The sequence below is a fragment of the Nymphaea colorata genome, chromosome 4 (assembly GCF_008831285.2).
Source record: "Nymphaea colorata isolate Beijing-Zhang1983 chromosome 4, ASM883128v2, whole genome shotgun sequence".
Taxonomy (NCBI): Eukaryota; Viridiplantae; Streptophyta; class Magnoliopsida; order Nymphaeales; family Nymphaeaceae; genus Nymphaea; species Nymphaea colorata.
The window spans coordinates 16,243,291-16,314,134 of NC_045141.1; the positions used below are offsets into that span (position 1 = coordinate 16,243,291).

General features: G+C 37.9%; 7 protein-coding genes across 14 annotated transcripts in view; 1 reads left to right on the forward strand and 6 right to left on the reverse strand.

Moving 5' to 3' along the window:
* LOC116253742 (xanthotoxin 5-hydroxylase CYP82C4-like) overlaps positions 1-1,620 on the reverse strand; it is a 17,091-nt gene extending 15,471 nt beyond the window's left edge. For 3 of the 6 annotated variants that reach the window (XM_050077670.1, XM_050077669.1, XM_031628720.2), the window contains exons 1-2: positions 1,402-1,620; positions 1-225 (exon numbers count right to left, since the gene is read on the reverse strand). The exon at positions 1-225 is cut by the window's left edge and continues 703 nt beyond it. In XM_050077670.1, the coding sequence (XP_049933627.1) occupies positions 1-218 (218 nt within the window). In that variant the 5' untranslated portion in view covers positions 219-225; positions 1,402-1,620. Of the gene's footprint in view, positions 285-1,401 lie in introns of all 6 variants that reach the window. The other 3 variants (XM_031628723.2, XM_031628721.2, XM_031628722.2) reach the window with 3 other exon arrangements.
* Positions 1,621-7,855: 6,235 nt separating this feature from the next.
* On the forward strand, positions 7,856-13,524 carry LOC116252199 (protein CHAPERONE-LIKE PROTEIN OF POR1, chloroplastic). Of its 3 annotated transcripts, none has more exons than XM_031626317.2 (6): positions 7,856-8,061; positions 8,252-8,298; positions 9,293-9,505; positions 9,589-9,692; positions 11,155-11,599; positions 13,028-13,524. In XM_031626317.2, exons 3-6 carry the CDS (start codon positions 9,327-9,329, stop codon positions 13,176-13,178), a joined length of 879 nt encoding a protein of 292 aa, XP_031482177.1. In that variant the 5' UTR covers positions 7,856-8,061; positions 8,252-8,298; positions 9,293-9,326; the 3' UTR covers positions 13,179-13,524. The 3 variants fall into 3 exon arrangements, with proteins under 3 accessions (XP_031482177.1, XP_031482178.1, XP_031482176.1); XM_031626318.2 differs by having other exon boundaries at positions 8,252-8,294; XM_031626316.2 differs by lacking the exon at positions 8,252-8,298 and having other exon boundaries at positions 7,858-8,061.
* A 1,073-nt stretch (positions 13,525-14,597) lies between these two features.
* LOC116253450 (FRIGIDA-like protein 3) lies at positions 14,598-19,836 on the reverse strand. The gene is made up of 4 exons (XM_031628271.2): positions 19,706-19,836; positions 16,007-17,097; positions 15,599-15,771; positions 14,598-15,342 (listed from the first exon to the last, which is right to left on the reverse strand). Exons 2-4 carry the CDS (start codon positions 17,073-17,075, stop codon positions 14,827-14,829), a joined length of 1,758 nt encoding a protein of 585 aa, XP_031484131.1. The 5' UTR covers positions 17,076-17,097; positions 19,706-19,836; the 3' UTR covers positions 14,598-14,826.
* Positions 19,837-34,885: 15,049 nt separating this feature from the next.
* Positions 34,886-37,810, reverse strand: LOC116253190 (caffeic acid 3-O-methyltransferase-like). Its single transcript, XM_050077340.1, has 5 exons — positions 37,720-37,810; positions 37,285-37,618; positions 36,672-37,090; positions 35,960-36,024; positions 34,886-35,260 (listed from the first exon to the last, which is right to left on the reverse strand). Exons 2-5 carry the CDS (start codon positions 37,602-37,604, stop codon positions 34,940-34,942), a joined length of 1,125 nt encoding a protein of 374 aa, XP_049933297.1. The 5' UTR covers positions 37,605-37,618; positions 37,720-37,810; the 3' UTR covers positions 34,886-34,939.
* A 3,360-nt stretch (positions 37,811-41,170) lies between these two features.
* Positions 41,171-42,601, reverse strand: LOC116253191 (demethylepipodophyllotoxin synthase-like). The gene is made up of 2 exons (XM_031627962.1): positions 42,467-42,601; positions 41,171-41,773 (listed from the first exon to the last, which is right to left on the reverse strand). Exons 1-2 carry the CDS (start codon positions 42,488-42,490, stop codon positions 41,171-41,173), a joined length of 627 nt encoding a protein of 208 aa, XP_031483822.1. The 5' UTR covers positions 42,491-42,601.
* A 7,212-nt stretch (positions 42,602-49,813) lies between these two features.
* Positions 49,814-52,972, reverse strand: LOC116252484 (caffeic acid 3-O-methyltransferase-like). Its single transcript, XM_031626774.2, has 5 exons — positions 52,842-52,972; positions 52,407-52,740; positions 51,801-52,219; positions 50,978-51,042; positions 49,814-50,229 (listed from the first exon to the last, which is right to left on the reverse strand). The coding sequence occupies exons 1-5, from the start codon at positions 52,969-52,971 to the stop codon at positions 49,915-49,917; spliced, it is 1,263 nt and encodes a 420-aa protein (XP_031482634.1). The 5' UTR covers position 52,972; the 3' UTR covers positions 49,814-49,914.
* Positions 52,973-55,368: 2,396 nt separating this feature from the next.
* Positions 55,369-57,935, reverse strand: LOC116252483 (xanthotoxin 5-hydroxylase CYP82C4-like). Its single transcript, XM_031626773.1, has 2 exons — positions 56,977-57,935; positions 55,369-56,016 (listed from the first exon to the last, which is right to left on the reverse strand). Exons 1-2 carry the CDS (start codon positions 57,919-57,921, stop codon positions 55,411-55,413), a joined length of 1,551 nt encoding a protein of 516 aa, XP_031482633.1. The 5' UTR covers positions 57,922-57,935; the 3' UTR covers positions 55,369-55,410.
* Between the last annotated feature and the right edge of the window lie 12,909 nt (positions 57,936-70,844).

Consider the following 70,844-nt stretch of genomic DNA (forward strand, 5'->3'; position numbering starts at 1 on the left):
AGGACGAACATGGGACCATACTGATCAGAAAATGCAGCAAGAGTTCTATAAGTTGGCGTGCTTGAACCTGAGAAGAGATGGAGATGGCCCATCAGAGGTCGGCGCCCGGCTGGTTCCGGAGGTCCGCTGGTAACCTTCCTTGGCCATAGCTGGTAAATAAGAAGAAAGGCGATGAGCAATATTGCGGCGCCGTCTGCAAGTAGGTTCGTGGTGTCCATGGTGATTCTGCTATGATGGCAAGGCAGTGATAATCATGGTGAGATATACCATAGGTCGGTACATGTCTGTAATTCATAAACCAAAGTAAATTTGTCTATTTATAGACCAAAGTAGGTAGCATACGGCTCTTCTTTGTTGATGAGTCGATGATGCACATTTTTTAGGTGACAAGTGGAAATGTCTGTCTTGAAATGAGCTTCACAAGCGACACGTCCAGAATTGTTCATGCCTTTTTTTGTTTGAATGAAATGAGAGGTGAGTTAGATACCCTCCATGTAAGTTTCATGAGCAAAGAAGGCAAAGTTGGGTGGTTATAAGGGACTCCCCTTTTTGGTTTGAATGAAATGAGAGCAGAGTTAGTGCATAATTTTTTGTGTTACATATAACCAGCTTCCGATCAAACTTGGCTGGAGAAGCACGTCGCAAATCAGTGAAGCTTGAGCTTATTTACTATTTTCTCCGAGAATAAATCAAGATCTATCAAGAATAGAAGGATATTTATGACTCCCATCAGAACCTAATAGATGACTTGGTTCGTGATCAATTTGAAGCCAAACCATTGGCTTGATCGTCACATCCCAGTGAATTGATTGAATCTGTGGCAAACCAATTCACCTGATGACGTCGTTCGATTAGTTTTAATTACTGAGACTTAGAGAGAGAGAGAGAGAGAAGAACAAAGACAATTCGAGAGGGGGTCCTCGAACGCCCTCTCATTTTCCCCCCTTCACTCTTTTTCCTCTCGACTGCTCACAGTCTGCCGCTCTCTGTCCCTCTCAACTGCTCACCCTGGACACCTTTCTTCGACCAGACGCAATGGCTTGCCGCAGTCACTTGAAGCCCCACTTTTTTTTTTCATTCCCTCTCTCTCACACTCTCTCCTTTTGTCTCCACTGACCACTCCCCCATTTTCTGCTTTCCTATGTCCTCCTCCTCCTGTGCACCAACGAAGAGTGACAGACCTGCTCATCCTACCCTTTTGCCAGATGAGTGATATTCCATGTTGGATACAAGACAGAAATCGGCCTTAACTGAAATAAATCGAAGCCGTCGCTCACAAATAGTGTAAAACTGAAGAACCGTTCTCAAACCCTAAACGCAATGAATCTTTAGAAAAAACGCAGACAAAAATGTTTTCAAAGCAGACAGAATAAACACATGAGCGAGAGAGGGAGCGAATACCTAAAGTTGTTCTTTACAACTGAGATAATAGTCGCTTTTAGTCCAGAGGGCAGTGAGTGAGGTCGTCGGTGAGCAGCTGGGAGGGACGAAGAGGACGAGGAAGGTGGCAGTCGGGAGAGAAGCAGAGTGAGTGAGTGGGCGAGAAACGAGCCGATTCCTCCCGCAGCTTCACCATTCAGAATAACACAAAGTGTATGGAGGCCGACACGCTTACTTGGAAAGTCATACGTCCTTATCTTCTACCACGCCACCGCCAGAAACTAAAAAGGAAGACACGTTCCAATAATTGGTGGGAAATACTTTTCCAACCTAATTATTGGCATATGGACAAACTTTTCTAAGGTCCACTGGACCTCTCTCCGAACCTGGTCATGTACATTTTATAATAGGTGCATGAATTTTTTAGTGTCAGTTTGGTTAATGATTGAATACCTTTAATTCATATTTAAAAATTATAAAAATAAAAATAAAAAGTAAAAAAAACAATACTTCTTTTTAATAAATTATCAAATGTCTTTATTTTTTAATAAATTATCAAATGTTTTTTTTTCTTTTTTGTGTGTTGTGTGCATGACATACCAAACTTTTGGAACAACTTTTTTTCACTCCTGAACTCAATCCCTTGATGTGGCGGATCTCAACTCGTTCCTATTAGTTTTGGCTTCAACCTCAAAAGACCAGGAACCAAGACAATCATCCCATTAATGAAACCTTTTATAAGCTTTTGAAGATTACTTACAATCTTTAATACGATACTATACATTTTAGGCGTTACAATCCACCCCTTTAAGGCACACGCACATGTAGAACCCTAGGTTTGAGTGTTGAAACCGGACTTGATGCCACTGTAACAGCTAGACCCACTCCTGAAAAACTGTCTCTGTGATGCAAATGTTTGCTTTGGAATAATGTATGTAAGACTCAAACAGCCATTCAGAAACTTTTTTTCACAAATATGAACCCTTTCGTGATACGAAAAAAAAAACCCTTCAAACTACTTTTCGGGTAGGCAGGATGTTGTCAATCTATGCACTTAAAAAAGACACCAAAGCCCCCATTTCCTCACCCTTTATTTTTCTTGTCTTTAGGGCATTGGATTGCATTATGACCTAAGTAATCTACGGTACATCTTTTAACTTGGGTGTGCAATCCAATTTAAGTGACATGCACTATACACGCCTGTTTACCCCGACTCGCTATGCTATGCCCTTTAACGCATGTTAAACTCTATTCTTTTAACTTAAAATAATTGGAGTATATATATATATATATATATATATATATATATATATATATATATATATATATATATATATATATATATATATGTGTGTGTGTGTGTGTGTGGGCATTGTTCCATAACAGCCGCCATAAATTAGTCATGTTCAAGTGCCCCTCAAAATTTTAAATTTAATTTATTAAACCTTTAGTCACAAATTTTGTACTCCGTCACTACGGACAGCCCAATCTAGCTTGGCAAACAAGCAGTCGTTTATACCTATTTAAATTAGTTTTATGTGGCTCCCCAACTACATATGGCACAATCTTGGTAATAGAGAAGTTAACTATCTAAATCAGTTTCATAAAATAATTCCTAGTGTGATTAGCATTGGTCGGAATTGATCTATTTGAATCCAATTAACTGCAAAGAATTGGTAAGTGCCACTTTTCAGTTTTAATTTTTTTGTTGGATTTCAAATTAGTTTTTTACATATTGGTTGATTTTCTATAAGAAAAATATTTTTTTTATAATTTTTTGCTGTTTCACAACCGAATAGCTCAATTAGGGAGTCGGCAATGTTCACCAAATTGACCGCTTTGTCTATTCGATGTCACAAACTCATTTTGCTTCAACTTTTCCCATTAAATCAACCAATTTGCGTAGTTAGACATAGAAAAACACTTTCTGGATCTGATTAATTCACTTAGTAATCATGTCCACACATCCATCAGAACCAAATTTTTGTCCAACTTAGACCACAACCAACTCTTAATTAGCTGCACCATATCTAATTCTTTCGGATTTTCATAAAATTCAAAATTTTCTTTGATTTTTTTCGGAAATGTCTTTTAAATGGGTAAAAACATATAAATATTTGATGTTAAAATTTGTAAAAAAAAAAAAGTTAGCAAAAAAACATTTTTTAATTCCGGTAATGTCCAAAAATTGTGGGTACACGCGCTTTTAGGTCACATCGAACACGTCAAATATCTAGCTGTTTAAAATTGTCATTTTGTATAAGTTTAATTGATGTCATATGAGGGAAAAAATTCTTAGAAAAATGTGGTTTTAAACGAGTAGTTCAAGCCAGATCCATTGTCATCTTGAAACTGTGGTCCATTTATTGGATATCCGTGTTTCAAACACAAGTGGAATTCCGTTCTCCGTGGGAAAGCGCCTTGAAGGTTGAATCCAAAAGTCAAGCTTCAGATCATATCGTCCGCCGTGTACAAAAATGTTACTCGGATTTCTCTTTTTGTTTTTCTTCATATGAAATTTTCTCTGCCTCCAAAATTAGAAGCAGATACTGCTAAAGAAAAAAAGTTTAGCTGGGAAAAAACCAACGCATATGCATATACTGGGAGAGAAGGAGCAGATTCTTCTAATGTGTTTGATAGCTTCGAATATACGTAAGATCATCTATTTAGGGAATTTGAATCATAAATTAAAATCCTGCCATGCTCATACTTGAAGTTGTGTTTGTTTCACTGCAAAGATCATTAGGATCTCAGATTTTTAGGATCTCAAATCCATAGATTTAAGGTCAGACTCTGTTTGTGCAACAAGATGGTATAGCAAAAATAATTTTAGATTTAATTTTTTTTATTTAACAAAGAAAGAGAAAATCAGCTTGATAAAATCTTTATATAAATTCATTACAATTCAAAAAATCCAAGTATCGCCTCATAAAAGATCTCCTCCGAATAGATTTTTGCAGATATTCCCAAGGAAGAAAGGAGGAAAGCGAACCATGATATTTCCAGCATCCACGACGTGGAAAAATCAAAGCAAGATTTCTGGCGGAAACCTGGAATGAAAATGAAGCAAACACAAGAAACAAAACGGCACCGGGCGCCCACAACCACGAGCCGACGTCCGTCACAAACAGGGTGGTGGTTTCCGGGAAACAGGGTGGTTTCAAAACTCCTTTATAAGCTCCACCTCTCCCAGCCTTCCATTCACCAAAGGGAAGCAAAGGACAGCCAATTTTTTCATCCATCTAGCTCTCGAAGATCAGAAGAAGAGGAAAGATGTCCAACTTGGTAGGCATGTGGGGCAACGAGTTCACCAAGCTTCGCGAGAAAAGCCGGCGAATGGCCGTCGGCGGCGGCCGGGACACCGCCTCGGAATCAAGTCCAGCCCAAGGAGAGGAATCAGCACGAAAGAAGCCCATGAAGAAGTTGGAGAAGAGCATCTCTCAGGCCACTTTGGGCATCCTCTTGGATGCCTTCGCCCCGTTGTGATCCGACCAAGGCCTCCTCCTCTATAGGCTGACGGCGAAAAGTAGAGCGCGTATTATAAGCTAGTAGGCGTTCCTTAATTTCAATGTAAGGAGTTGTATATATTGTAATTTTCGATTTTAATGGCATATAGAAATCGTTGTGCTTGCTCGGGAAGATTGATCGGCCTTATGGCTGAACTGATCTTACTGTTGAATTTCTCGGTTCGAGGTAACAAATCTATCAAAAGCATGGCAGATCTTTGTTCGGATGATGAAGCAGACCAGTTAATGACTAGCTAGTTTTCCATTCCACCGGAATCGGAAGATTTAATTGCGGTTTTAGGAAGAATGGCTTTGCTAAATTCTCGTCTTGTGTGAATTTGCCCTTGTTCTTTTAATTCAAAAAATTCAGCTTATCGACCTTTCGAATTGGAAGCCACTGGACTCGAAGGATGATTTCCAGAAGCCCGTTTCTAAAGACCCTGGTAAATTTGCGTTCCAAAATGGGAGGAGGTTCAAGAAATCCGGCGTCTGCAATCGGCCTCTTTTGTTTCGATCCCCCAAATCCGCTGATCTTCAACTTAGCCTTCAGTTTTTTGGAGTTGAAAGAGAAGAAATTCTTGTGTTTCATTGATTGATTGGAATACGCGGCTTACTTCGATCGATTCACCATATGAGGGAAATTTTCGTGAAATTTCTCCTGAAATGAGAACGAGGCAGATTGGACTTGGAGATCGTTCCGTCTTGGCCAGAAATCGAAGGGGTTTTTTACGTCAAGAATTGTGCAAGCTCCATCCAAGATATTCCTAAAACACCAAACCAGAAGAAACCTTGTGGGCATCCGGCCTTATAAGGAGTTGGACCCAGGTCAGTCTCAGGATCGGGTCGATGTCCGGATTCGTTCGATTAAATTAAAAATATATTTTAATATAAAATAATATATAAATATAATTAATCGTAATAAACATTATATATATATATAATATTAAAAAAATATGGAGCCCACCTAGGCTTATCGGGTCAATCGGGCCGACTTGATAAATTATCGGGTCAGCCCGTTGTCCTTTTTTTCAAGCCCGAACCCAAATTGGGTTGGGTACCTGCCTGGTCCCCAACCTTAGCGTGAATCATCACCTTACCAACGAAATATGAAATTAGAAAATGTTCAGAACTGGTAATCTAGTCTGTAGTCATACCCAGATCCGAATTCCGTGGTGGACTGGAAACATGCTAAAGAATCCATATATATTGAATTAGACAATTCGGTATCCTTAATTCTTAACACTCAATTGGTTGGATCATGGTTGCAATAGTCAATCGAGTATCTGTGATACTCAGTTGGGTTAGAGTGAGCGGGAGGATTACGACCCACCATTTGAAAGGAGTCTGAGGGCTCATCCACTTTCCAAGAGGTCATTTGGTAGGAAAAATATTTAGGAAATGTTCAATGAATCTGCCTTAAATATTGGGGCAGGTTCATGAAATAATAGTTTTAATAGTGTTTCATAAACATGCAACAATATTTAGGTCAATTTTATTGGATACTCTCTGAGTATCGATCTCTTAACAAATGGAATAGTTTGTGAGCTCTTAAACAACTCTTAAAAATTAGCCACTCAACATGAACGACCTGCCTTGTTCGTAAGTGTAAAAACTGTTCTGAACCGAAGTCCTTGGAGCTTCAACAACGTCCTGATGTGGTACAAGACATCACAAAGTAGCTAAGAACAGTTGTAACCTGAATACTGCAGCTGTTGTGCATCTTTTTTCCCACAGACTAGTCGATTTTGGATCATTCATTTATTTTTGAATGATTGTTTTTTTATTCGATTCACAAACCGATTTTTGTAACATTGCATTCGATCGTTCATCACTTTTGACAGGCACCCCCATCTGGTCCTCTGCTAATGGACTACAATGGCTGAAGCCGCTCAGAATCAACCAGTTTTGGTCGAAAGAAATTGTATTAATAATACCAAAAACTGTGACAAGAAGTCTCAAGATACATTTTGATCAAACTCCCAATTGAGAAACATAAAAGCGGGGTTTATCATCCATTTTAACTGTATGAAAAAAAAAAATAGTAGTATTACAGAATAGATAATATAAAAACAGATATATACACACACACGCGGTCCAGTTAAGAATCGAATCTCAATTTCCTCAAATGGCCCAAGATAAGTAGTGTCAAACATGAATCAGACAGGCTCTCTCGACGATCTAGTTTAACCAGCTATGCTATGCGCTTTGATGCCCATAGATCCTCAAAGGCACGATGGACCTGAGATCAAACTCACCTCTTTTATTCTTACAAAATATAGCATTGTTTTTAGGTTTCACCTAATATCTTCAGTTTGGTAAAGTCAAAGCCATGAATTTCGGTGTGAACTTTTTTTGTAACAACGTTCATGTTGGTATATTGCCCCAAGTGGGAAGAGGGTTTTAGCTCTCATTCGAATGATAGAATGAAATAATACTTGTCTAACTTATCAGAAACAATTGTGTTACATCAAAGTATTTAAAACCCTTTAGGCTTCAAACAGCTTATCCTTATGGATGGACATGTTGCTTCATAATTTCCATGGAATTTCAAATTGACTTCCTCAACATTTTCTTGTTAGGGTTTCACTAGCGAGAGAGAGAGAGAGAGAGAGAGAAATTTCAATACCCATCAGCCATTCAAAAATGAGTTCCCAGTAGTGACCAGGAGGATTCAAATATATGTTCCAACGAGTAATCAGACTTCGATTGATTACATGTGGAACTGATCTGCACATAGCTTTGTTTCTCTTTCGTTCCAACTTGAATCTGTGCATGAGACTGACTTGGGTAGAACAACGATGCCCGGTCCGACGATGGACAATTCAATTACATGGACCTGTTATGACGAATTCGGTCCGTTTAAAGTCTCCAAACAAAATCCTACTCGGAACAGCCACATTATTTCCTGGATGCAGATACAAAGGTGGTGTCGGTCCATTTTCAAGTAATGCGTGGGATGCATTTGGATCCGAGACGGCCCAAGAATTCCAGGTCTCGTCCGCACCCCGACAACTCAAGGATTCCGATGTCCGAAGCCCCAACAAAATCCTTGTGTGCTGCCCCTTCCTTACCCTCATCAGCTCAGTGGGACTTCTCGAGACATTTCCCTTCCCCTGCTCCTCCTGCTCCGTCTCCTATTTTTCATCTTCTCTCGTTCTCCCATACCTTCACCAAGGTCAGTTCGCTTCTCTTCCCCTTTAAACTTTTTGATGGGTTGTAATATTTTCCTTCATTTCGCTCTGCCATCTTTCTTCTTTGTGTTTTCTGGTTTCCTACCGTGCGTGCGCGCGCGTGTGTGTGTGCTGGGAAAAGAATGTGCATGGTTTTTCTTTCATTCTCAGTGTTTCTGCTTCAATTTCTTGTAGTTCTTGCACGCTACATGGATAAACGGGTTTTGAAGCTTAACTAGTAGGTGCTACTCTCTCATTTTGGCTTTTGTTTTGGTTTTTCCGTTTGTGCTGGGGAAAGAGAGCTGGCTCAGTTTGTGGGGTATATTTTCAGGCACCCTAATTGTTTGTGAAACATTGACGTCATAACTACCATGGTGCCGTATAGATTATTAGCCGTTTCTTGGTTTGGATTTTTTAGTTGCCGGATTTTAGGTCATATGTTCGTCCATGGACTAATATGTTCACGCTGTTCTAATGTGGCGTAGATTGAATAAGCTGACGAACACCACCAAAAGAGAATCACGGAATATGAACTTTTTTTCCCTAATCAAATGCTAAACAGGTGGGAGAAATTTTTTCTGTCATGTTAGTAGTTCAAACTTTAACGTCAATATCCAATCAAGTCCATGAGGTTCACTTGAATAGTCTTTAACTTTAGTTAGGGCAGGTTCAGCCGTTCAGGCAACGTTAGCATTGCAGAGCTCGCTTGCAACAACTGCAAATTATTTTCTGATGGTTGTCTCACGATACTTTTGTGTCCCTGGACCTGTATTTATCAACATCAGATACTGATCGTGGTCAAAATTTTTCTGCCTATGTGAAAATGAAAAGAAAAAGATGATACTCGTGGCCTCATGGTTCTCTCTCCTTGTAAAGAAAAGAAGAGTATAACGTTGCCTATTCAGCTAGCAGGTTCGCCAATATTGGCTGTGACCTATCTGGCGCTTGTGGTTAATGCTTGGCCAACTTAAATGCATCATATTTCTGTCCAACTGCGTCTTCATTTTTTATAAGAAATTTTAGATGGTTTGATTTGCAATTTTTTTTTGTGGCTCTTTCTTCCTCGTGTTTTTTATAAATATTTAGCGAGCTGCACCTGTAATGTTTGTAAAGAATCCTGATGATTTTGTTTCCCATGGAAGTGATGCTGTTAGTGTTTGTTGTTTAACGACTTATTTATAATTTTATATAGTAGAAGCATGCTGAATCTGCAAATTCCGTATTTTGTCAATGCAGATGAGGCCCTTTCTGGTGTAGGACAAGTCTTGTTATGGAAATAATTGTGTGTTCTTTGTCCAAAATGCACACAACTGGCTTGAAATATAATCCTTTGGAAGTCTCATGCAAAGTTTTACATCCATGGATATCAAGCTCTTCAGTTATGCAAGTTTCTGCTTGTTCACTGAACGGATTTTGCACGGAAAGGAAACTGTCTTATCAACTTGATAGGTATACTTTGAACAGTCAATCTACATAGTCTTGGAAGCTGATGTACCAAGATCTTATTTTTCTATTTTTCATGATTCTGTCAGAAAATATTGGTGTGGCTCCAAATGGAGTCACCAAGTTCGCAAGACTCACAAAGTCAGGAGCACAATGGATGCATCATTTGGTGATATGGCTGGTGAATCAACTGGTATTTTTGTTTTTCTTTCACATTCAGGGCTTGACAGTGATTGAAGTTTGCATTTTTTATCTTCATCTGTACTTTCAAATAAAATTTTCTTGCTCAAAAATGCATGTTGTGAATACTGAGATAGAAGGCCTTGATGCAGTTGTACATATATTACACATGTTCATGGGACATGGTTTCTCGTTTTCATTGGTATCTTTTTATATGTTATCCTTATGTTTACATCTTAAAAATTCAGTAGTACTTTATAAACAAGGATGAAGAATGAGAAAGGAAGAAGTCACATTCTTTTTCTTTTTTCTTTTCTCTTGGACTCACTTAGTCATTTTTGACATGATGAAAATGTTGTGAATGTAGCTCACTCAAATGTTATCGTCTTAGTGGTATGCTTTCTTAAATCTTTCTGTCAAACATTTTGATGTCCCTTTTAGCTGCTTTTGGTTTAATTGTGCAGTGCACTGGCCAAAGTGGTTCAATCAGCTTTGTCATATGTACACTTTTTTGTTTTAAATGAAATTGGTAGAAAACTTAATGCCACTACATAGATTGGCTTTTTAAACTTCACTTATTCATTCCTTTGTTTTATCAAGTTATTCAACATTTCAACTTAAGTCACCGTATAATTCCTTACCCTCACTAAACAATGAACTGCAAACTTGCTCGAATTATAATTGGACAATGATGTCAAGGAAATAAATGTGCATCTTAATTTTTAGTTTATTGCCATAGAAGGTCTCCGCATTAATTGCAAAATTTCAATAAAAGTCTCTTTTCTCCTGTTATAGGGGTTTCCCAAGAAAATAACCTTTTTCACTCTCTTTTGCTGACGAATTGTGTATGGAGCTGATGATTGTCTCTATCATTGTATATTTGCATTAGCTCCAGAATTCACATAAGTCAAATTGGGTCCAGCTTCAGGATTCAGCAAATGATTAATTTTTGTTAGGTCAGTGAAATAGCAACTTATTTGCAGTCCTGCGTGATCTGCATGCTTCTAATGCCTATCTATTCTGGAATTTAGTTTTTGTGTAGTTTTCTTTAAAATAAGCATGTTGGTCCTCTAAGAATAGCTCATATGGTTACTTTGAAAAGAGAAACAAAAGTTTGTCTTCATTTACCAGTCGTGTTAGTATTCAAGGTGATTCAACATCATCACCACTTTTATAATTTTATTTCGAGTAGCATGAGTACCTGTATCATCATCCAGCATTTGAAAGTTATTTCTTCTGGTTCAGCTGCTTCTCTTCAAAGTTGAAATACTTGGAATATTTTGTACTATTTTGGATTCTCATGCTGTTGCTAGTTCATGCTGTTCACTTTCTTCTTCTCTTCCTTAGATTTCCCACTGGCTATTGTTCTAAATGTTTAGTGTATCAATGTGTCATATCTTCAATCTAGGAATAGCTTATCTACTGGAGTTTTTTTGTCGTAATCTATCTCTCCTGATTCATTGCCATAATCACAGAAATTTTTCCAAGAATTAATATAAAGGATCCATACAAGCGTCTTGGGATCAGTCGAGAGGCTACAGAAGAGGAAATTCAAGCTGCAAGGAACTTCTTGATAAGCAAATATGCAGGCCATAAACCAAGTGTAGATGCCATAGAATCTGCACATGACAAAATCATAATGCAGAGCTTCCTTGAGAGGAAAAGCCCAAAACTCAACATAAAGAAGAAAATGAGAGAGGTCAGTCAAACACGAGTTGTAAAGGCAATAACAAGCAGATTTGAAATGCCATCAATGAATGTCGTTATAAAAACTGCAGCTGCATTTGCAATCCTTGGGGCATTGACTGTATTATATCCAACCGAGGAAGGGCCAACACTTCAAGTGGCCATCTCCTTAGTGGCTGCCATATATTTCATATATCAAAGGCTTAGGAGCCGAATCAGAGCAGTTCTATATGGGTAAGGCTTGTCAGTTGCAACTTCTTTGTTGTTCATTTACAAAATTGTGCAGCTTGTGGTAGAGCATTTATGCAAATGGCCTATTATCTGTATGATGACACATCCCAACTTATACTTCACGATTTTTTATTGGAGTGTATAGCTGCCCCTTATACTACTATGTGACATGAGTATAGGTACAGGTGCCGGTGCAGAGCATTCTCAGAAAACGTGGGTACAGGGACACTGCTCCATATATATATATATATATATATATAGATAGATACAGATATATATATAGACACACACACACACACGAATGTGCATATATATAAAACAAAAAATAAGATTTTAAACAAACAAGTGGGTACAGAGACACAGCCATATATATATATATATATATATAGACACACACACACACATGCACATATATATAAAACAGAAAATAAGATTTTAAACAAACAAAACAAAACATTCATGATTCATAACTTATAAATTATTAAGGAGAAACTCATGAACAAAGTATGAAATAGAATCATACGATGAAGATGGGGAAATAACCTCATTTCATCTAAAATAGAAGGTTCAGCATACATGACTGCAGCTGCAGTCACGGATGCTGAACCTTGTTATGAATTTATATCATCTGAAAATTCAAAGAAAATATAATAATACACAATGAGATTAAAAAAAGCCTCAATTTTAAGATGAAATTGGATTCGGTCAATTTTGATTGTCGAAACAGGAGCAGACATGGCCCTGGGTGTGTTGGCTGCACCCAACACGGTCAGCACAGTGACTGGGCCATGTCCAACTGCATACCGGTACCAGTACCCTTGTTGACTCGTGTTCAGTCTTCAAAAATTATCTTTTACATTTTTTTCCCTTTCGGCATAGGCAGAAATGCAGCTAATATCATACTCTCCTGTTTGACCTTGCACTTCTACAGTTCTACTCCTTATATATGAACCCTCTTTTCCTTTTTCTTTCAACTGCTTGAAGTTTAGTTTGCATGCTGTAATCTTGAAATTTATGCCTACTTATTAAACTCAATTGTTACTGACTCAACTAATGCTGACACTCATTTGCTACTACCGTGGATCTTCTGCAACTTTTTTATTATGCACACCCCATAAGAATTTTACTGAGCCTAATAATCAGTACGAACACTTGGATTTTCATCTCACAAACTAAAATTGGACTTGTTCATAATCGAGTTCCAGAACTATCGAATCTTTTATGTTATGATTTCACGCTTCATCTTGCAGTGGTCTGTCTACACTTGGTTTGACATGCAAAAGAACAAACATACTTATCAGTTATCAAAGTGAATTCCATATTGTGTAGAGTTACATTTGTCCTTGCATATATATATATATATATATATATATATATATATATATCTTCTAGTGCTTTTGTATCTTATTGACCATTTGGTTAATTTTGCAGACTTGGAGTCTTCTTTGGTTCCTGGCTGTTGGGTACCTTCTTAATGGTGTCCGTTATCCCACCTCTTCTCAAAGGCCCAAGAAGTCTGGAGGTTACAACGTCACTGATTACATATGTTTTCCTATGGGTGTCATCTTCTTATCTGAAGTAACTGAGCTGCATTTGCTTAATCAGATATATCGTTGACTGCTTTGCTTCTTCCTATCGTCTTTGTTGAATCCTATCGGCCGTTTCTGGACAACAGTTGGAATTTTTTTGAATCTAAAAGGCAAGAAATCTCGTTTAGAAGCAACGCGTGCATGCTTCTAACAAGTTTTGAGTACGACTTTCTTTTTATTATAGGACAAAGAGTGATTCATGCCATGTTCTGTGTAATTTTTTTTCGTTTGTGCTAAATCATTTTTATGGTTTCAAGTCCTTCCCTTCCTACTCAGGTGAGAGTATAGCTCATGTAAACCCTTTTATTGAATAAAAAAAAGAGCTTTCTTATGATCTAATGGGGAGAATTAAATGTTTTCCAATGCTAGTTACGACTAAATAGATAGAACTAGCATATCATGAAATCTTTGAGGTGTTCATTTTGAAAGATTCTATACGTTGTACTTCAATTTCGTGTGCTGATTTATTCTCCGAGCTTGATTATGTCTGCCTGTCAACTAATCAGATTCTGCCTAATTCGACCCGGCACTGACCCGACAGGGCAGTAATAACGGTCCTCACAACATAAAATTTCCTCGTTTTCAAGTTGCGTCTTGCCCTCCTCCTCACTCCTCAGTGCCTTCATCTATTTTAGGGCCTATGTTTAAGCTACGGTTTGAAGTACAGTGTCGTTCCAATACAAGCATCACATTTCTAATCCTTTAATGTAGTCTTGTTAATAATTTCTCGGCCTTCCACTTAAATCATCGCATGCTGGGAAGATTCCGACATCTACGGCGTGCCAATATTAAGATGACCATGGCTTAGAACCAGAGCGCTTGTATGCAAACCCCCTCCAACTCTTAGCTTGGGTAAATGCCCCTTAATTGAACATCTTTGCACGTCCAAAATCTACTTACCAGCACCACGCAAAAAAAAATTGCTTATATTCCTAGGACAGGTTCAGAACGTAGCGACCAGCAGCACCAAAGGATTTTTACTTCGTTTTTTTTGCAAATTAAACAAAGGTTACTAGAACAATGATTCAACGTGCTTTGTTGGTTAAAACTTGATACTGGATCATCCCCATCCATTAGAAATCTGATCTTGGTACGCTGCTTGACGAACGGTCATCGAAATATTTTAAACCGTTTACCACGTTCAAGTAAATCAGATATTCAAGGCTGGTCACGAGTTTGGAATTCAGTCGAGATTACCAGAGCGTATACAAACTATCCGTCGTCCATCAGGTTATGTCCGAGAAAGAAAAATGACAAAACCGAAAAACGCAACCTTTACGACGAAACAGGATATGTGCGCCCTTTCCAAGCATTTTAGTGCCATACCATTTCAGAGTGACAGAGGAGGACCTGACATTAGGATCACAGAATATAGAGGTAAAAGGAAAATTTTCCCTGGGAGGCAATGAACGGTAGAGAAGATTAAACCATTTATCACAGGAAAAACAAAGCTCATTAACTCCACTGAAACCAATAACGTTAGGATCACCATCAACTTTAGGTAGAGTCAGATGCCAACGCAATGACAGGAAAAATCAGAACCAGCTTTACCAAGATCGAGGCTATACAGCAGCAGCCAGCTTTCACGCGATAAGTTCTATCGTTACTATGGTATCTTGTTCATGTAAGTATCCTCGTTCCTTAAAGATATGTAGGAGGAAGGTGAGAAGACTGCAGTCCATTGCCCATATAAACTCCACCATAACCGGTTGTGGTGGCACTGTAAGGCGCAGCAGGAGCTGCCACCACACTTTCTTGATAAAGATAAGGCCTTGCATGGCTTGTTTGCTGATCGTAACGAGCTTGGCTTATGGCATTGTAACCAGCTTGTACCTGGTAGTTGTACCCAGTTGCCGATGGATACATGTACCTATTATCTGGCCCACTATTATTGTATGCACCTCTGTCAGCTACATCGGCCGCTCTATTAGGACCAGCCACGCCCATCCAATGTCCATGGCCACCAGTGTTGGCCCGAGACCGCTTCGGTTGGGGCTTTGCTGCTTCACCCATCCTTTTCTTATCGGCTTTTGCTTTGTCCAACTGTGCCACCCGTTTCTGAAGGGGGTCAAGTGGGTACTCTGCCTCCAGTTTGTGTTCTTCAATACACTTCATTATGGCTCTCAAAGCAGCCAACTCTTTTGCATTGCCGTCATTCTGCATGAGTGCAAAATAAAAAATTTCAAATACTTGCAAGAAGATGGGCAAAATAATCACTATATATCATTGTGCCTGACCCCACTTTCCATCGGTCACACACAATGAGATAGAAGATATAACCATAGAAAGGCAACCATGGGAAATGAGTTGGACTAGTAGAAATTGTAGGAGCAGCTGACCATTGATTTGTTCAACTAGCAACTGTTGAAGACCATGGTCCTATGAAACTTATCAAATTTATATCCAAACGCACCTGAGCAGCACCTGGACCAGCATTTCCACCCTTCCCTTGTGAATTTCTCCTCACATCCTTCAAATATGTCTTTAGAAGAGGTACAGGTGGGAAGCTCTCTGTAAGCTGGAAGGAGTATATAAAGTTGACAGCATCAATCTGCCTCCCACTATTTACAAGTGATTCAATGACACCTGCATAGATCAATCAGGTCAACATTCAACAAAATAGTGGGAAAATAGAAACCCTTCTCACTGCATGTGGTTTTGGATATGCTTTAACCGCAGTAAGCTACTGAGGATCTCATCTATTTCGGGCAGGAGGTTGTCAATATGCTGCAAATATGAAAAAACTGATGTCCTATAAACAACAATGTTTACAGAGGGATCTACTTTGAGAGCCCTCAAGTCATTTTGACAGAATACCAACCTGGCATTTTGTGTACAAGTCCAAGAGCATGGCAGAGCTCAGGTGTTTGCTTGCGACGGGAAACTGCAAGTACAAGCTTGCATAGTTCATCTTCATCAAAATCTGAAGAAATATTAAAAGTAGCGAGTAGCTGCAGGAATGCCTGCACTTCCAATGAATTGCCATTGGCAGCATCAGCATCCACATCAGCCAATTTGGGCTTCCATTCATCAGCAATTGCCTTCGCTTGCTGTTTAATTCCAGGGGTGATCACAGGGTGATCTGCATCTGGTGTAGTTCCTATTGAAAGGGGAGCCAGTGACTCCAACAACAGAACACAAGACCTTCTCAAACCCAAAAGGGCACCATCCCTCTTATCCCCCGGAGGGGTTGTTTGACCTGGAGGGTAAAACCCCTCCAGTGAATCCAGCACCAACTGTGCTGGATTGGTTGCACTTTTCAGGGCAACTGGAACCTCCTCACGTATTGCAGCAAGAACTTTCCGGTTCTCCGAAATGAAATTCAAAAGCCCTATTGCATCCATCTCTTCGCATAATTGCTTCAACTGAGGACGGGGCTTAACTTCAGCAGTTTCAGCAGGTGCAGACCCGCTTGGGCTATCAGGCAAATTCTCCTCTGTACCAGATAATGGTGCATTGAGTTCGCCATTGGAATAGCTATTTACCTTGCATTCGGAATTGGCAGAAGTATCTGCAGGTTTTGGGGATGATGCCTTTTTGTACTTGCTGCATGCCTCCCCAATCTCAGCAACAGCCGAGTCCTTCAGCACCTGCAAGCGATCTAATGAAGCCTCTTCCTTGGCAGCAACGGCTGCTTCTCTCTGCTTGAGAGATTCACGGGTTTCAGTTGCCTTGGCTTCAAATTCCATCTCCTTCTTCTCTAGTTCATCAAATCTCTTCTTTAATGAACTTTCAATGCTATAGAAGTGTTCCTGTAGCTCCTCCCACTGCAGTTTGCAGTTTAAGGAAGCACCTCTGTGAGTCTCCAGATCACCAAATGCCTTGCGGAGCTGCTCGATCATTGAACTTGTGGATTCAATACGTGAGAGGACTGGTTCTGAATCAGCCATCTTACAGTAATCTAACACACACCTGAGATACTGTATATGGTAAGGACTAAGAAAGAAAGAAGAAAAGAAAGCATGTCGCAGAATCACATTTCTAGAATTTTTTTTCAAATTATTTGCTTTTTTTCTAAAATGTGCACAGTAAAAAATTTAAGTAAACCAAAAACTAAAAACCTGAAAACGATAATAATAAAAAACGATATTTGAAAGCACAGCAACAAACTCAGTTGTCACTGTTGCAAATATTGTCTCGACGCTAACAACAACACATGGATGGCCCAAAATGGTTACAACGGTAAGCAAGAACAAGAACTAGTCCAAGCTACTAAAATTAAATGTTTCATGTGCATGTACAATTATTTCTGTGTTGTGTATGTGCAAGTGTGTGTACGAGTGGAGATGGGGGTGGGGATGAGTGATACTGAGTATTACAACTTACAAGTTACTCAACCTTGATCAAACACAAAGGCACAAAGCATCCAACTCAATTTCTCAGTTTCATCTGAAGCTCAAACATCTATGAAAAGGAAGAAACCCAATCAATCTAACACCACCACATCATGAGACAATGTAACCTAGACACTCCTGGAAAGTGCCACAACCTGTGTCGAAACAGTTCAACACAGGTAATGGTACGGGACATGGCATCCCGTATTTTGTATTTTTTGGTTTGTTTGGGTTTTTTTTTGTTTAGTAATTTATATTGTATAAATATTAATAATAAATATATGTGTTTACTTGCTTGCAAATTACAATCTTAGTGTTGCTACATATATATAAGTATATACATGGCCCTGTTCCCACACCCAAGTTTTCTAAAAATACTTCACACTGATGTCTGTGTCCACACCTGGGCCCATGTGACATAGTGAGACAGCTAAAAAACCCACACAGAACTGCACATAGTTGCTCGGATCTAACTAATTCATCTCACATCAAAATGATCTTAAGCAGCTAATTCAATTACATCAAAATTGTGGTTGATCTCAACTGGTCTCCATCCCCAACAAAGTTGCATTTAGAAGCTCCAGTAATTGAATTCTGAAACAAGAAATGGATGAGAAACCAAATTTCCCGGACTAGAGCAGTTCAACACCTTCAACGTGAAATAGAAATTAGAAAGTATATTTGAAAAGTTTTATTTTCAACAACAAAATGAGAGGAAAATTCAGATGCAAAGCTATAAGTATGGGAATGTGGGGATCGAAAATAAGCCACAATGATCAGTTCAGCACGTTTCATCTAATCTTTAGTGAAAAACTTTCAAGTATTGTGCAAGTTTCGGCAACAAAATTTTTGGTCAGTTCTTGACTGAAAAGAAAACCTGGTTCTATAGATCCTTCAACAAATAAGCATCCAGTACAGGGAACGGAACAGGTAAGACTACTGTCAATAGACGAACCCATAATTTTGGGATAGAAATGTAACAACTAAGAACCATCGAAAATTTAGATGCCAAGCAAATTTACTACATTATGTTTCTTCTTTTCTTTATGTGCATGTATTTCTTACAACTCAAACTAACAAAATCAAAGTCCATGGGTGGAGAACCCATGAGTCCGAACGCTATGCTTATGCTTAAATTTCTTTGTGTTGTTCCTTTTCTTTGACTCAGCAGTTTTCTTTGTGCCTGCCGCTTTTTTTGCTTTGAGCTCATCTACTCTGACTCCTGGCGTCTGCTGAAATTGCCTTTGGCTATGCCTTTACGGCTTTACCTATGCCAAAACCATGCATGCGTATCTTCCAGCCGCATACCCAAAGCAATGCTTCCTTAAATCCAGTTGGCTTGTTCTAACCATTTGAACGATTTTCAGAAGCTCCCTTCCTACTTTCCTCATTTGCTGCCCTGAAACCTAGAGACATGCACATGCATGTATATATGCATATCCTTACCATGTGTTCCTCATAGCATCCACATCCCACCCATGCCTGGGTGGTCACCTACATTTTGCAACTTACCTTCAGTAGTATTAATTACAACTTTGACTAACAGCATATATAATAACATGAGGTTTACTCATTTTCATCCATCTCAAAAGATGAACACATCATCCGAAGAGGCACGATTCCCCGTAGATGTCTTTTCTGGAAATGGTCAGATTCATCTATACTCAGCTACACCTTAATTTCCCAACAGGGGAAGAAACATGCACTGTTCTCCCTAAACAACCATAAGGATTTCAATAATAACCATTATACTCTCAATTTCATAGGCATTTAATTCATTTCTTCTCAGAATGACCAACCCATTCCCTTCATCCTCAAATTCCACCCACCCACCTAACTGACAACAAAAAATTCTCTCCAGGACGGAGACAAACAAAAAGAAAAAGAAAAGAAAAACCCACTACACATCGTCTTGCCATTGTAAAAAAAGCTATCACCCACCATTCAATAACCCAAAAATTTGCAGGGAAAAGAAGAAACAACAATCAATCCAAAACAAGAATCGCCGTTATTCAAGAAAAAAAAAAAAGCACATATGTGTACAAAAAGGCGATTGCATCTCATTCATAAACTTCTTAACATCTACCAGGGAAGAAAGCGGAGAGGAAAAGGCACAAACCAGGGCAGAAAGGACGAAAGAGGAGGAAATGAAATCTGAATACGAACGACATGAGCGAAATTCTTACCTCTGAGCGTCGTGGACGACGAAACCTCAGCTCCAAATTCGTTCGCTTTACAGATGCAGGGACGCACCTCGGAGACCGACCGAACCGCAAACCCTAGCCCGATTTTCTACGAACACGGCAGTGTGGTGAACTTAGCAAGGACACATTGTCCAATATATCCTCCTAAATGCGGTTAAAGACGGAACGGGTCTCGCCGCGCCGACGGTGAGGTTGTACTAAAAATGAGAAAATGACACTTTTAGGAGTTTGCACGCAGCTACAGTTACACCTGTGCCAAGTACAAACCATTCTATGAAGGCTAATTTCGTCATTAGGTAAAGTGAGAGCCAATGTGCGCCTTCATGGCGAGATTTTGTGTTGTCACGAAAATTATGAAAATGTTCTCCAAACGGCTGGGGCTCCATGTCGGGCCATTCATATAATAATTTTGGGCGTTCGATCAGAGAACCAATTTCAAGCCTCGTTTGATAATATAAATAAATTGACATGGTTACATGAACATGCTTGAAAAAAATTGGTAGATTTTGTGTTTCATTATTTATAGATCTGTCAAAATTTTTTGGAAATTGTAACATATTTATGACCTTTCCGCATAATGTGTTTGAAGTAGAATTCCATAAATTTACCTCAATACTCATTGTTCTTGCTGCTACATGTCCCCTAGTACTATTTTATTGCACAATAGAAAGAGTATACAAAATATTTTAGCCAAAATAATTTGTTTATTAGTTGATATTTTCTTTGTCCAATGTTTGATTCAAAAAAACACCGATTTATGGACAATTCAGACACCAGATTACTAACAAAAAGATTAATACATGGTTATAATTAAAAAAGAAACTCGAAGAATAATTTGTGATCAGTCATTTTCGTAAATAGGGTTTAAATGTAAAAGCTAATTGGTGACAGTTATAAATTTTTCCTGTGTCATAAGTATTGCATAATAACAAATCGATGGGTTTTTTAGTGAAAACCAATCGAAATAAACCAAAAAAGCACAACTTATAAATTATACATGCAGGACAGGTTTCATATAATCACATAAATCAACTTTTTGATTGTATTTTCTTCCTTAATAAAATAAATCTGTACAAGTCCAAATGTTGATTTACTGTGCCTTTATTATACACACACACACATATATATATAAGAGAGTGAGAGAGAGAGAGAGAGAGAGATCCACCCACTCACTTTCATGATTTGAATTTTATCATCTTCCTGTTTTGCTTCTTATGCATTTATTTCATTCCAATCAACACTATTTACTTGACGAAATAAAATCACAATAAAAAATGGGAGAAAAAAATTTCCAAACTTTGCGTTCTTATGTTATTTAACAGTCACATCTGCCATTTGATTGACTTCACTTTTGAAAGATTTGTGATTGAATTGACATCACCTGCAAGAGGTTTGTGAATCAAATTAAGGAAGGAACAGTATCCATAATTATTATAAATAAATGAAGATGACACAATCAGGGCTCATCAAACTTGGCAATTGCTTCTAAAGAAAAGGTCATAAACTTTATGTTTTTTTTCTCTCAATTGTTATTTGTAGACCTACCAAATAATTTTCCGTCTTTAAATATATCATATACTATATACTGTAAATGGTTGAGCTCCTAACTTTTGAAGGCCATCAAAAGCTGAACTTTTGAATTTCATCCCACATTTGGGAAGGATTGAAACCCCAAATATGAGTTCCCTGACAAATCATGTTCCGGCTCTCCTTGTATGTTTCATCTTCTTGTTCAGTCATTGCTTGTTGAACAAAGATTGTAGGCATGTTCAGGCAAGAAAATATTACCCCGATGAGCCCCCGATCAAGACCATTGTGGTTGGTAATCTCTTCTTATTTATCATTCACTGTGCAATGCTCCTGCGTTCTCGTTCTTGCTATCAATATGGTTTTAAAGACAAGCATATGAATTCTGAGCACCTAGAAGTGAGAGAAGCTTAAGCAGGTCTCAGAAATTCCCGTTTCTTATTATTGGCAATTGAAAACAGTTCAAAGTCGTTTCTAAAATGAAAATTTTGAAAAAATTAGGCCAATAGCGTCAGAAATATATTGATCAACTGGGGCTGTATGGATCTCATGCATATATGGGCGAAGCTGCTTAGTTTTCTTCTTGTTACAATCAACATCATAATCATTATCGTTGTTGGTACAAAGTCTTAAGGAAAGCTTCATAAGGTTTGTACTTCAAAAATTTCCGGCAAAATTGTACTTCACAATTTTCAAACCTTACTTTTCTTTTTTTTTTATATATAGTTAGGCAAGTATTAAGATCATAGTAACAAATATCTTTTATGGGTTTTAAATGGTGAAGATTTTTTTTGGGTACAATATGGCAAAGTTGCTTTTATTAGGAGATGAGAAAATATCAACAAATTTTAAACAAATTAAAAAGAAAATTCCTAAAAAATGAAAGGCAAAAAACTGCAAAAACAAAAATGCAGTAATCAAAAAGGGGGAAAATGCCAAAGCACTAAAAAATGGAATTTTTTCATTCTTTTTGGTGTTTTTTTTTGCCATCTTTTTCAAAAAGACAGGTCCTTTTGCAGTTTTATACAGCTGACCCACTTTAAAAGTATAAACATGTTTTTTTCGAAAAGAACACATTTGTTATGATTACGATTAAGATTGTCATTACCATCAAGTAGGTAAAATCTGAAAATACTTTGTATTTGTTCTTCAAGCAAAAAATGAAAATGGGCTGATACAACACTACGTCAGGTGATGCAGATATATTGAAATTTCATGTCCCAGTCATTTTATGAAATATTTTGACAAGGACATAATAAAAGATCACCTAATATTGGCATGCGTATATCGTATTGTTTTTTTTTTCATTGGTTTATCTGCTCTTCGATCTCTAGCTATAATTAGTTCAATACAATCTTTTGCTCCAGGTGATGTAGTCCAGGCTAGTGAAAAAAAAAAAAATCCAAACTTTGCTTCAATTTCTTCAAGTTATAAGCAAGCATGGTCATACATGAGCAAATCCATGCATCCTCATCAGATCTCCCAAATGTGGGATTGCCAATGGTAGGCATTATAGGTAGAGCTAGAAAAATTTGACCAGGAAGCATTGTTATTGTTTTATCAAAAGTATAGAATGGCTGAAATGTGTGTGCCTGTCTGTGTGTCTATATATATATATATATATATATATATATATATTGTCTGAGCTTCTACATCATGGAAGCCACCAGGCCTCCGAGCTCCCCTAACTTTCCATTAACCCTAGTAGTTTTCCCTAATTTTTAGTTGGACAATGGAGACGTCATTGATTGTGTGGATTTTTACAGTCAGCCTGCCATGAAACATCCTTTCGTTAGAAGAGATCCCCAGGTATGGTTTTCTCTTTCTTTCTTTTGCAATTCAATGTTTTAAGACATAAGTTGTTAACCACGTCACCTCTAAATATTTATTAAAGAAAAGGTCCCCTTCAGATTTGATGAACCTTAGTTGCATGAGTAGGAGAAGCCACAACACCGCCACCTAAGTTCACACATGATTTCTGTAGACCAAGTAAGAAGCACTAAACAGTGTATTTGTGTATGTGTGTGCATTTATTAAATGTTGATCACAGTTAAGAGCAAAATTTCCTCTGCAACGAGTAACAGCAGAAAAGAACAGATCTCATGGACTGACAAATGACAATTTGGAAGGGATTGACCTAAGAAGAGGGAGATGCCCACAAGGAAGTGTTCCATTTCTCAAGGCCACCAAAGCAGGGCCACTCAATCTGAGTGCTATTAATGATTTTAAAAGATCAAGCGCCAACTTCGTCCTCAGATCTAAAACCATAAAGCCAGAAATGAATATGGAAAAGGACCATGAGGTTTGATTTCTCTCTTCCTCCTTTCTTCTTATATAATTTCTGAACTGTTAGCATAGAGAGTGAGTTCTAGTGCACCCAGTAGGTATGCAATAAAAAAAGAAAGAAGGTGAAGGCTAAGGTATATTGAAGATTTCTAAAAAGAAATAGCAGGGCTCTCTGTTGAACACTAGGCATTCTGATCATTATGCACTCTAGTGCACAATTTTTTGTGCACCCGGGTGCATGTAACCAGCTTCGCTTCGGTTAATACAAGTGATTGGCATGCACTTTTTTGCTCATCTAAGTTTATGATTTTGGTTGGATCGTGTCTCAAGCAACAAAGCTCTTACTATTGCTCCATTTAACATGCGAATGCATGGAACACAGTATGCGACAATGAGGATAGCTGATGGAGACTATACAGGAGCTCAGGGAACTATCAATATTTGGCAACCCATTATCGAAGATTTCTTTGAGATAAGTGTCTCACAACTATGGGTTGCACGAAGATTTGATGATGAAAATATTGCAACACTTGAAGCTGGTTGGGCGGTATGTTTTAGCTTCTTTATCCCGCCATATTATCAAAGAGACAAATAAATTATTTTCTTTAAAAAGTGGGTATCACTTTTTATTGATTAAGTTAACACTTTTGCCTTTTGATTAATGACAAAGGTGCATCGTACCCTATTTGGAGATTACGTGCCGCGTTTTTTTATCTTGACAACGGTAATTATTTGTCTAACATTTCTTACACTATTGTTACTAATATATAATAAATATTGTTGTATACCAACAAGCAACACTTTACTAAATATCCAGGAAAGCATGCTTTTGCCATAAGTTTCATCCTGTCATGCCTCTTCTATATATAAAATCAAAGACAAATATTACGTCGCCCAGATTTTCTGCACGCATGAAGCAAAAAATAGTTTCCTGGTTCTTGTTTCTCCAGAAAATATCCATAAGTTGAATGTTGACAAGTGTTTTATTATTTGATTCAACAGAATAACAGCTACGTGACACGACTATACTGTGATAACATCAAACACCCTCGCTACAACAATCAGCTGCAGTTTGTAAGATACAACAGTAATTACATGGCCATAGGTTCGAAACTCAGTACATCAGTTAATGAAGGGGAGCAGAAAGTATTGCAAATCAAAATAGAAAAGGTACATAATCTTCTTTACCGCACTACTTTAAGAGAGATAAGTTGTCCATGTATATGTTTGTTGTTTGTAAGGATGAGTCGATCTAGGAGCAAAATTTAATAGGGCCAATGTGGCTCGTATTAGTTTCCATGGCGCCCTATTGCTTTGCAGACGATTTATCTTATAGGCCATTACAGGTCGATGTGTTTCAACCTACATCAATTACCTAACTTATTTCTACATTAAAATTAAAAATAAAGTTTATTATTATTTATTATTTTACTTGCATGTTCTCCAATACATATCATAAAACCAACACAAGCCCCATATCAACCGCCACATTAATCTTGCAGTGAGGTGCTAATATGGGATGACACCCATGAGTTTCACAGCATTGTAGCTAATTACTCGAACCAGCTTCGGCTTTGGCTGGGTGAGTGGAAGGTACTCGTAGAAGGGTTGAAACCCTCTCCCATTCCTTCTATCGTTGAGGTCCAGAGCTGCTTCAAGACTGGATGGACTTGTGGTACACTAATAAACTAGAATGTCGCACTACTATTATTTGCAAAGTAGCGTCCATAAGAATGAAACTGATGATAGAATCATCGGTCCTCCAACCCAACCAGCTGTGCTATGCCACTCATAGCTAATAACTCCAACCCTCACAGGCACATGATTTTAACGTTGTATTATTTAGCTGAACCAAAATATAGACCAAGGTCAAAGTTCCAATGCCTCATGACACATGGTGCAGTCATCACATTGTTAGCATAAACCCAAAAAAATGAATGTTAATCGAGTAACATATTATGTATAAGAAAGGAGAAAACGTAGGTATCACTGATTACTAATGCGTTTTCCTTGTGAACAGAATACTTACGGAAATTGGGACCTTTCGGTCGACGGCCACATGATCGGATATTGGCCACATGAAAATTACGGCGATGGTTTTCCCCTAGCCACGGAGCTTCAATGGGGGGGCGAGATAGTAAACAAACAGAGCAAGGGAAGACATACGAGCACCCAGATGGGCAGCGGCCAATTCTCAAAGGAAGCGATAGGGAAGGCTGCTTTCATCAGCAACATAGGCTTATTCGACAAGGACAACAAATATTCGGATGCCCCAGAGGAGCCTGATGGCATCATTACTCATCCCGATTGCTATGATTTAACATATTGGGAACGTGATGCACAATATGGCCGCTACATAACTATGGGTGGACCTGGATATGATAAAGATAGATGTCCTTGATTATCTAAAATTGTTGCCCATGCTCCTCCACCCCCATCCATATATAAATTCCATTTCCTATTGATATTTTGTCATTTGTGTTGCTTGAATCCCCAGTGATTATCATTGATCTACTAAACTATTATCCCTCCCCCTCTTCGGATCCCCAATGAAATATCCTTTTTCTTCTGTCATTTTGTTATGTGCATTGTTGGTATGGGTTATTTTTGCTGTATAATTACAAAATACGTTGCAACCATAGTCACAAAAAGCATGTTACAAAAGCAAAAAAAAAATCAAATCAGCCAAAAAAAGGCAAATGGAAAAAAATATTTTTTCCAGTTTTTTTTTCATTTTAGGCATTTTTTAATGTCAAACTGCTTGTTTTTATTTTTTAATTTTTATTTGTTGCTCATCGATTGTTTTATTAGCTTTATCATCCTTGTCCTGCTCTAATGCTGTTAGACGTTATGCAAATCTAGTCGATATAGGCAAGTTGAATCTCTCCAAAGATTTCACCATTGTAAAATACCTCTTTTCTTTCCTTTTTATGAGGATCAGATAACGCTTGGACGTTATGCTCACTCTTGTATAAATATTGTATTTTGATTACCATACAATTAATCAATTTTTAGTTTTCTTCCGCCCATTGTTTATCATGGTATCAGAGCCTGGTCGAAGTCACCGGGGCGAGCACCCGTACTTGATCTTCCGCAGCACCAGAGGATTCTGCAACGGAAGTCTTGCTGGTGTTTCCTTGCAGTAGAAACCCTTCTGTTCAATAGAAATCCTGCGCGCAGCCCCTGTTCTTCTGTTTACCACCACCGGTGCCGGCAACCGTTGGCCTCCATAGTGCTCAGGCAGCACCCTCTATTCGTTCTGGTTCCAACGAGCCCAAGCTCTACCGGAACCGACGCCTGAGCCAGCCGGAATCTCCAGATTTCTGGCCGCCTTCCCTGCACTGTTTTTCTTCTTCACAAACCACTGCCTGCCAACTTCAGAAATTTGCCGTTATTTCCACCGACCATCTCTCACCCTGAGACTAAACAGGAATCATCGTCTCTCTGTTGTGCTTCCAACGGTCCGTTGCTCGACCGATTCCGACACCGGTGCTGGCCGGAATCACAGTTTTTCCGACTGCCTGTCCCTTTTTTACCCTGTTTTTGGGCGACCCTTATTTCCCCTGTTTTGGGTGAGACGTTTTTAACGGCTGTTGCTGCGTCCTTGCTTCAGCCGACCTCATTACAAGACAGCAGAATCGCCTCTGCTTCCTCCTCTCTGCCTCATTTTTCTCTCCGATTTTGGAAAAATGCTCAATTTCAGGCGACAAAGGAGAAAATCCCCTTGGAAACTGAACATGCCATTCCAGCCACAAGCAGGCGACCGATCGAGGGGGACGCGAACAGATCTGAGTACCTCTGTAATCTGAGCTAATGGACCAGATGCAGAGTCTGGCCGGTGTGGACGAAGGAGTGTCATCTCAACATGCATATGACGAAGACAATCCCTTTTATCTCCATCATTCGGACAATCCTGCCCAACCCTTAACTGGTGAAAACTATGAAGTTTGGCATCGTGCTATGACAATGGCTTTGGCAGCTAAGAACAAACTTGGTTTTGTCGATGGTTCTATTCCTCAACCAACATCTCCTAAATCTCTTGTTGTTTCTTGGGAGCGATGCAACAATATGGTTTTGATGCAACAATATGGTTTTGTCTTGGCTGCTGAATTCTCTTCATAAAACCTTATCGTCAACAGTGGTTTATGCTAACAACGCAACGCATGTTTGGACTGAACTTAAAATTCAGTTTTCTCAGTCCAATGCTCCTAGACTTTATCATACAAATGCAGATTATTAACTGCAAACAATTGCGGTCCTCCATTGGTGTTTATTATACTCAACTTAAATCTCTATGGGATGAGTATGATTCATATGTTATTTTGCCTACATGTGATTGTGGTGCCATGCGACAAGTTAAGGAGATATATGAACAACAGCGTTTGCTTGAATTTTTAATGGGGCTCAATGAAAGCTACAGTGCTATTCGCAGCCAAATTCTTCTTATTGAGCCAACGCCTTCTATTCCACGTGCTTATTCTTTGCTTGTTCAAGAAGAGCGTCAACGAGAAGTCCACGTTTCTCTACCATCTGAAAGTATTTCTGCTGCAGCCATTCAACGACGAAATAATGATAGGGACTTTAACGTTAAGTTTAAAGGCAAACCATGTATGCAATGTGAGCATTGTGGAAGAATGGGGCACACTAAGGCCCGCTGGTATCACATACATGGTTTTCCTAAGATGGGCGTCTCTAATTCTCAAAGCCAGCAGCCTAAGGTAAACTCTTCAACTTCTGATGCTTTATTGCCCACTCATTCACCATCAAAATCTCCAACCGGTGGCGTCAACTTCACTCCAGATTTGTACCGTCAATTCATGGATTTCTTAAACACACAAACTCCCAAAGTTAACATTGCAGGTATGATACTCCAGCCTATAGCTTGTTCTGTTTATTCACCAAAGTGGATTATAGATACCGGAGCCACCCATCATATGGCAAGCTCCATTTCTATTCTCTCTTTTCCTATTCCAGCTGATTGTAACCCTATTAAAATGCCAAATGGATCAACCACACCTGTCACTCATAGAGGATAGGTTCGATTAAATCCATTTCTCACGTTGTCCAATGTTCTTTGTGTCCCAACCTTTTCATTTAATCTTGTTTCAGTCCCTAAACTTGTCATTGAAAATAACTGTGATGTTATTTTTAATGATTCTTGTTGCATTGTTCAGGACCGTCACTCGAAGAGGATGATTGGGCGGGGTAAATTGGAGAATGGCCTATATGTTTTGGAGATTGAGAAACCAGCCGCTGCACATGTGATGTCGGATTCTTCAACCTTATGGCACTACCGTCTTGGTCATCCTTCATTCTCTAGACTCAAAACTTTATTTAGTTTTCTTGATTTGTCTCATGTTGATGAACATTGTTCAATTTATCGTCTTGCCAAACAATCTCGTTTACCATTTCCCAATAGTTCAATCTCTACTACCAGATGTTTTCAATTGCTTCATTGTGATATTTGGGGAGGCTACCAAACGGAGTCACTTTTTGGTGTATATTAATTTTTGACTATTGTCGATGATTTTTCTAGATCCACATGGGTATATTTGATGCGTTACAAACATGAAACCTTTTTTGTAATTCAAAATTTTATGTGTATGATGGAAAATCAGTTTCACACAAGGATAAAAAAGCTTCGTAGTGACAATGGCCTAGAATTTTTTTCCAATGATATGACCCAATTTTTACAAACCAAGGGCATAGAAAGACAACACTCTTGTGTCGGCACCCCACAACAAAATGGAGTTGTCGAGCGAAAGCGTAAAGATCTCCTCAACATAGCTCGCGCCCTTAGGTTTCAAGCTAAACTTCCTTTGAAATTTTGGGGAGATTGTGTCTTGACAACAGCATATTTATTAAACCGTTTGCCCACAAAACCATTTAAGGACAACATTCCTTTCGAAATTCTTCATGACAAACGTCCAACTTATAATCATATTCGGACATTCGGATGTCTATGTTATGCATATAATATTTCAAAACGTCATAAATTTGACGCTCGTTCGCGAAAATATGTCCTTATTGGATATCCGTTTGGACAAAGTGCTTATAAACTTTACAATCTTGAAACACATCAAGTCTTTACAAGTCGTGACGTTCATTTTTAAGAACATGAGTTTCCTTTTTCTCGCATCAAAGATAGTGATAGTCGGCTTGTGTTACCTCTCCCTACACGTGAATCTCTTGAATATGACTACATGGTTCCTAGTCCTGATTCCATATCTCACGAAACTACCACCATATTGTCACATGAACACTCTCTGTCAACCTCACCACACGAACCTCCACCACCCACTATGCCACAACCTGCCCCCAACGATACCACTATTAGTCACCTACCATTAAGGCGTTCTACTCGGCAGCACATGGTACCATCTCGTCTACAAGACTATCGATGCTTCTACTCTACTTCACTCAAATCCTCTAATTCGGGTAATGGTACTAACCCTACAACACCAACACATCACCCAATGCACCATTCTCTTCATCTTGATAATTTCTCTCAGTGTCACCAAGCCTTTTTAACTACTATTCTCAACAACATAGAACTGTCTTCTTTCAATGAGGCAATACAATATCAGGAATGGAGAGATGCTATGGATGCTGAGCTTCAAGCGTTAGAGGCAAACTGTACTTGGGAAATCACTTCTCTTCCACCAGGCAAAAAACCCATTGGTTGTTGCTGGGTTTACAAAATCAAGTATAAAGCCAACGGATCTGTTGACAGATATAAGGCGCGACTCGTTGCTAAAGGATATACACAAACTGAAGGTATCGACTACACCGAGACTTTTTCTCCCGTTGCCAAAATTATGACTATTCGATGCCTTCTATCCATTGCTGCTATTAAAGGGTGGTCTCTTTACCAAGTCGACGTCAATAATGCATTTCTTCATGGAGATTTGCAAGAATAAGTCTATATGTCTCTTCCACCTGGTTTTACCCGACAAGGGGAGAACATTGTCTCTCGGCTAAAGAAATCTCTTTATGGGTTGAAACAGTCATCTCAGAATTGGTTTTTTAAACTCACTGAGTTCCTTCAACACCTTGATTTTTCTCAATCTAAGGCAGATTACTCCTTGTTCTGTAAGGTCAACAAGAATGGCAGTATTTTTATCGTGGTATATGTTGACGACATTATTATTGCAGGGGATAATCAACAAGCCATTGATCAATTGAAGGTCATAATCAATGGTAAATTTCAATTGAAAGATTTAGGAGAACTTAAATATTTTTTGGGCATTGAAGTTGTAAGATCAAAACGTGGAATTTTTCTTTCTCAAAAGAAATATATAATGGACACTCTCCATGAAGCTGGATATAGTGGGGTCAAACCAAGTGACACACCAATGGAACAACATCTAAAGGTAGATGATGAAAAAGGTGAACTATTAGACGACCCTACTTTCTTCAGAAAAATTATTGGTTGTCTAGTCTATTTGACCATCACACGACCGGATATTCTTCATAGTGTCCATATTTTAAGTCAGTTCATGGCACACCCAAGAACCACTCACTTGAAAATCGCTTTTCGCATCCTTCGATATATTAAATCATCACCTGGACACGGTATTCTTTTATCATCTAATAGCAACATTGTTGTTAAAGGATTCTGCGACTCGGATTGGGCCTCATGCCCAATGACAAGGAGATCAACTTCTGGATTCTGCATATTTATGGGAGACAATCCAATATCATGGAAGGTCAAGAAGCAATCCACTGTATCAAAGTTTTCAGCAGAAGCAGAGTATAGAGCCATGGCTCTAGCCACTTGTGAAATGACTTGGATAAAATATATTCTTAAAAATTTTGGAATCATTCATGAGCAGCCTATGGAGTTACATTGTGACAATAATGCAACAATACATATCGCTGCAAACCCGGTGTTTCATGAAAGGACTAAGCATATAGAGATAGACTGTCATGTTGTTTGCGAGAAAATCCAAAGTAAAGAAATCTGCACCAAACACACACGTAAACTCTGAAAATCAAGTTGCTGATATCTTTACAAAGCCTTTAGAAAAGGAATCATTTTTCAAGTTAAGAGGTATGTTGGCCTTAATTGACCCAGGAGCTCCAACTTGAAGGGGAGTGTTAGACGTTATGCAAATCTAGTCGATATAGGCAAGTTGAGTCTCTCCAAAGATTTCACCGTTGTAAAATACCTCTTTTCTTTCCTTTTTATGATGATCAGATAACGCTTGGACGTTATGTTCACTTTTGTATAAATACTGTATTTTGATTACCATACAATTAATCAATTTTTAGTTTTCTTCGGCTCATTGTTTATCAAATGCGCTATCATAAAGCTGCAGAAATGAATTAGATGGAAGAAAGCTAACCCAAGATGCAATAAAGACTCTACTGCAACACTAAAGATAAGAAACCAGACTATGGCCGGTGCACCACCAGGTCAGGCCAACCTAGAACTTCTCGGGAAGGGACGACCACCCGTCAATCAAGCAGCTCTCTCTTATGACGACGGAACTAATAACACCTAGTCTTAAAAATAAGAAAACTCAGAGCTTGACAACCCTTGAAGTTCTCGCCAAAAAATAAGAAAACTCAGAGCTTGACAACCCTTAAAGTTCTCGCCAATGTCATTTCGTTATCCAGCCACACACTTCTTTTACTGCCGAACCCTCTTTTTTATAAATGCTTTCGGTTTACCTAAAAAGGAAAAGGAAAATGGAAGTTGCGTTTGACACGTTTCCCTTAGTTCTTGTATGCGTATGAGACGCAGTCTTATCATGTGCTGGTTACGAAACATGGAAAAGCAAGAAAGGGTGTTGAAGGAGTTGATGTGTAGATTTTGAAGGTACGAAAAGCAACCATATAGGCACACATGCTAATGGGTTTAAGAGAAGTTAGCAACCTCAGTCTTCGTCTTAGTATTGTATAATTTTATGAACTTAAAATTCAGCAGCAACTAAAATGGCTAATAAACCCAACACATCTCCTCAGCATGTTTGTTTCTTCCAGATAGATATATATATTTAGTTAGATCACCTTGTAATATTTTGTGTTGAAGACGGTGTTCAGCACCTGTGATATATATCTGGGATCTACATAGCAGGACAGGGTCATGAAAATGTACTTCAATAAAGGAAAGTGGACACACAAAACCCTCTGCAAGTGTTTCTCAATTTCCTCATTCTCTGTCCATCTTCTTACGTTTTTTTTTTCCTCATGCCCAGCCTGCTCTAGTTATAGTATCAAGGCAATTTGTTTGCAGTGTTTTCCTTTAAAGTATCATCTCATGGACTGTTTTCAGGAAATTCCTTGTTTTAGGACATCAAAAAGTATAAGAAATAAGGCAATAGCTTCGCTGTCCTTACCTTAGCTGTGGTAGCAAGCCAGTTATTTTCATGAAGAGATTACGCTCCAGAGGCTGGCCCTAGACAGTGGAACATTGACCTTGAACTTTGTGCAACAATCCAGAAAGAATTATGTTGTTTTCCTTCTTTATGGTGGTAATGATACAGGGCCACCTAATCTTTGCTCTTGAAACTTAGTTATCAAGTTAGTTGGGGTGGGGTGTTGGGAAGTTAGTTGTCAACGCCGTCAAACTATTTTCACTTTTAAGAATGTTGATGTGGACCTGGTGCTAGACAAGGTTCGTCATCTCATATCAATTATAAATTTGATGGGGGACTCCTTGGCTTTCAATTGGGAATCCAGAAGAACATACATTATGCAGCTTGGGGTCCTCTTAATTTTTGGAAAGTTGCCAAGTTGGTGACAAGAAAGTTGTTCCTTTTAAAGTTTTTTACAGCTAACAACTATAATTTAGACTACTTCGAGGAAATTTTTTCTACTGCAGTACAGTTTAGTTTTATAGAAGGCTACATATTGGTGACTGTTTTATACACATTCTGGGTCTTTGGCTTGGTCAGCATTGTTCTATGTTTCCTTGGAATTTATCCTTTTTCCTTGTTTTACAGGTTGTGCTACTCAGTTGCTGAACATCATAGTGCAGTAGTCCCTTGGCAAATAGTCGTTGAAAAGAGAGGTTTAGTTCTGCTGTTGTCAGTTTGACAAAAGATGAAGCTCCTAACAGCTTTGAAGAATACAGAGCTTCTTGTTCTACATCATGTATCAATACAATACTAGGTACTTCTCCCATCATTACCTAAGCAGATCCCAATGATAGTAGACTTTTGTGCTTTAAATATAATTTGAACAAAGTCTCGTGCATCTGCATTCATCTAAAATATTGTCATGGCAATGGTTAGGTGCAATGTTCTTGTTTTTTTGAAATAAAAGCTTGCCACGTTGATGTAGATATTACAAGAACAATTTCTTTAGTATCAGATTTAGTGAAATGTCTGTTTTCTTTTATCCTGTAGCGCATGAAGTCAACTAGGGGAGGATGTGTTTTTCCAAAATAAAATCATGTTTTCTTAGACCAATAAAATTTACATGCTAAGTGAGCCATAGATTTTACATGCATTTAATCTCTTCTTTTCATGTGCAAATGACATGATTCAGAACTTGTTATTTGTTATAATTAGACTATGCAAATAATATCTTCAAGCTTGAATGACCATTTGATATATAATTGCATGAGTTCATTCAGGGGCATGGGTAATACACATCATGACATACTGATAGACACCAGGTACGGGATCGCAGGTCGGGTCCAGTGGACTGAGCCGGTAACATCAATAAATGGAGTCAGTAGGCCAGAACTGGAGATTATCACAGAAATTATCACAGAACTGGAGAATTGCTAATCCGGGATTAGGGTTGGTGTGCATGTGTTTTCCTAAAGAGTACTTTTGTAAGGAGTTGTACCATGCAGTTAATGTGGCTAACACATACTTAGAACTTGAGGCAATCTAGTAAATATGGACGGTAACACCTAATTAAGGACGTTATATATAGAGGTGCAATTTGGCTCGACATTTGGCGTTTTGAGTTACTTCTTCGAAAAAGTTAATAGAAAGGTAGAAGCAAAATAATTGAAAATGTATGACTTGAAAAGCAATCACCAACGGTGATGTCTACTCAGATTTTATGAGTTGAAAAAAAAAAAAACACTGTTAAACTTAATATACTAAGATGCAATTCTGCACATAATTGAATTCTAGTTTTGTAGAGTCACCCAGCTATCTACTAAGGATCATTCAATTTTAACATGATAGACGGTTAAGAGAAAAACAATAAGAAAAAGGTGATGAGTATTTTTGTTATCTAATATTATTGTAGTCGGATTTGTGAACTGATGAGGAAAAATAAGAGAACGGGGCTAGCCAGCTTTTATTAAAGTATCTTTACACACACACACACTAATAAACAGCTTTAAACTGTTTGAGTGCATTTATTTATTCGAAAGCCTTCTATTACACTGGTTCAAATTCAACTGGAATCGTTAATGGTTCTCAAATAGTTATACTAGAGGTAAATATTGGTGCTTTTGTTCTTGTAGAATTCAATGACCCAGAAATTGTAAGCGCAACATATGGCCTTGATCCCTGTGAAACCAGCAGCCTTTGCCAAACCCTCAAACTCCTTCTCCGTCCTCTCCTTCCCTCCATGATTTAGTGCCAACATCAAGAGATCAAGCTGAAATACAGCAGATGTGCTTAAACTGTTATCTACAGTCTGCGGGGCAACCATCTCCGCAATAATCACCTTGCCGTTCTCTGGCAGTGCATTCCAACAATTCTCTAGCAGCTTCAGGCAATGATCATCATCCCAGTCATGAAGGATCCACTGCCACACGTAGATATTGATCACGGAGTCTTAAAATGATAGATTAGTTAACTTGTTTGGCACTTAATTTTTCAAGTCATGTGTGTGTCTATATATATATAGAGACTACAGTAACAATACAAAAATGGAGTCAACGATAGTTGCGCAAAAGCAGAAAACAAAACAATAGTTGTGCAGACATAAGATAAAAAGCAAGGGAATATGGGATACTTTAACTCTAATTCATTGTGAACCAGACAATGGGCAAACAAATAAAGGGCCACAGCACTCCAACCGAGTAGCTGCAGCAGTAGGGATACATGTGCATATGGGTCTCCCTACTTTTTCCAAAACAAAGTGTACTGCAGTAAAACTATCAATCATGGGGAACTTTGTCTTTTCCTATTTTATGCAAATCAGAATAATGGACAAAGAATAAAAGGGCATATTCTTGTAAAACAGTGTTCTAGGATCTATAGAATAAGTTTTTTTCTGACCCGTCTATGCAAACAAACAAACATAACCTTCAATTGCCCTATGATGATTCTTTATGTGTGTCAAATAATTGGCAAAAGGTTAAACTGTTCCAAAAGAACATGCAATAATTATCTTCCTATAAAACAATGTGTTCTAGCGAACAAGCAACGAGGCCACAGAAAAAGCAGCCCCTGAGTGAGAGAGAGAGAGAGAGAGAGAGAGAGATGGGATTAATATACAAACCTTCATAAAGATGGCATCGCCTGATTGCACGCTGGCAAACATGTCACCTCCAACATGTTGGACGCCTACATTGATGACAGCAGAAAGTAACAACCATGAGCAGCTTATGTACACAACAATTGGCATAATTGTTCGTTTGCCCCTAAATGTTGTGCTCGAGTTTGGGACTAACACATGAGCTCGTTTGATTTGTTGAACATTGATTTCATCAATGAGCCGAACCCAAGATCAACTTCTAGGAGAATATACATCTTGTCCAATAAATTTCATAAACATCTAAAAAGTATAAATAGAATTATAAAACTAATGACATATATGTACAAGAATATTTTCATTTGATACATGAATGAGAGGTAAGCGGGCAGATTGCCTTCATTCATATTTTATTCACATAATTAGACGAAACAAACTGAGCTTTGCCTAGAAAGTAAACCTATTCGAGCGCAATCCACGAGACACTTTACTTCATGTTCTTGTGGATGTCTTTGGCAATACCGCGACTGAATTTCATGAAAATCTTCATTTTGATGAAAATGAAAGGTAATTATTTATATCATGAATAATGTTCTCATAGTTTTTGAAAATTTTGAATATTATCCTAATTAAACATGACCATCATATGATCATCTCTACAAATGTCGGCTATTTGAATTATTTTCCTTCCATCTTTTTCCAATTAAAAAGAAAAACTGGCATCAAATTTGACACATACCAGGGAAATTTGGGGCCTCTTGAACGACATGTGGTAAGTCGAAGTTGAAGCCCTTGATTTGCGGGTACGTCGCTGTGATGAGCCCCAAGTTGGTACCAGTCCCTCCCCCAACGTCCACCAGTGTGCGGAGGCCATGGAAGCCGGTGTAGATCTCCAGGATCTTGTTCATGATGATGGTCGAGTGATGTTGCATTCCCTTGTTGAACAGCCTATTGAAGCGTGGGTCCTTTCCATGGTAGTCAAAACAGTTCATACCGTAGGCCCTCCGGAAGGGGATGCCGCCTTCCAGCACTGCGTCTTTGAGGTGATACCATGGCTCCACGTACACCTTGTCTAGCAACGTGAGAACCAGGGGACCCATGGAACCTCCATTCTCGTCTCCCAATAGGAACCTCGATTTGTCCCCCAGCCCATATCTCCTATTCATAACGTCCCCATCCACAGAATGTTATCCTCCCGAATATTATATAATATATGTTTTCTACAGTCACATGCTGAGTTCTTTCACTGGTCGTAATCATCAGATCATATACAGTAAAAGTTAAAGAGTTTAAAAAAAGACACTTCGTTTGGACATATATATATATAGAGAGAATGTTAGAGAGTTGATCACCATTTGGCATTGCAGTCATGGTTGTTGTTGGTAATGGTGGTGGTGGAGCAGGTGAGAATTGAGTGGCTGGCAAGTAGTCGGAGGAGGCGCTCTAGCAGGGCCGGTGCATCTGGATTCTTGGCAGACAATCGGTCAGCTATCTCATGCGATGTAAGCAGTGGGATTCCCTCCTGCTGATGGGCTTTCGCCATCACCTCCAAGAGGCCCATCTCTATAGCAGCCTTGAGGGCCATGGGCAGCACGGAACCGCTCACCAAGTGCCATGCTGACAAGCATGCTTGCTCGTCCAGCCCATTGTTGTTGCTCATGAGCGGATGCATGGCTGTCCACTTATCTGCTAGATGGAAGACAATAGTAATAGAGTCGAAGAATTTGTGCAGCAATTGTGAAGCAAGTGAGAATTTGTGAAGCAATACTATGAAGAAGGTTGATCACCTGATCTTGTATATACTTCGCCTGAAACCTCTACAAATGATAGCTCGAGTATGGGACCCTCTTTGACTTCTTTCAATCTTGGAAGCTGAAGGTCTTTAGGTTGAACTTGACTCCCCACAGGGCCTGACATCCTACTCTTTATAGACAAGTCCAGTTATGACCTATGGGCGACCATAGTTGCCTAATTTCAAAGTTTCCTCACATACATTGATGAATTATGCCAAAGAAAAGATGAGGCATATGTGGCGCATTGTCAGCCATACGTACCAAAAATATCTAAGCAACTTGTGGGCGGGGGACGAAGGTTTTTCTTTTCTCCTCCTTACTTGAAGAAGCGACCATGAAAATTAGTTAAGATTCGATAGTAACTTGTCCGGCTGCTGCGGAAATGTAATGAATGATGTTCACATGGCCATTAACTCATGTTCAATACATTGACATATTAATTTCTTGAGTGACTGATCATTATACATATTCTTTCAATTTCTCTACGAGAACAGTTGGCAATGCATGATTGCATTGAACTGTGTGAATGGACCGAACTCCGTAGGGCTTACTCCCCTCTCTCTCTTTCTCTCTTACCGATGCATTGCATTGAATTTGAACAGAACTTGGTATGGTCAGGTCTATATATATATATATATATATATATATATTACGATGTCTCGTTCAGATTGACAAGACAAAGGATTTATGGAAACTGATATGTAAATAAAGAGAACCGGCTGCCTACTCAATGTGCCTTGCATCTATAAACATACTGCACACACGCACACTGAAAATTAACTTGCGGTTGCCGGTATTTTTCCAACATATATACTATTATCGCTTAATTTACCTGTTTCAAGGTTTTTCCTAACATGAGTTTTGGATGGTAATATTTTCTTTAATTAAAAAATGAGCATGTCCGATTATTTCAGCACCAGCATAGTGAAACTGTGACTTACAAAGAGCGAAAGTTGAATGCTATGTATAATGCTTGTAAAGTCTGGTAGACAGAGTCGGCGCACCAGCATAAGGAGCCCCGTGCAGACATATGCGTGACCATAACTTTTTTTTAAAAAATGTAGCTACGTTTTTTTTTGTGTGAAGTTATCAGATAACGGTTTCAATTAAACATCTGTTCCTCTCAGAAATGATTATTAATTAAAATCACAAGAATATAATTAAAAAAATTCAGCTAACAAATTTTCTTCTCAAGTTGGCACATGTTCATTCAAAACTCTTATTGAATAGTTTTTTATTATTATTTTTATATTATAATAAGGCTGGACAAAAGTTGGTCCTTTCACAGGCAAGTTGCCCATAAACTATTCCTTCATTTCCAAGATTCATTGTTTTAAAAAACCAATACAAGGTTTCTATTTGATGGTTTCGACTCCAATGTCTTTTTTTGCGTTCCCGAGAAGAAAGCAAACTCGAATTTCTAAAAGCACAAATATTTTTAACAAATTGTGTGCTTGGGGCCAATGGACGTCGCTTGATATGTGGCTTAAATACTTCTTGCATTACAACTTCTTGATTGTTTGTTTCATTATAAACTTATTCTAAAGCCTCATGTGCCCAAAATATGCATCATTGGTCGATCCATTGCTTCTTCCCGACCTCTCTTTCCAAAATATGTACAACATATAACAAAACATAGATGCAGTCTACGCATTTGCGGGAAATGCAAATTTTAATGATGCAATTTGCAAAACTAGGGTTTCATTCCCTACTATGCACCATCACTAAAATAATATTTTTCTCATTTTTCCATGTAAAATTCATTTTATTGAATAAACTTGTAAAGTTCATTACAAAGGAAAAAAAGCAGGTAAGATTCTCTCTCTCTCTCTCTCTCTCTCTCTCTATATATATATATATATATATATATATATATATATATATATATATATATATATATATATATATATATATATATATAGCATTTAAAAAATTATTTCGCAAGCTCATAATTTTTTTGCTATTAAAATGATTTTCAGTTTAACGGGGTTTTCCACCGCCTAATACAAGCCAAAGCCCCTACCGTGGTACTCTTCATCTTTTTAGGATATAATTAGGATACAAAGCTGCTTTCAGTACTTTGAGCTGTTGTTCTCATTACATTTCTGGTATTAATAGTCTTTTTATTTTATTAGAGTGCATATAATTGAAGAATTTAAAAGAGATGATAATGACATACCAGCCCCTACTCACCTTTTGTGCCAACTCCTTTGAGATTGCTATTATATTTTGTCACGTCGACCAAAAAACCACCCCGGCCCAGTTCTTACAAGTCGGGCCTGGGCTTGGGCCAGTTCGGCCCAGCCCAATTTTTATAAAAAAATATTTTTTAAATATAAAATATATTTTTAATATAAAATATATTTTTAATATAAAATATATTTTTAACATAAAATTATATTTTTAATAATAAAATATATATTATTAATAATAAAAATAATAATTGAGTTTTTCAACCACCATGGAGACTCCACCAGCGGCCCAGCTGGGCGCCACCCCTAAATTTGAAGCCATCTTTTTAGGCAAATAAAAGATCCTACGAAAACTGCGGAGGCACTTTTTCTATGCTGTTATTTTCTTTAACTAAATAATAAGGTCGAGATGTCTAAGCCAAACCTGTGTCCCGTCAACGAAACTCAACGAATTAAGGTAAAATAAACGGACAAATTTGTTTTTAAATGTCCAATGGAAAGAATGGATTTGTCAACTAGAAAAAATGATAATATATACAGTGGATTTAATCGACGCGTCAATATGATTAAAGACCAACCTTGTTTTGGATATGCTTAACTGGATCTGGTCAAAAGATTTGGATTCGATTACTGGTCAGATTCGAATTTTGGCGACCAGTTTCACAGTCGAACCCAAATCCAGGTCTTATATAACCTTGATCGTCGGATAAAATCTGACAAACTAAAAAGCAATAAATTTCGACGCATCGTTACCCCATTTATATCGATTTCAGATGATTTTAATCTTTCTCTTTTGTAATGTCCAAACTAAATGACATGATTGGCGATCGACCAGCTGTTTGTTAATTAAACTATGTAAGCCAAAGATATCAAATTGCATTGACCATCTAACAATTTAATAAGTTCATCTAGGGCAACGAGTTAGGCATACATACGTAGGTCATTGTATCATACAAGTCATATATGTTACAATAATATGACCTCTAACTAGTGCTCACCGGGATTTCTCGGCCCACCGGGATTCCAGGCAATGAGCTTGATGACCTCTCCGGTCACTTGAAATAATAATTTTTTTTTTAAGAAACTGATTAGTACTTCACATTATTTGAACTTGACTATATGATTTTTTTGTGTCGGTATGGTTAATAATTAAAATACAAGATGAAAAAAATTAAAAAGACTATAAAATATATTTCTTTTTAAATAAAATACCATATATTTGCTTCCTTTACTACGCACGGTAAACTCGGCGCTCAGTAAAGGGAGTGAGGGAGGCGTGGAGAGAAGAGAACATGAAGCATAGTTGTTTGCCCAAAAGGCTTGGACTCTTCAAACACGGTTTCTGGATGCAGCTCCATGTCAAAGCTGTGGAGAAGACGGGCGAGCACAATGTATACCGATCTTAATGAAAATGAAATTCCCGGGCACACCCTGCGGCCTGACCCAAACGGAATCAACTGGAAATGCTGGCCCCCAACATCCACGTCACTTTCCAAAAACCTCTCCGGCTGAAACTCGGCGTGGTCCGGCCACACCCTCGGGTCACGCTGTATCTTCCATGCATTGACCACTAGCATGGTGCCGGCCGGAACGCCAAAGCCACCAATTTGGCAGTCCTCCCTGGCTTCTCTTGGAGGCAGCAATGGTGTCGGTGGGCGAAGTCTGAGACTCTCCTTGACCACTGCTTGAAGATACACCAATTTTTTGATATCGGATTCATCCACAATCCTGCCTTTGCCGACTGCTTTGTCCAACTCATCTTGGGCCTTCTTCAGTGCCTGGGGATTGAGTAACAGCAGGTGTAATGTCTGGATCAAGGTGGCTGATGTGGTGTCGTTTCCCCCAATTATCATTGCCTGAAAGGATGTAAAAAAGAAAAAAACCTCTATGTCAATTATTCAAGCATTCCATTCAAGGGCATTTAGCAAAAGGAATACTAACTCTGTTCCAAAGATCAGAAAAGATTCATATAACGCTAAAATGTATGAATTTGCTCCAACCTGCCAATCTTTTGAACATATTCATGAATCTTGTTTTTGTAACCCAGCTGATCTCACATGGCACCATTGGATCTAACCAGTAGCTTGGAAGATAGCCAAAAATCTATACTACAAGACGTCCAAGCATAGTTAAATGAAACGAAATACGACTCCATCAGTGAAAAAAATTAGAAATGTGAATACATATTTAAACTTGATAGTACTCATCAAAGTAATGCACACATGCTCATTATTCATTTTTCTCATTATTCACAACTCTGTAATTCGAGTGAGTTTTTCAAACTTAAGCAAATATTTTGAAAGTAAATTTGACCAGAGTAGACAAATCTCCATCGATCACTTTCTAGTCCGTTGAAATTATGAAAAGGTAATTCATTTGGTCCATTGATTAAGTAACCGTTTTTACTACTTGACAATTTTCATTAGTCTAATAATTATTGTTTACTTTCCCAATCAGTTGATCAAACCCACCACCCCGAATGAATATTCATACCCAATTAGAAATCCAAATCCTATTCAACAAATAACAAATAATGAATGAGTTTTTACCAGTGCCGTCGTCTTCACCACCATATCGGCGTCCGGGTCCTCCCCTACAAGTGACAGCAGGACATCGATGAAGTCATGGTCCCCCTCCCGGAAACCGGATACGTTTTGCCGGCGATGCTCTGCCACGCAGCGGCCGATGAGAACGTCCAAATTCCCGGCCACCCTCTTCATGGCAGCGATACAGCCATTGATGTCGAGAAAGTCGAGAAAAGGAAGAAAATCAGACACCACGAAGGCCACGAGAAGGACCAGCATCTCCCTCGTGCAGTGCGCTGTCTCTCGCGCCTTCGAGTCGTCCTCCGAGCCTCCCACGACGTAGCCAGCCCCTGCGGCAGTTCGGGTCACCGTGTGAAGGATACCACAGCGGCAGCCGCAAGGGTAAGGGTAGGAACTTTTTTGTCCGCCGCTAAGTAGGAACGTTTTTACTGGAGGAATAGAACTATAGTCTTAAAACTTTAACAAAAATTAAAATGCAAATTTTTTAAATTAAAACTGAACTATAACTATGGTTTTAAATTCTTAACAAGAAGCAAAATGTAATTTTTCATAATTTTTATATTAGTTAAAATAAAACGTTTAAAATTTACATAATTTTTTAAAATCTACCCGCCTGCCTTCACCCTTCACCACCCGGTGCATGGATTTTAACTAAAAAGATCTCTAAATACAGATCATCGTGCTCTTAATAATAATTTGTGGTACTATAAAGCTTATATACATGAATTGTTTTGTATATATAATAAGAGTAGATGCTTACTCTTGAAGATTAGTTTTTGATGTGCTGCTGTCTAAGTAAAAAAAAATTGAAGAAAATTATATCACGCCAGATATCATAAATAATGATATTTTGCTCATTTCAGAATAATATGAGCTACTTTGTGACTTTGTGAACAAGTGTCATGAACTAGACCCATTCTCCCACACTCAAAGAAGAAAGGGGCACAACGATTTTGAGACAAAGTTGTTCAACTGTTAGCCACACAAGTTTCTTTTTTATGTATAAGAAATATAAAAACTGCAAGAAAAATATGGTTCCCTACCAAAATGGCGTGGTTACCTGATGTGTTCTTTGGTGTGGGAGGAAGCAGCGTAGTTCACAGGCCACCATCTACGCGTCTATGCGAGGAAGGTTCTCACGTCTTTGTCGAGAAACAACTTTCTGGTTTTTGCATTTTCGTCATTTTGGTGATTGGTCGGGCCCAGCTATTTTTGCAACGTCCGAAATAGATCGAATTGCATATGCACGCCAAAGTATAAAAAAAAAAATTGGAGGGATGGGGTATTTTTGAAATGTTTTTAAAAAGTTATGTTTATTTTAGTACTTTTTGATAATTTTTTTATCCTTTTAAAATGTTTTTGTAATTATAAACAAAAGTGTTGTTTTTGTAATTATAAACAAAAGTGTTTTGATCATTGCACATCACTATGTACAATTTTTTGTGCGTAGAAGTGTACACATAACCTGTTTCTGTAAGTAAATTGTGCAGATTGCGATGCATGTATACACCATGTTTCCGCCTTTCATATGCAATGTTAAGGAGTACAATTTTTTTCAAATATAGCAAAATCATTCGTCCAATAGGCAGTAATAAAGATATATTAGTTAAGAGCTTGTTGTGCCTGTTAAATACCAATGTTCTCATTTTTTTTCCCTATGCTTGTTAAATATCAATGTTGTTTTTTTTTTTTTTGTGCATCCAAGGTAATCAGTCTCTGTAATTTATAGCGGTACAATAAAAGGCAGCAAGATTGATCGACCGGAGGCTGTAATCAATAGTTTAAAGACCAATCGGGCCTTTGGGATTTAACGAAATTAATCTCTCTCTCTCTCTCTCTCTCTATATATATATATATATATATATATATATATATATATATATATACATTCGCAAATATCCAACCAAACTATTAAAAAAACATTGGATATAAAAAAAATAATATCAGACTAAGAAATCAAATCGAATTTGGATTTAGGAAATGACATTCAATCGGACTCACTTGTCTCATTTATTGACATGGTGCATATAGATAAAATCTGCGAAGATTCTGTACAACGTTAAACGGGTAAAACAAGTTTCAAATGGTGGCCTACATGCTTTTCTCTCAAATAATAAAACCAGCACCATAAGAAAAGTGGAGTCCACTCCCGTATTCTTGGGATATCTAGATATGGAGATAAGGTTTTTATATTGCTTTCTAGTGAATGTCATTGCACATGCTTAAGATGTGAAAACTCCTTCGTTTGGGTACAAGAGAAATCAAATTCCAAATCTAATTAAATCTGCTAAAACCTTACACTGGGGAGATTCAAATATGCCAAACACCGCATGTTGTGAGATAGCTACAAATTAGAAATTCATAGTCATAATCACCATAAACGATTATTAAAAGTATCATTAACTGTTCTTCTATTACTATAAACATTGACTAATGCTTGCGTTGTAATTGTCTTTAGTAGTGACAGATTTTTTTATTTTTTGTCATCCAGTATCATCCGCCATCCCCAACAGATTTGAACCCCTTAGCACACTTAAAACACACTTTTCAGCGCAGAATTACTTTATGGTGTGTAGGTAATACTATTACATTCCAAATAGTTCATAGATCTATTAATGGTCTTTGTTGTTAGCTTACCATACTCTGATTGTTCGGCAAATCAAGCAACCATAATTTAATTCCAGGCCTTCCAAAGATTCCATACTGGGCTTCAGTATCTCTCTGATTTGAAGTGGGATAATGACGATAGTCACTTTTCGAATCACAAATCAATGAACTTGAATTGATAATGAAAAAACACAGTTGTAATCTAAGGACAACTCACATTAGCTTTTTCTTTCAATTCTCGAAAAAAAGAAGAAGCCTAATCACCCAAAGTGAGGTATCTATACCTCCACCCAATTAAAATGATAGAAAAATGATCAATAAAATGAAAAATGGATCGAAAGTATAATAAAGGGTACAAAACATGATGAGTGGATCCAAAATGAATAAACAAAGCCCGGGAGGGGCAGAACCTGTGTCTCCTTTCCCCCTTTCTCTCATGCATAGGCCTTCTCACTTGCACTTGCTCGTCCTGAGCTTGGACCTGCACATGGATTCTTGAAGGAGCTTTCGACGGGATCTCTGCACACAACATGCGAGTCTGGATCTTCCAGGTCCCTTTAGTTCGCCTTGTGTTAGAGGTCCAAATATTTCTTTGGGAGGTCTCCTCTCCTCCCACCTACAGCTGCCCAAATCCTATCCTCCTCTTGATTGTGACAAAAAGAAAATAGAGCTTTTAGAGAGATTTACCGACAAGCTTGAGCATTCACTTCTTAACCATGGTGAAAAACTTCTTGCCCTCTATATACGAGAATATCATCGGCATAGAGTATAGAGAAGATGCATGGTTTTCAAATTCCTTTTACATTAAAAACAATGGATCTAGGATGATTTGAGGTGTGGAACTCAAATCAGCTCAGATTTTGGATTTGTGACAAATAATGTTGAAGATTATTCATAATGAATTTTATAAATTCTGCTTATATGACTCAACTTCCATGCTGGAAATATCTGTTAGACGACCTGTCATGTTGTAAGGTTGTGTCAAAATATCCCTCATAGGATTGATGATGAGGCAGATTGCGGAAGCCGCCAGAACTATTCTGTTTCTCTTGGAACCTCATTGTAATATATCTTTCATCAAAATATTAAAGTTTTTTTTTTTTTTATTTCCGTTCATTATTTTTCAGCAGTGTATAAATATCCATTCATCAAATGAATGAAACGTGAGGCTGTCTTCACTTGCCTTAAACTTTTCATACTTAGGTTTCATTAAACTCTGTCCACATGGTATTAGAGCAATTGCAGCTTTTGTGCAAAGTCTGCCGCACCTGATTTTTTGCAGGCTCTTTTTAGTCTTGCATCCTTCCTTCCAATCTGCGATACATTTAATCTCTATAGATTCCTTGCTAATTTTATCTTTGGCACTGTATTGCATTGGTTTTTTTGCTACTGCTATACACTATTTTCATTATGGCTCAAAACGCACCCTTGATTCTGACCGATAATTCAAATGCCATCGATATTTCAAATCCCTTTTATTTGCACCATTCAGACAACCCCAGTGTTGTACTTGTGTCCCAACCGCTCACAGGAGATAACAATCCCACATGGAGAAGGTCCATGACAATGCTGCTTTCTGCTAAAAACAAGTTAGGATTTGTCAATGGTAGTATTCCTCAACCTCTTGTCTGAGCACTGGAGTATCATTCGTGGGTGCAATACAATAACTTGGTTCTCTTGTGGATCATTAACTCATTATCAAAGGAACGGGGGAGTAGTATTATCTATGCCACTATTCCGAGGGAGATCTGGCTGGACCTGCAAGAAAGTTTTTACACAAAGTATGGCTCCCCGTAAGTTCCAATTGAAGTATGAAATTGATCGTATCTCTCAAGGTATGCTTTCTATTGCTGTTTATTTTACAAAATTGAAGGCATTGTAGAATGAGTTGGGATCATATGAACATTTGCCACCATGCACATGTGGTGCGTTGAAGCAAGCATTTGGTAGACTACAAGAAGAAAAGGTAATACAGTTTTTGATGGGCTTGAATCAGGCATATAATGTGATTCATGGACAATTGTTGATTGATTCAGTCTTCCTCTTAGTATTGTATAATTTTATGTCAGCAGCAACTAAAATGGCTAATAAATCCAACACATCTCGTCAGCATGTTTGTTTCTTCCAGATAGATATAGATTTAGTTAGACCACCTTGTAATCTCGAGTACGGAAAGTGCATTTTGTGTTGAATATTTGTCAATACTATTTAGTTAGATCACCTTGTAATATTTTGTGTTGAAGGCGGTGTTCAGAACCTGTGATATATCTGAAATCTACATGGCAGGACAGGGTCATGAAAATGTACTTCAATAAAGGAAAGTGGACACACAAAACCCTCTGCAAGTGCTTTTCAAGTTCCTCATTCTCTGTCCATCTTCTTAAGTTTTTTTTCATGCCCAGCCTGCTTTAGTTATAGTATCAATCTTGGCAATTTGTTTGCAGTGTTGTTTTCCATTACAGTAACATCTCATGGACTGTTTTCAGGAAATTCCTAGTTTTAGGACATCAAAAGTTATAAGAAATAAGACAATAGCTTCGCTGTCCTTGCCTTAACTGTGGTAGAAAGCCAGTTATTTTCATGAAGAGATTACGTTCCAGAGGCTGGCCCTAGACAGTGCAACATTGACCTTGAAATTTGTGCAACAATCCAGAAAGAATTATGTTGTTTTCCTTCTATATGGTAGTAATGATACAGGGCCACCTAATCTTTGCTCTCAAGCACAGGGCTTGTTCATACTTGGGAAACTTAGTTCTCAAGTTAGTTGGGGTGGGGTGTTGGGAAGTTACTTGTCAACACCGTCAAACTATTTTCACTTTTGAGAATGTTGATGTGGACCTTGTGCTAGACAAAGTTCGTCATCTTATATCAATTACAAATTTGATGGTGGACACCTTGGCTTTCAATTGGGAATCCAGAAGAACATACATTATGCAGCTTGGACTCCTCTTAATTTTTGGAAAGTTGCCAAGTTGGTGACAAGAAAGTTGTTCCTTTTAAAGTTTTCTACAGCTAACAACTATAATCTAGACTACTTCAAGGAAATTTTTCCACTGCACTATAGTTTGGTTTTATACAAGGCTACATATTGGTGACTGTTTTATACACATTCTGGTTTGGCTTGGTCAGCATTGTTCTATGTTTCCTTGGGATTTATCCTTTTTTCTTGTTGTACAGGTTGTGCTACTCAGATCCTGAACATCACAGTGCAGTATTGCCTTGGCAAATAGTCGCTGAAAAGAGCGGTTTGGTTCTGCTGTTGTCAGTTTGACAAAAGATAAAGTTGCTACTGTTGCAGAGTTGAAAGAACTGCTTTGAAGAATACAGAGCTTCTTGTTCTACATCATGTATCAATACACTACTAGGTTCTTTTCCCATCATTACCTCAGCAGATCCCAATGATGGTAGACTTTTGTGCTTTAAATAGAATTTGAACAAAGTTTCATGCATCTAATGGCAATGGTTAGGTGCAATGTTCTTGTTTTTCTGAAACAAAAGCTTGCCACGTTGATGTAGATATTACAAGAACAATTTCTTTAGTATCAGATTTAGTGAAATATCTGTTTTCTTTATCCTGGAACGCACGAAGTCATGGTAAAAGTGGGGGAGGATGTGTTTTTTCCAAAATAAAATCATGTTTTTTAGACCAATAAAGTTTACATGCTTTGCGAGCCGTAGATTTTATATGCATTTGATCTCTCTTTTCATGTGCAAATGACATGATTCAGAACTTGTTATTCGTTATAATTAGACTATGCAAATAATGTCTGTCAAGCTTGAATAACCATTTGATATATAATTGCATGAGTTCATTCAGGAGCATGGGTAAGACACATCATGGCATACTGACAGACACGAGGTGCCGGATCCCAGGTCGGGTCCAGTGGACTGACCCGGTAACATCCATAAATGGAGTCGATAGGCCAGAACTGGAGATTATCAAAGAACTGGAGAATTCCTAATCCTGGATTACGGTCGTCGGTGTGCATGTCATGTCCTAAAGAGTTCTCTTGTAAGGAGTTGTACCATGCAGTTAGCGTGACTAACACATACGTAGAACTTGAGGCAACCTAGTGAATATTGACGGTAGCACCTAATTAAGGACGTTATATATGGAGGCTAATGATGCAATTTGGCTGTGCGATTTGGCGTTTGAAACAGAAAGGTAGATGCGAAATAATTGAAAATGTATGACTGGAAAAGCAATCGCCAATGGTGATGTCTACTCAGATTTTATGAGCTGACAAAAAAAAAAAAAAACGCTGTTAAACTCAATATACTAAGATGTAATCCTACACATAATTGAATTTCCATGACTATATATATATATATATAAAATTGAAGGCCAGCCATCTATTTAATATTGTTCAATGTGACATGATAGATGGTTAAGAAAAAACAATGAGAAAAAGGTGATGCATATTTTTGTCATTAGCAGACAAGTTTTCTCCTTATTTTTACGACCCTGATATATATGAAACATACTGCATCAATCCATGTAATCGGATTTGTGAACTGATTTGGAAAAATAAAAGAACGGGCTAGCCAGCTTTTATTGAAGTATCTTTACACACACACAGAGACATATATATATATATATATATATATATATATATATATATATATATATATATATATAGAGAGAGAGAGAGAGAGAGAGAGAGAGAGAGAGAGATCACTTGTACATCTGGTCTCCCGAGAGAGAGATCACTTGTACATCTGGTCTCCCTTGGCAATGAACGGCTTTAAACTGTTTCAGTTCATATATTTATTCGAAAGCCTTCTATTACACTGGTTCAAATTCAAATGGAATCGTTAATGGTTCTTAAATAGTTATACTAGAGTTAAATATTGCTGCTTTTGTTCTTGTAGAATTCAATGACCCAGAAATTGTAAGCGCAACATATGGCCTTGATCCCTGTGAATCCAGCAACCTTTGCCAAACCCTCAAACTCCTTCTCCGTCCTCTCCTTCCCTCCATGATTTAGTGCCAACATCAAGAGATCAAGTTGAAATACAGCAGATGTGCTTAAACTGTTATCTACAGTCTCCGGCAAAACCATCTCCGCAATAATCACCTTGCCGTTCTCTGGCAGTGCCTTCCAACAATTCTCTAGCAGTTTCAGGCAATGATCATCATCCCAGTCATGAAGGATCCACTGCCACACGTAGATATTCATCACGGCATCTTAGAATGATAGATTAGTTAACTTGTTTTGGCACTTATTTTTTCAAGTCATGTGTGTGTCTACATATATAGAGAGTACAGTAACATTACAAAAACGGAGTCAGCGATAGTTGCGCAAAAGCAGAAAACAAAACAATAGTTGTGCAGATAAGATAAAAAGCAAGGGAACATGGGATACTTTAATTCATTTGAACCAGATAATAGACAAACAAACAAAGGGCCACAGCACCCCAACCAAGTAGCTCCAGCAGTCGGGATATATGTGCATATGGGTCTCCCTACCTTTTCCAAAACAAAGTGTACTGCAATAAAACTATCAACCTATTCATCTAAAGAAATCAATCATGGGCACTTTGTCTTTACCTAATTTATGAAAATCAGAATAATGGACAAAGAATAAAAGGGCATATGAGCACAATGTCTTATTCTTGCAAAACAGTCTTCTAGGATCTATGGAATAAGTTTTTTTCTGACCTGTCCATGCGAAATAATTGAAAAGAACATGCAATATTTCTGACCTGTCCAAACGTAACTTCCCTATGATGATTGTTTATGTGTATCAAACAATTGGCAAAAGCTTAAACTGTTACAAAAGAACATGCAATATTTATTTTCCTCTAAAACAAAGTGTTCTAGTGAACAAGCAAAGAGGGCCACAGAAAAAGCAGCTCCTGAGAGAGAGAGAGAGAGAGAGAGAGAGATGGGATTAAGATACAAACCTTCATAAAGATGGCATCGCCTGATGGCACGCTGGCAAACATGTCACCTCCAACATGTTGGACGCCTACATTGATGACAGCATAATGTAACAACCATGAGCAGCCTATGTACGCAACAATTGGCATAATTGTTCTTTTGACCCTAAATGTTGTGCTCGAGTTTGGGACTAACACATTAGCTCGTTTGGTTTGTTGAACATTGATTTCATTAATGAGCCGTCCCCAAGATCAACTTCTACGAGTCAAACATGAACAACCCATTTTTTGAAATAAAAGACTTGTACTTTGAACTGAAAATTTAACTCATAAAATAAGAGTATTTGCATAAAATAATATACATCTTGCCCAATAAATTTCATGAACATCTAAAAAGTATAAGTAGAATTATAAAACTAACGAAATATATGTACAAGAATGTTTTCATTTGATACATGCATATAATTACAACAAATCAAGGCCTATGTGCAATGAGAGGTCAGCGGGCAGGTTGCGCTCATTCATATTTTATTCACATACTTAGATGAAACAAACTGAGCTTTGCCTAGTATTTGAGCGCAACCCACAAGCCACTTTACCTCATGTTCTTGTGGATGTTCTTGGCAATACGGCGATTGAATTTTATGAAGAACTTCATTTTGATGAAAATGAAAGGTAATTATGTATATCATGAATAATGTTCTGATATTTTTTTGAGATTTTTGAATATTATCCTAATTAAACATGCCCATCATATGATCATCTCTACAAATGTCGGCTATTTGAATTATTTTCCTTCCATTTTTTCCAATTAAAATGAAAAACTGGTATCAAATTTGATACATACCAGGGAAATTTGGGGCCTCTTGAACGACATGTGGTAAGTCGAAGTTGAAGCCCTTGATTTGCGGGTACGTCGCTGTGATAAGCCCCAAGTTGGTACCAGTCCCTCCCCCAACGTCCACCAGTGTGCGGAGGCCATGGAAGCCGGTGTAGATCTCCAGGATCTTGTTCATGATGATGGTCGAGTGATGGTGCATTCCGTTGTTGAACAGCTTACTGAAACGTGGGTCCTTTCCATGGTAGTCAAAGCTGTTCATGCCGTAGGCCCTGTTGAAGGGGATGCCGCCTTCCAGCACTGCGTCTTTGAGGTGATACCATGACTCCATGTACACCTTGTCTTGCAACATGAGAACCAGGGGACCCATGGAACCTCCATTCTCGTCTCCCAACAGGAACCTCGATTTCTCCCCCAGCCCATATCCCCTATTCATAACGTCCCCATCCACAGAATGTTATCCTCCCGAATATTATACAATGTATTTGTTTTCTAAAGTCACATGCTGAGTTATTTCACTGGTCGTACTCATCAGATCATATACAGTGAAAGTTAAAGAGTCTAAATATATATATATATATATATATATAAGGAGACTGTTAGAGAGTTGATCACCATTGGGCTTTGCAGTCATGGTTGTTGTTGGTAATGGTGGTGGTGGAGCAGGTGAGAATTGAGTGGCTGGCAAGTAGTCGGAGGAGGCGCTCTAGCAGGGTCGGTGCTTCTGGATTCTTGGCAGACAATCGGGCTGCTATCTCATGCGATGTAAGCAGTGGGATTCCCTCCTGCTGATGGGCTTTCGCCATCACCTCCAAGAGGCCCATCTCTATAGCAGCCTTGAGGGCCATGGGCAGCACGGAACCGCTCACCAAGTGCCATGCTGACAAGCATGCTTGCTCGTCCAGCCCATTGTTGTTGCTCATGATCGGATGCATGGCTGTCCACTGATCTACTAGATGGAAGACAATAGTAATAGAGTCGAAGAATGTGTGCAGCAATTATGAAGGAAGTGAGAATTTGTGAAGCAATATTATGAAGGAAGTTGATCACCTGATCTTGTATCTACTTCGCCTGAAACCTCTACAAATGATAGCTCGAGTATGAGACCCTCTTTGGCTTCTTTCAATCTTGAAAGCTGAAGGCCTTTAGGTTGAACCTGACTCCCCACAAGGCCTGACATCCTACTCTTTATAGACAAGTCCAGTTATGGCCTATGGGCGACCAAAGTTGCAAGTTAGTTGCCTAATTTTAAGTTTTATTATAGTTGCTTTCATTTATTTTTCAATTCAATGCACAAGTTCAACTTAGATTTTGCAGATATCTTTATTGACCTTCCTCTCATACATTGATGAATTATGTCAAAGAAAAGATGAGGCATATGTGGCGCATTGTCAGCCACACGTACCAAAAATATTTAAGCAACTTGTGGGCGGGGGACGAAGGTTTTTCTTTTCTCCTCTTTACTTGAAGAAGCGACCATGAAAATTAGTTAAGATTCGATAGTAACTTGTCCGGCTGCTGCGGAAATGTAATGAATGATGTCAACATGGCCATTAACTCATGTTCAATACACTGACATATCAATTTCTTGAGTGACTGGTCATTATATATATTCTTTGGATTTCTATACGAGAACAGTTGGCAATGCATCCGACGATGTGTATAATTGCACTGGCGCATTGCATTGTGATTGGACCGAACTCCGTATGGCCTACCGCCCCCTCTCTCTCTCTCTCTCTCTCTCTTACTCATGCATTGCATTGAATTTGGATAGAACTTCGTACGGTCTGGTCACAATGCATTGCATTGTGATTACTCCCCCCTCTCGCTCTTACTGATGCATTGCATTGAATTTGGACAGAACTTTTTTATGATCAGGTCCCCTCCTCTTTCTCTTTTATATATATCTATATATATATATATATATATATAACGACAAGATATGATTGAAAAAGTTATCAGCAAATTACGATGTCTCGTTCAGATTGACAAGACAAAGACTTAAAGCCCTTAAAGCAACCTCCCATTGAAGTTTATAATTATTTTAATTTTCTGATATTACTGCACCGATGTTCCGTGCTGTTGGATTTATGAGAACTGATATGGAAATAACAGAACCGGCTGCCTGTTTCAAGGTTTTTCCTAACATGAATTTGGATGGTAATATTTTCTTATGACCATGTCCGATTATTTCAATACCAGCGCAGTGAAACTGTGACTTATAAAGAGCGAAAGTTAGATCCTATATATAACGCGAGTAAAAATATGGCAGTAAAAATCAGTTAAAAATATGACAGTTATTTGTGTAAAAAACCTGTTAGCAAGTTCATAATTCTTTTTGCTATTAAAATATTCTTCTAAGCCGTCAACCAAGTACCCCTCATCTTTCATCAAATTTCAACTTTAATTACGTTCACACAAATTTGAAGTCATCTTTTTGGGCAAATAAAATATCCTAGCGAAACTCTGGAGGTGTTATTTTCTATAGCTAAATAATAAGGTGGTGACATGTAAGCCAAACATCACAGTTATATGGTCAAAATATTTGGATCCAGTTACTGGTCAGATTCGAATTTTGGCTTACAGTTTCACAGTCGAACCCAAATCCACAGTCGTAATAATAAGTTCTTTCCTTAACCGCACACGATAAGCTCGGCGGCTAACTTTCTGTCTCTCACATAATATCTCGACCTATCTAGCTGTAAAGGGAGTCGGGGAGGCGTGGGGAGAGGAGAACATAAAGCATAGTTGTTTGCCCAAAAGGCTTGGACTCTTCAAACACGGTTTCTGGATGCAGCTCCATGTCAAAGCTCTGGAGAAGACGGGCGAGCACAATGTATACCGATCTTAATGAAAATGAAATTCCCGGGCACACCCTGCGGCTGTCATAACGAGAATGGTGAAGAAGAAAGCTAAGAATAACTTCCTTTTCTCTTTCTCTTTGACGTGGCTTTTTTGGCTGCGAACAGGAATGTAGATTGGTTCTTCACCAACTTTGTCTTCAATCTGCTTAACTGGATCTGGTCAAAAGATTTGGATCCGATTACTGGTCAGATTCGAATTTTGGCGTACAGCTTCACAGTCGAACCCAAACACAGGTTTCATATAATCTTGATCATTGGACAAAAATGGAAAAAATTAAAAACCAATAAATTTCGTCGCATCGTTAGCCATATATATCGATTTCAGATGCATTTGATCTTTCTCTTTTGTAATGTCCAAACTAAATGACATGATTGGCGATCGACCAGCTGTTTGTTAATTAAACTATGTAAGCCAAAGATATCACATTGCCTTGACCATCTACCAATTTAATAAGTTCATCCAGGGCAACGAATTAGACATACATACGTAGGTCATTGTATCATACAAGTCATATATGTTGTAATAATATGACCTCTAACTTGTGCTTTCGTCTGAATAACTTTTTCAGGCGGTGGGCTTCAAGTCCTCCCTGCTCACCGGGATTTTTCCGCTCACGGTATTGTTAATGATTCAAATACAGATAAAAAAAATAAAAAGACAATAAGAGATATTTCTTTTTAATAAAATACCAAATATCTTACATTTCGGTATACTCGGCGGCTAACTTTCTCTCTCACATAATATCTCGACCTAGCTAGCTGTAAAGGGAGTCAGGGAGGCGTGGGGAGAGGAGAACATGAAGCATAGTTGTTCGCCCAAAAGCCTTGGACTCTTCAAACACGGTTTCCGGATGCAGCTCCATGTCAAAGCTGTGGAGAAGACGGGCGAGCACAATGTATACTGACCGCAATGAAAATGAAATTCCCGGGCACACCCTGCGCCCCGATCCAAACGGAATCAACTGGAAATGCTGGCCCCCAACATCCACATCACTTTCCAAAAATCTCTCCGGCTGAAACTCGGCGTGGTCCGGCCACACCCTCGGGTCACGCTGTATCTTCCATGCATTGACCACTAGCATGGTGCCGGCCGGAACGCCAAAGCCACCAATTTGGCAGTCCTCCCTGGCTTCTCTTGGAGGCAGCAATGGTGTCGGTGGGCGAAGTCTGAAACTCTCCTTGACAACTGCTTGAAGATACACCAATTTGCTGATATCGGATTCATCCACAATCCTGCCTTTGCCGACTGCTTTGTCCAACTCATCTTGGGCCTTCTTCAGTGCTTGGGGATTGAGTAACAGCAAGTGTAATGTCTGGATCAAGGTGGCGGATGTGGTATCGTTACCCCCAATTATCATTGCCTGAAAAGAGGTAAAAAAAAAAAAAACTTTTATGTCAATTATTCAAGCATTCCATTCAAGGGCATTTAACAACAGGAATAGTAACTCCGTTCCAAAGATTAGAACAAATTCATATGACGTTAAAATGTATGAATTTGCTCCAATGTGCCCAATCTTTTGTACATATTCATGAAATAATGTGTTAAACGTTTTTGTACCAAACGCCCCCTAAAGTTCTTGTTTTTGTATTCACTTTTATCATATGGAAAGGTGAAACCTCCTCATGACTCAACGACTCTGAAATTCGAGTGAATTTTTCAAACTCAAGCAAATATGTTGAAAGTAAATTTGACGAGAGTAGAGAAATCTCAATCGATCACTTTCTAATCCGTTGAAATTATGAAAAGGTAACTCAATGGGTCCATTTGATTAAGTAATCGTTTTTACTATTTGACAATTTTCATTATTTTAATAATTATTGTTTATTTTCCCAATCAGTTGATCCATTCAAATAGTTTATTTTATTTTTATACCTTGCAAGCTATAATTTTTCTCAAATTGTTGTTCTTTTTTCTTGTCAAATGCTTTTTAATATTCTAGTATTGAAAAAAAGCAAAACCGATTTGGTTCAGTTTCTGAAGACTTTCTATATCTTTAAGAAAAAAAAATTAATTCAAAAATTCATTTCAATTAGAAGGCTGCCACAAGATTTTGAGGAGAATTAACATACTTTTCCATTTTAGAATTTGTCAGCTTCAAACTAGCCTTTTTCATCGTACTTATTCAAAACCAGCTTCATATATTTTGAACTTGTATAAGATGATTCCTTAACAAATCTAGCACCTAAAGGTTTGGTATTTATCAAATTTTTATACGTACCTAATTGCGTATTCCAACCCACCAACCCCGTACGAATGTTCATACCAAAATTGGAAATACGAAGGCTACTCAACAAATAACAAATAAGGAATGAGTTTTTACCAGTGCCGTCGTTTTCACCACCATGTCCGCATCCGTGTCATCCCCTACAAGTGACAGCAGGACATCGATGAAGTCATGGTCCCCCTCCCGGAAACCGGATAAGTTTTGCCGGCGATGCTCTGCCACGCAGCGGCCGATGAGAACGTCCAAATTCCCGGCCACCCTTTTCATGGCAGCGATACAGCCATTGATGTCGAGAAACTCGAGAAAAGGAAGAAAATCAGACACCACGAAGGCCGCGAGAAGGTCCAGCATCTCCCTCGTGCAGTGCGCTGTCTCTCGTGCCTTCGAGTCGTCCTCCGAGCCTCCCACGACGTAGCCAGCCCCTGCGACAGTTCGGGTCACCATGTTGAAGGTGAGCTCGCTCAGCAACTTTCTCACCTCCAATTTCACGGGCCGCTGCTGGTTGTTCTGCCAGAGAGTGTGGATGTGGTTTACTCGAGCGCCGATTTCCGACTCGCGGACTTGTTTGAAGGATTCGATCCGCCGGTTGGAAAGCATCTCGAGCGTGGTGATCTTCCTCATCTGGCGCCAGTAGTCTCCGTAAGGGGCGAAGCCGAACATGGTGGAATCGTAGGCCAGATGCTTCGTGGCACTGTTCCAAGGCCTGTTGGAGAAGGCGAGATCGCTGGTGGTGAAGCACTCCTTCGCCATCTCCCAGCTGCTGACCACGAGCACCCGGCGGAAGCCCAATCGGAGCATCATGGCAGGGCCGTATTTGTCGGCGAGTTCACCGTAGATCTCATGCAGCGAACGAGATTTGTCGAAGAGCAGATGCAAGTGGCCGATGATGGGGAGGCGGCCTGGAGGAGTCGGAGGATCAGGTGCAGAGCCAGCTCTCCTTCTCTTGACCGTAAACAGCTTCACGAGCTTGAAGCAGAGGAGGAGGCAGAATAGTGTGGCAGAAAGGAGAGGAAAATCTGGGAAGCGTGGAAGGAGAGCCATGTCGATCTGGTTATTGGAGCCGTGACGCTTGCTGCAATTAAAGATAGAACTATGTCTTCTTATAACGGTGAGAAGTGCAAGAAGCAAAGTATAATTTTTCATAATTTTTATATAAGTTAAACAAAAATTTATTCAAATTTTAAAAATCTAATAAAAGGTCATAGCCCCCTTCCCCGCACCGTTTAACACCTGGTGCATGGATTTTAACTAAAAAGATCACTAAATAGAGATGCTGTCAGCTTCTTCGTGCTTTTAATAATAATTTGTGGTATGAATTGTTCTATACATATATAATACCAGTAGATGCTTACACTTGAAGGTTTGTTTTTAATTTGCACCTGTCCAAGTAAAAAAAATTGCTCATTTCACAAGATGAGCTACTTTGTGAGCAGGTGTTACTAACGAGTCCCTATTTGAAAAAGAAAATGTCACAAGGATTTCGAGACGAAGTTGTTCTACCATTAGCCACACAAGTTTCCTTTTTACTGTATAAGAAAGATAAAAACTGGAAGAAAAATATCGTTCCCTACCAAAATGGCGTGGATACCTGGGCAGATATTAATATTATTACATCTGGTCTTTGGGTTGGTGTAGGAAGAAGCAGGGTGGGTGTTCCTGGTTCACAGCCCACCACCTACGTGTCGATGCGAGGAAGATTCTCTGGTTTTTGCATTTTCGTCGTTTGGGTGATTGGTCGAGCCACGTGCAACCAGGTGTCACCAGGAGGGAAATAGATCCAATTGCATATGCACGCCAAAGTATAAAAAAAAAAAAAAAGAACGGATGGGGTACTTTTGAAATGTTTTTAAAAAGTAATGTTTATTTTAATAACTTTTTTTTTATCTTTTTAAAATGATTTTTAATTATAAAGAGAGTATTTTAGTCATTGCATATCTTACTATACACAATTTTCTATGCATAAAAGTGTAAAATTAATTGTCCACAGAACCATGCATATAACCAGCTTCACACCCTACCTATGCAATATCCAACCAATAAATTGTGCATTGTGAATTGTGGAACGCATGATATAACCAACTTCACACTTGGTTGTGGAGTCCATAAGTATCGTTCTATATATCTCATGTTTCCGCTTTTCATACGTAATGTTAAAGAGTACAATATTTTTTCAAATATAGCAAAATCATTCGTCCAATGGGCGGTATAATCATATTAATTAAGATCTTCCTGTGCCTGTTAAATACCAATGTTCTTTTTTTTTTTTTGTGGGCTTGTTAAATATCAATGTTGTTGTTTTTTTTTTGGTTGATTGCATAAAAGCTAATCAGCCTTTGTAATTTATAGCAGCACAATAAAAAACAGCAACATTGATGGATGATCAGTAGTCTAAAGGGGTATCCAGACCAATCGGGCAGTTGGGATTTAACCAAAGTAATCTCTCTCTCTCTCTCCTCTCTTTCTACAAATGTAATTATATTATTTACATTTGATTTGGATCAAATATCCAACCAAACCATTCCAAACAAAAATATATGATATAAAAAAATTAATATCAAATTAAGAAATCAGATTGGATTTGGATTTAAGAAATGATATCCAATCAGATTCAGATATACATATCCCATTGGATTCAGATTTTGATTACGGTTGGATTAGTAGTTTTAAATATATATACATACATATGAGTTCAATGCTGATGTGCTGGATGTTACCAGATATTAAAATTTTAAATTTGTCACTAAAAAATAATCACTAAATTGACATTAGCTGCAGTTTATGGTATGACGACGGTTTTTAGTAGTTATAACGGCAATTTAAAGTTTTTTTAGCAACAAACTTCTAAAATTTAATCATCTGCCAGCCATGTGGCACACGACAATATTGACTTTTCCTATACATCCACTTAATTATACTCTGCAAAAGGGTAGTAATGCATACATATGTTTGACAAACATCTTATGGCACCAAAAAAAGGTGGCATTAAACTCTATGTAAATGAAATCTTTTTTCATTCTTTTTCTGTAATTATTCTTTATAGTCTTTAACGGAAGGGGATTACTCCATACCTATTTCATTGGTTCCTCAATTTTTTTCACTGGGAGCATGCCATACGTGATTTGTGAAACATTTGGATGTATTAGTGCCATGGAGTATTATATCTATTACATAGGTCAAGCATAAGTACATACACACTAGAAAGGCAATAAAGAAGAAGCAATGAATTATGCGAAAAAGTAAGAAAAGGCAACTTGTAGATGCACTAAATAGTTTGTGATATCTAAGGAAGTATAAATGCATGCATGGTTATATGGTCACATTCCTATCTTCTTATTGTTCTTTACAATGATAAATTGGTACTCCTTACTTGCACCAAGATTCTTTTTTTTTTTCCTTTATTTTTATCTTATTTTTTCATTTTATTGAAACTTGAACTGCATAAGCATGTAATTACGACATGCATGCATTGAAGCCAAAAGCAATTGGAACAATGAGGATTGTTCTTTTTTGTTCTGATAAGCAACCACAAACCGAATGATTGAACTTTACAATTGAAGACAATGACTCACAATAACCTAAGCAAAGCAAAATACTTCTTCAACCTAAGCTCCAAAAAGAAAAACCTTATCATCTAAGGGATCTCATTACACACACACACACACAGACACACACACAGATACATACATACATACATACATACATACATATATATATATATATATATATATATATATTTCAATGCATAATAATGTAACAAATAACAAAATGATAAATTCAAAGAAGATAAAAGAGACACCAATTTTAACGTGAAAACCCATCTCAAAATGAGGTAAAAATCACAAGGTTGAGAACAACCCAACAAGAAATCCACTATGTAATTTGAAAATATCTGCAAGAGAACAATATATAATGCTTACACTCCAAAATCCCAAGAAACACCAAAATGGAGAAACAATGAAGCAAATGAAAAGGAGAAAGTGGAAGAATATCACCTAATTGAGAGTGATGACTTTTGTACAACAATGAGCCCTCCTTCTCTTGCCTTATTCTTCACTAAACACAAAGAAACAAATTGAAAGAAAATCCCAAACGATAATGGAAGCATTCTCCTTCTCAATGTCTTTTTGTCCCCCTTTTTCATCCCTTTAATGGGTTCAAAAAAGAGTAGGAAACAATAACTCTCCCTCTCTTTTTCTCCATTGCTCCTCAAGAAGCACCCACAAAGAAGAAGAAGATGCTTCAAGGCACACTACGCACACAAAAAAAGAAATGGGGCTCACTCTTTTCTTAAAGCCCTTGTTTGAAGCTTTTAGATTTAGTCCACAAAATTTCTTGATTTGCCCATTTTCAGATTTTCTTCAAAGGTGGATCTTCTTTTCTTTTACTTTTTTGGCTTGAGCATTGATCCTCCACATGGAAGGGATCCAACTTGAAAATTTTCTCTCAGTTTTTTGTTTTTGTTTTTCTTTTCAATTAATTTGGATGTATAAAACCATCAAATTTGCACTCTCCATGATGGACATATAGATTTTTGTCTAGTTAAAAAATAGTTTTGTTCTGATACAATAAAAGGATAGTTTAGTTGTTTTAGCAATTAGCAATTGAGGAAACGAAAGCAAAAGTTTTCCAAAGTGCTTCACAAATATGATGTCTTGCCTATATCCATAATGAACCTGTTATTCTCAAGCCAATGGCCAAATTTATACAAGTTTCAAGTACAATGACTTCCCTTTCCATTTGAGATGTTAATCTATTTTTTGTTAAGATTATGATAACTTGCACTACTGTTGCCATTTCTTCAGATAAATTCTAGATTTGTCGGAATAAAATGTTGGCACTTTCTGATTCAAGTTCCAAACCCATAGATATTGCCACTTTTGCTGTTTCTACCATGTTTTACCCTCATTACCTCTTGTTTCCTAAATATAACATAAGATTTGTTCCAAAAGAAAAATCTTCCTCAGCATGCCTACTAGTTAGATTGAATCTAACGGTACATACTGCTCGCTTAAGAAGACAGAACGGCTGAAATTATTTGCCTGAATTAATTGCTTTGGAATTAAGTTTATACTTTATTGATTCATGTATATAAAGGTAGTGGTTGCTATATAATTTTATAGAAATTCATGATGATGTACTACTGAATGTTGTTTTTGTGCCATACCCTTGAGGGGCCTTTTGGTGATAGTAATATGTTATTATTGTCTCATGAATGTGCCCCAAAAAATGAGCTAGGTTCATAAAATATTGTAACAAGTATTCCATGAATTTACTCTATTTCTTATGGAAGATTTACATGCACAAACATTGTGTTACTATTGCCAAATGGTTTCTAAGGAAGTCTGATCAGCCTCATAGACCACAAATACCTTGGCGAAAACTATAATGTAGTTAGCTCTTGGTTACAAAAATTTCCAATTGCCAAACTATTGGGCTTTGTTTAGATAATGCTCTTAAATGGCCATTTAGCATTTATCAAAATGTATGTTATTGGCCAAATCTTTTTGCAAAAAACGATTTTTGAAACTAAAACCGTTCTATATGCAGCTTCCATAATCAGATTGATACATTGAGAAATCATAACCAGTTGTTAATTTCCTGAGTTTCTTAGTTATTCAGTTATTTTATTTGTTCTGTCTTTAATAATTATGTGCGTTGTTTATTACCCAATTTAGATTATTTAGAGTAGGAGGTCAGTCATTTTTATTCTCCTGTTTGTAGTTAATAAGTCCTCATGGTTTAAGTACAAGCAATAAAGAAGCAGAATGATTTTTTATGAGCAAGCTATGGTTTCTACATCAAATGAAATTATATATATATAAGTATAAAAGAACAGGAGAAAAGGTTTCAAAAGGCAGCCACCTGTCAGAATGTTCATTGCTACTCTGCAGTTGCAGCCATTCCATATTCCCTAATTGTTTTTCTTTTTCCCATAAAGCTAGAAAAGTCACCTTATGTGACCCTTAGATGCCCCAACTAATTCCGTTCATCACCTCTCACTTTGTTTCCTTGTTCTTGATCTTTTCTACTTAAACCTGCTTCGTTTTGTTCTTAGTTATCCGTTTTAAAATGGAGAAACTTGAATACTTTCCTTAGAGTCGGCCAGCATAAAGTGAACTGTAACAGGTGAAACTGAAAGTGAAGTGATTCGTACGTGCCTTTTACACTATGTTACATAATTTGTTCTATTAGTGCATATAGACACTTAATTTGGCAGTACTGCTTTATCTTTCTTTTTTTTTTGTGTGTGTTACGATCACCATGATCACTAGTCGATGTCATTGCAACATTGCAGAAACTGCAAGAGACACCTCACAGACTGCCCAATCAACTTTTTGTTTACAACATCAAGAAGTAAATCTTCAACCTGCTTCCATCTTCTGCAAAGATAGTAAAATGTAATTCCCTTTCCTCAGTTTCTTCTATGCCTCCGCATAGGCAATGGGGTGGTCAATGCCGTCTGCGCCCTCACGCTGCTCACTAATGCGTCTGTCTTACCGCTCTCTCTGCATGAGGTGTAAATAAGAGGAGGCAGAGAAGGAGCCATAAATTCTTGGTTTCAACGGCAGAACTACAGTTGTTAAGGGCGAAAACATAATTTTTCAAAATTTTTATATACATTAAACTAAAGTAATTAATTTTTAAAAATTACATATAAATTTTTGAATTTTTCAAATGTAAAGAGATCCAAGCCCCTCTGCCTCCGCTCCTCTTCAACGGGCACCGACGGATAGTCATGACCCTGAGGGCAAGTTTGAACTTGCAGCCACAACCACTACTTAAATAACTAGTTGTTAGCCCCTACCTACTTAACCTGAGGTCGGTGTGAAGCAGTGTTACGAAAATCTGATCGCTTGGTTTGTTGCTCGATGGAGGTGGATAGTTTGGATCAAACGGATAGTTTGGATCAAACATATGTCCTCCGTCTCTGAAAATTTAGACATGAATTTCTTGGTAACGGTGATCAGAGTATTCGGTTTTCAATGCTCACGATGTTAATTGTACATCATGAACAAAGATAAGCAAAACAAGTGTTTTATGCAATCACGTAGCGAGCAAAGTCTTTACGATAAACTTGCTTTCTTAGTGTTGGTGTATGGAACTTGATCCATACTGGACACATACAAATGCGGGTTTCGTTGTAATCCTTATGTTGTGAGGAGGGCTGCAGGTTCTTTGTCTTTTTTTTTAAGAGTGTTTGTGTTCATCTGTTTGTGAATAGTGAAATATCTGTGCCACCTTAAACATAAGAGATTATTGCTCCGAATCAAGTAGATTTTTTTCTTCTTCATTGTTGCCCCCTTCTTAATTAAGAGTGTGAGAAAAGAGTTTGTATTGTTCCTAACACTTAGTAGATGCTTTGTGCAAATAAAAGTAAAACGTGGCTTTTGTTGAATTGACTTGTTTGATATTCATTTGAATTGACAAAAAATATATATTATATATAATATATAACTTCTTAAAAATTAAAAACATGTGTAGCATAAATTTCGAAAACCTCAAAAACGATAAAAATAAAAAATAATAAAGCACCTTTTATCTTTTTATCTTTGTCACTGAAGCGAACAAGTAAAAAACCGCCAGTGAGAACCGAAGAATGTCTCGTTTATTGACATGGCAATGACATGGCGCATATAGACAAATCTGCGAACAAGAATCTGTAAATATAAAATTTAAAATGGAAAAAATAAAAAGATTGTGGAGAACATTCTTTTAATAAATTATCAAAATATTCTTCCCTCTTTTACTGGGTACTGTGCCCCCGACACAAGTTGACTTTCTCTCTTTACATGGGGGCATGTGATGACGATGACGATGAGCGGTTGGCGTCGCTCCTCACATCTCCTACATACATGTAAAGAGATAAATTAAGGGAGAAGAAAAGAGAAGATTATCACCAGTGGATCAGTGGATCCTGCACTGGTGGTGGCGGAGAAGGTGAGAGAGAATTGAGTAGCTAGCAAGCAGTCGGAGCAGGCGCTCTATCAGGGCCGGCGCTTCCGGATTCTTTGCACACAGCTATTTCCGCCATCTCTCCAGATGTAAGCAGTGTTGATCCCTCTCCCTTACTAGCTTCCTCTTCCAACCCACTGCTGGTGCTCATGGTCGGATGGTTGTCCACTATTCTGCGAGATAAAAGGCAAAAGTAATAAAATCAACGAATTTGCAGAAGCGAAGGTTACCTTTTTTAAGTTTACTTCACTGAGAATGCTCTACAAAAGAGATGCCTAGATTGGGTATCGGGCTCCCTTTCCTTTGTGATCCTCTTTGTAGTTTCTTCTAAAACTTATGGCTCCTCTTAAAATCCCTTATCCTAATCTTCATAGGGAAGGCTACGAGGAGTCATTTACTGTTAGGCTGTCACAGTTGCAGCAATTTATTCAGCTTGGGCAACGTCATGGACGTTTGGAGTGAGGCTTTTTGAGGCATAGATAGCAAGGACACAGTTATTCTACATATTTCGATATTTAAAATAAGATTTTGATATTGGCACTATTAAGTACTTTCCGGTGAGCTAGAATGTTTATGTTCTAGTTATTTGAAACAAAGTAATGGTTTTAAGAGTTACAATTGCTTTTAGGTATAGTTGGAAGAATCACACAGATAGTAGCTTTGGCAATTATATTTATTCTAAAACCAACAAGGATCATTGCATTCCAAATGATAGCAAGAATTATGGTGGTAACTCAGTTGCACTAAACTTTCAAGTTAAATATTGTAGTCTCTACATACTTTTAAACAAGGCTCAAGTAAGAAAGACCAGTACGAGACTTAGAACATGCATAGCAATTGTTGCACGTATGAGAAATAAGGATATTACATAAAAAATGTAAACAAAAAGTGTGTATTGCTAACCGCAGAACGTGTGGCAATTAAAAAATGTAAATATTTGCACAACTTTTTATTGTCAAATCATATACGCCGACAAAGCATGACAAAGAAAAGTTGAAGGCACATATAGTGCAATATCAACCATATAAATCGTGTCGGAGGATGCACAGAAGTGGTATGCAGCCTGCTACTTGAAAAGTTGAAGGAAAGCTAAGTTGCTATGACCAGTGGTTCATACGTGGGGAGGATTTGCTTGGTGAAAAGTATCATCTTGAAAATTGAAAGTTATTGGGCGAGACACTTCTAGTTACCAGCAGGCACTGTAGAGCGTCTTGAGCAGGTCATGGCCAGATTTGTTTGGGGTGGCTCAGAGGATGTGAACTTGCAACCCATATGAAAACGAGAATGGTGAAGAAGAAAGCTACAAACAACTTCTTTTTCCCTTTTTCTATTAAACAAGTGGGAAAGAAATACAAATTTATAGACTTTACAACATTGACCTTGTAAAGTTAAAGGGAACATTATATAAGAAAAGTGAGAATTTCTAATTCTTTTACAAGGAATGTACACAATAAGAATTGAGATACAATATACTTCGCTTTCTTCACCATTCTCGTCATGGCTATCAATAGAAATAATGTCATAGATGCTGGTGACAATTCCGGTGCAAATAGAGTCGACTCGTCTTTGACTTCACTATTTTATTTACACTACTTGGATAATCCAGGTGCTATCTCGTCTTCTATTCCTCTTTTGTTCTTTCCCCCACCTGTCTGCTTCCTGGGGGCGTGTTTGGAGGTCGTGACTTATTTCAGATTGGTGGTACATTTGGGAGGAGTGCAACAACATGGTCTTCAGGGACACATTCTCTTCGTCAGATGGTGTGGCTCATCTTGTGCAGGGGGATGTCCAGTTTGCCATTCGATTAAGGCGCCGTGGTCCGTCGGCGGCTGGGTGACAGTACTGCTTCTTCCTTCCTCTCTATTCACATATTTCTTCTCGCTGTGCATTGTATTGTATATTTCGTCTTTTTGCTTTTGTTTTTGCGGATTGCTTTTGTATCTAGGGACGTCTTGTCCCTAAATTTTGTTATATATTTCCCATTTTATCGGCACTACCCTTCTTAATGGTGACAATTACTCTACTTGGTGTCGTGCTATGAGAATGGCTTTGGATGCAAAAAAATAAATTCCGCTTTATTGATGGAACTATTCCCAAACCACCACTACCTTCCCTGGATTACATAGCTTGGTACCATTGCAATGACATGATTTTATCATGGCTTTTTAATTCAGTCACAAAACCTATTGCTAATAGTGTTAGTGTTATCTATGCTGAAACTACTCGTGAAGTATGGTTAGATTTAGAAGACTGTTTCTCATAAGGAAATTCTGCTCGTATATCAAATTGTCAGCAGGAACAAAGTTCCCTTTCTACATATTATACTGGTTTAAAAACATTATGGGATGAGTTGAATTCATACATTGAAATTTTGAGCTGTATTTGTGGCGCCTTAAAAGAACTGAATGCTTATCACCAACGTGAAAAGGTCTTTCAATTTCTCATATTCTGTCGTAAGAAGTCAGGTCCTTGCTAATGAACCGCTGCCCACCATCAGCAAAGTTTATGCCTGATTCTGCAAGAAGAAAATCAGTGAACACTACAAGTTACCGGGCCACCTCAAGGTGAATCAGCCGCCATGGCAACCCGTTTTCTCATAAGGAAATTCTGCTCGTATATCAAATTGTCAGAGGAACAAAGTTCCCTTTCTACTGGTTTAAAAACATTATGGGATGAGTTGAATTCATGCAAAGGTCTTTCAATTTCTCATTGGCTTGTATGATTATATTCTGTGGTAAGAAGTCAGATCCTTGCTAATGAACCGCTGCCCACCATCAGCAAAGTTTTTGCCTGATTCTGCAAGAAGAAAATCAGTGAACACTACAAGTTACCGGGCCACCTCAAGGTGAATCAGCCGCGATGGCAACCCGTTCTACTAGTGCCAATGGCCGTGGGTGTGGTCGTGGGTGTGGGCATCTTCAATGTGAGCACTGTGGTAAACTTGGAAATGCAAAATGGATCGAGTACACTTAATGCTGTTTCGACAACAAAGCATTCACTTTAGGGTCGTTAAGGAACAAGATTGTGTAACTGTCTCATGCATCTAACCCAAAAATTAGTTAGATTTAGTAGACATTATAAAAAGTGTTTGATGAATCTGCCTACTTTTTAGATGCATGAAACATTAACATACTATTACTATTTTTCAAACAACATCTTCAGTCGCTGCTTTGGCTTAAGAACCATCTTCTTTGATGTTAATTTAGCTACTCCTAGTCGTTGTTTTCCCAGTAACTCTTATTCCAATATAATATTTCACATGACTTTCATTTTGAAATCTAATGTTTTTGCTACTTGACATGGACAGAAAACAAGAATTACCAGATCCATTATTTGTTTTTACAAAGTGCGAATTTGCAATTAACCTCAAATGCAAGATCTGAAACTCAAGCTTTGTCAGCTCAGACTTATCATCTCTCACGGAGGAGCAAATGAAGCATTTCATATCATTGAACTCTATTGATCATAAACCAGATTCTCTTAACATGGCAGGTAACTCGTTTACACCCTGGGTCATAGACACAGGGGCTTCCGATCACATGACATCACAACTCTCACAACTCTCATTACTTTGGCAGGTTTATCTATTTTGCATCCTAAATCTATGCGCTTGCCAATGGACAAAATGTTACTGTTACACATGCTGGCACCTACTGTTTTCTAACAATCTAACCATCTATGACGTCTGATATGTTACTCATTTTTACTATAATCTTTTGTTAGTTTCCAAGTTTTCTAATGCTCTCAAACGTGCCTGTTATCACCCCAAATTTTTTCGAAAGGATTGCATTTTTTACCCAAACACAAAATTCAAATCCAAAATCCAACTCTCGAATATGAATTAGATCTAAAATCTAAGTTTGGATCCAAATTGAGAATTTCAAACTCAAAATCCAAAGCCAAGATCAAAACGACAAAATTTAAATTTATGAGCGCTGCCATGTTAAGAGAATAAACCTGATTGTGTAAGGTTCGGGCACAGTTGCGCGCGCGTGAACAAACCTTTTTTTTTTATGTTTCATTCTCACGCCAAAAATGTGCTTTTAAGCCTACATCGCACGTTAGAACACATTGGCGACTAATTGAACTCAATCCTGATTTAAAACGAGTTCGGAGTCACTCAAAATATAGTCAACCACCCATTTGTGACAAAACCAATTTCATACACAATTTAAATAAGGAAAAATGGTTTTATGCTAAAACAGCCCATTTTGTTTATTTATTTATCCATTTTATCTTATTTAACTTTATTTTACTTCAGGATATTTCATATTTATTTCGTATTGCAAAAAATAGATATATAAACGATCGCGTAGTGCGATCGCTGCGCGCAACTGTGCCCGAACCGGGGCCTGCGCACTACCCAGGCCCCATTTACATGTCAAAACTGCCCCTTGGGGGCTGGTTTTGGTCTCTTTGGGTGGGCAATAGCCTTTCCCACACCCCAAATGGGTGTTTGCAGGGCTAATGACTAATTTCACTTAATCAAAGCCTATTTTTAAAAAAATTTGAAAATAATTCAAAAATATTTGAAAATTCGCATGAAAATCTTGTTAAATTTAAAAAAATTCAAATTTTGAGTTTTGACTTCAAAACTCCCTATAAATACCCCCACAATCTTCTCTTTTGGGCATAAGTTAACCCTTGAGGAACCTATAGTGCTCTCTCACTTGAAGATTTAGAGTTTTCCCTTAGTTTTTGTTCTTCATTTATCTCTTCTTGTCCAACCTTGGGAGCTAGCTTATTCAAGGTCCAACTCTTCAAGAGAGCACAAGAAGATCTCTTGGAGGCATATCTTCGTCACCTTAGAGTTTCACCCAAAACAACCCTAGGATCATCCAAATTAAGAGATTCATCTTTTAAATCATTCTCATTGGAGATATGTAATCAATATCCCACTCCATTCTTTTCGTTATATTTTCCCTTCTTCATTTCTCTATAGCCATATACGATAGCTCTCAAAATTCGTTTTTGGAGTCAAGAGCTATTCTTGAGTGCACTGGAAATATGAGAAGGTGAAATAATATTTCATTTTAAGATTAAAAGATGTTTCTCTATTCCCTTGAACGTTGCTTTGCTTTGAGATGTTGTTCACTCATGGTTGACTGATTTTTCTCATTTATATATGAATGAACTGTGAGAATGAGTGTTTGAGTTGTGATTCTTCTCTTTATTATGTTGATTTTGAGGTAGGGGTTTGTCCAACTCGAGAAAGTCATTCATGAATATGTACATGTTAAAAATGCATCTTTATATCATCCTTACGTCTAGTTTTCTTCTTAATCACCTGATTAGAAACCTTAATGAGTGTCTTATTATGTTGCTTAATTTTCTTCGTATCCAACGGTGAAAAAAATATATTCATTTGTAACACACAATATAATAATATTCTATGTTAATATATAAAATATTTGAAATCAATGCACTTCAAAAGATTTTCGAAAGCAAGAACCCTCTCTAATAAGACCTTAGAGACTTAGCTTAGGCTCTTGCATGAGCCCAAGTTCCTCTCCGGCCTATATAAAAATTGAAGTTGGATATTTTCAACTTATTTTTTGATTTTTAATCTCATAAAGACATATACATTTATACATGTTAAATATGTACATATGCACATGATGATGTTTCTTTATCCTTCTCTCTACATGGTTCCACATAATATTTTATGAATTTTTATATGCACATGAATGCGTATATAAATGTGTTTTATTTTTTCTCTCTAGAATATTTTATTTCTCTCTTCAAGTTAAATGTCTTCTTCTACAAATCTTATATATATATATTTATCTATTTCTTTTCTTTTAAAATCTCTCTTTTCGAGTCAATACCCTCTTTTTATAAACTTTCATACACGTGAATGTATGATAGCATGTGCATTTTATCTCTCTCTCTCTCTCTCTTTAAGATCTTCTTTTTCCTTTCCATTTATGTTAGTACTTCATTTTCATAAGTTTTTATATACCTACGTGTACACATATGTATATATATACATATATACATGTATGTATATA

Coding starts and splice junctions, on each gene's coding strand:
- LOC116253190 (XM_050077340.1), bottom strand. CDS start 37,604: ATGCATCCGCTCATGAGCAACAACAATGGGCTGGACGAGCAAGCATGC. Junction 37,091..37,284: donor CATGACTGCAATGCCAAATG/GTGATCAACTCT, acceptor CGTTATGAATAG/GAGATATGGGCTGGGGGACA. Junction 36,025..36,671: donor AGAGGCCCCAAATTTCCCTG/GTATGTGTCAAA, acceptor TCATCAATGTAG/GCGTCCAACATGTTGGAGGT.
- LOC116252199 (XM_031626317.2), top strand. CDS start 9,327: ATGGAAATAATTGTGTGTTCTTTGTCCAAAATGCACACAACTGGCTTG. Junction 9,506..9,588: donor CTGTCTTATCAACTTGATAG/GTATACTTTGAA, acceptor TGATTCTGTCAG/AAAATATTGGTGTGGCTCCA. Junction 11,600..13,027: donor ATCAGAGCAGTTCTATATGG/GTAAGGCTTGTC, acceptor TTAATTTTGCAG/ACTTGGAGTCTTCTTTGGTT.
- LOC116253191 (XM_031627962.1), bottom strand. CDS start 42,490: ATGGTGGTGAAGACGACGGCACTG. Junction 41,774..42,466: donor TGGTGAAGACGACGGCACTG/GTAAAAACTCAT, acceptor ACATCCTTTCAG/GCAATGATAATTGGGGGAAA.
- LOC116252483 (XM_031626773.1), bottom strand. CDS start 57,921: ATGGCTCTCCTTCCACGCTTCCCAGATTTTCCTCTCCTTTCTGCCACA. Junction 56,017..56,976: donor TGGTGAAAACGACGGCACTG/GTAAAAACTCAT, acceptor ACCTCTTTTCAG/GCAATGATAATTGGGGGTAA.
- LOC116252484 (XM_031626774.2), bottom strand. CDS start 52,971: ATGTCAGGCCTTGTGGGGAGTCAGGTTCAACCTAAAGGCCTTCAGCTT. Junction 52,220..52,406: donor CATGACTGCAAAGCCCAATG/GTGATCAACTCT, acceptor CGTTATGAATAG/GGGATATGGGCTGGGGGAGA. Junction 51,043..51,800: donor AGAGGCCCCAAATTTCCCTG/GTATGTATCAAA, acceptor TCATCAATGTAG/GCGTCCAACATGTTGGAGGT.
- LOC116253450 (XM_031628271.2), bottom strand. CDS start 17,075: ATGGCTGATTCAGAACCAGTCCTCTCACGTATTGAATCCACAAGTTCA. Junction 15,772..16,006: donor ACTTGTACACAAAATGCCAG/GTTGGTATTCTG, acceptor TGATCTATGCAG/GTGTCATTGAATCACTTGTA. Junction 15,343..15,598: donor CTGGTCCAGGTGCTGCTCAG/GTGCGTTTGGAT, acceptor GCACTCATGCAG/AATGACGGCAATGCAAAAGA.